Source organism: Urocitellus parryii, chromosome X (genome assembly GCF_045843805.1).
Source record: "Urocitellus parryii isolate mUroPar1 chromosome X, mUroPar1.hap1, whole genome shotgun sequence".
Lineage (NCBI taxonomy): Eukaryota > Metazoa > Chordata > Mammalia > Rodentia > Sciuridae > Urocitellus > Urocitellus parryii.
In genome coordinates, this window is record NC_135547.1 from 68252310 (window position 1) to 68324398 (window position 72089).

The 72089-nt window shown below is 34.7% G+C and overlaps 1 protein-coding gene across 1 annotated transcript; it reads left to right on the forward strand.

Moving 5' to 3' along the window:
- The first annotated feature begins 4783 nt into the window (after window positions 1-4783).
- LOC113197814 (fibronectin type III domain containing protein 3C1-like) lies at window positions 4784-40132 on the forward strand. Its single transcript, XM_026410322.1, has 27 exons — window positions 4784-4825; window positions 14665-14781; window positions 15405-15527; window positions 16189-16264; window positions 17610-17686; window positions 19431-19716; window positions 20549-21880; window positions 23005-23057; window positions 23436-23578; window positions 27374-27433; window positions 27790-27928; window positions 28429-28482; window positions 28591-28712; window positions 28798-28972; window positions 29712-29798; window positions 30254-30392; window positions 31015-31083; window positions 31499-31617; window positions 31732-31834; window positions 32258-32364; window positions 32563-32676; window positions 33626-33775; window positions 36602-36876; window positions 37230-37442; window positions 37860-38026; window positions 39186-39307; window positions 39794-40132. The coding sequence occupies exons 2-27, from the start codon at window positions 14704-14706 to the stop codon at window positions 40130-40132; spliced, it is 4722 nt and encodes a 1573-aa protein (XP_026266107.1). The 5' UTR covers window positions 4784-4825; window positions 14665-14703.
- The last annotated feature ends 31957 nt before the right edge of the window (window positions 40133-72089 follow it).

Genomic DNA, 72089 nt, shown 5'->3' on the forward strand with positions numbered 1-72089 from the left:
GGTTTCTAAGAACACACAATTGGAAAATGATAGTTTCTTCAACAAAAAGTGCTGGAAAAATTGGATAGACATATGCAAAAAAATCACATCCTCATATTAGAACATAACAAAAATCAATTCAAAATGGATTTAATACATAAACATAAGTCCTGAAAGTATAAATTTACTAGAAGAAAACATGGAGGGAGCTCCATGGCATTGGCAATGACTTTTTTGAATATGACAGCACAAGCATAGCAAGCAATAAAAGAAAAAATATACAAGTGGAATCACATCAAATTAAAAAGTTTCCATACAGCAAAAAAAATAATAATAATAAAGGCAATGTGCAGAATGTGCAAAAATATATGCAAAGTATATATCTAACAAGGGGTTAATATCTAAAATAAACAAGGAACTCATGCAACATAATAAAAAATAAAAGCTACTAATAGCAGTTATAAAAGGGGCTGAAGTCTTGAATAGATATTTTTCCAACGAAAACATACAAATGGCCAACAGATATACCAAAATCATCAGGGAAATACAAATCAAAGAAACAATGAGCTATCAACTCACATTTGTTAAGATGGCTATTCTCAAAAGCCAAAAGATAAAAAGTGTTGGCAAGGATGGAAAGAAATGGAAAGACTTACACATTATAATGGGAATGTAAATTGGTATAGCCATCATGGAAAACAGCAATTAGGTTCCTCAAAAAATTAAACATAAAACTATCATATGATCCAACAATTCCACTTGTAGGGGTATATCCAAAGGAAATGAAATCACCACCTTGTAAAGGTATCTGCCTTGATCATTGCAGCCTTATTTACAATAGCCAACATATAAAGACAACTTAATAGCTGAAAGATGAATGGATAAATAAAATTATATAGATATATTTTGTTATAAATATATGACATATATTTATGTGTGTATAATATGAATATACACATACATACAACATAATATTATTGTGCCTTTAAAAAGAAGGAAGTGAATGCTGCCATTTGTGACAACATGGATGAACCTGTAGGATGCACTAAATGAAAAAATCCAAACCCAGAAAGTCAAACACTTCATGACAAAAACATCAAAACCATAGAAACAGAGAGTAGAATGTGGGTTACAGAGGTCAAGGGGGAATGGAGAGATGATGGTCATCGGGTACAAACTTTCAGTTATAAGATGAATATATTCTAGGGATCTAACATTCAGTGTGGTAACTATATAACTAATAATTTATCATGTACTTGAAATTTGCTAAGAGAGTAGCTTTTAAGTCTTCTCACCATGCACACAAAATAAGGCAACTATATGAGGTGATGTATATGTTAATTAGCCTGATTGTGGGACTCTTTTCATAACATATACAAATATCAAAACATCACATTATACAACTTAAATACATACAATCTTTCTTGTCATTTAAACCTCAATGAAGTTAGAAAAAAGAAAATACTGTAATTTTTCCCAATCAAAAAATTTTCAGGCAATCTCAAAAAAGGATAATTTCAATATGTAATTTTATATTATAAATTTCTTACCATTGAATTCAAACATATGTTTAATAATGTGAAATACTTTTAAAGTAACCACTATTACATGCAATGGGACCCATGAATTTCATTTACTGGCACTGATAAATATTTTTTTCTTAAATTTGTTAAAAGGAGTCTCCTTAAGATTGCATCTGATGCATATTTATAATTGGTTTTATTGCTTTTGTAGCAACCACACTGCTGCAATGAAAATCTTTAAAATAAATAAGTTGTTGGAAATGCTAAACAAAAACGCTTATTTGCCTTTTTGTTGCACATTTACTCCCAAGAATTATTTGAATCAGATCTTCATTTTGTAGTTTGATTGGTAATTTTGAAGCATACATTAGAATTTAACCCTCATTTAAAACAAAATTCCTGTGGGTAATGTCACTGTTTATAAAATTGTTTTGAATAAGGCTCTCACGTTTCCAAGAGCCCAACCCAAGCCCTATTAAAGGGAGGTGTGTGCATCTATTTGTAGGATGTCACTATTTGCTAGGATAGAGTACTGCCGGCTTCTAAGAGTTCTTGGCTATTGAGTTACTCATGCTCAACTTGGGCACTAAGCTTCGCCAAGGGTATTTTCAGTATATGATCTCTACATACTACTTTTCAAATTCAGTTTTCATGGTTGCCTAGAGCTACATGATATTCCTTTAGTGATGAATCCCTGAGTTCTCATTTGCCTAGCAAATAAGTTATCTGTCTTCATGTGCACTTTCAAATGTCTCCACAAAGAAACTAAGCTCATAAACATCCCTCCATGACAAAAACAATTCGGAGGGAGCCCCTAGTAGACTCCTTTACTTGATCTTATTGTTTCTTGGGCAATTTGGACTAGGAGATTATAAAATGGATAGAAATGTCAGTAAAATATGGTCCCTTTCCCTCAGAATACTTTCTTTCATGTGTGGCAGCTCTCCTCAATTCTAGAACATCTCCTGGGCACAGTAGCGCTTCACACTGAATTGCAGAGCCCTTATACCTACACTATGAATGCATGGATAGTGGAGAGCATAAGACTGGGAACCAGGAGCTCAATCTTTCCTCCAAAAAGCAAAAAAAAAAAAAAAAAAAGCTTCACCTCCCCCTTTAATGAGGTGTTTGGAGAGTTCAATAGTTCATACATTCAATCCTGTAAGTAAATTACATCTCTCAATATTCCTCATTTTATTTGTTCTGCTCAGTGTCTTCCAGACCCTCCTTGTTTCTTCTCTCATATGTGTGTGTGTGTGTGTGTGTGTGTGTGTGTTGGTCCCTATAGTAGTCTAAGTCTTTGGGTTCCCCTGACTTTCTTGTTATCTCTCCCTTTCCAATATCCACACTTTTATCCCAGCACTCTGTGTCCTCGCTTTGTTCTTTGCTGTGCCTACCGTCTTGTTTTGCACTGGTCTTACTTGGTCTGCTTGGAATAGGCAGTGCCCACTCCATTACTCATAACTGTACCTACTCTCCTGATGTCTTCAGACCTTCCTTTCCCCACAGTGTATTTCTCCAATACCACAAAAAATGCTTCAGTTTAGGTAGTTGGGAACTCATACACCTCTGTTAGAACCATCCCTGTCTGATGCCAGCAGCAAAAGAGACTCTCAAAAAAACGCAGCTGAATTGAATTGAACTGATTGCACTACCCTCTGAGAATTGCCATTCCCCAAACTCAGCTCCTGGCACTTGTCTCCTGTCAAACATTAGCATCTCTACAACTCTTAAGGACAGTTTGTTTACTCTGGCCACAGTCAGGCTGGGGAGACTCTCAAATCCACTTATTGGAGAGGACAGGGTGGGGGTGGGGGTGGGGGATTGGCAGAGAAGAGGGAGCCTGGCCACACCGTTCATTGTGAGTTATAGTATTTTTTAAGTGTCCTTGCCCTTTCCCCTCACAAATCCTTTTGTTAAAGAACACTTGTGTCCAATCCTATGATTCAGCAATTTCCTCTCCTGGACCCTTTCACTTTGGGGCCGCAGCTGCTGCAGACCCTTACGAAACAAAATCCACACAATGAAACGGCCAAAAAGATAGGTTTGCAAATTGGGAGCGCTAATCTCAAGAGAACGGAAGAAAAGGTTGGCCGGTCCCACGATTGCGCAAATGAGTGAATAGACTGGTATACAAAGAGGTAACGGCCCTCCTGTCAAAGGACTCGGGAACAGTGGCTCTCCATTCCCGGGCTTGGGGAGGCACACATTGAGTCAATGTCTTTTGATGTCCCTCGATGAGTTCTTCCTCTTTTCAGAAGGCCAGGCTGCAGCGGCTGGCTGTTAGGCGGGAAGGACTAAGGACCACCTGCCGAGTCTCAGTAGTCTCAGAACCATCTAGATTTAGGAATTGGAATCTCCACAGACCTTAGCCAAAAGAAAGAGGGCCGTTCCACGGTCACTCATGAGTTCTTGGCCCCGCTAAGAGAATTAAAGAAGAATGCCAAAAGGACTATGGAGAGGCAGAAAAAGTTTGGTCCGTTATATTACCTTCCAGTGGGGAGGGGCAATGTGTTTCAGAGGCCCACTGAGGTTCAGCCCGGCAATTCCTGGCGTTCAGAAGCAGAGACGTGCCATGTCGAGGTCGTCCTCTGCCCATTGCTAACCCCAGGTCTAGGAGAGGCTTAGTCCACCACCCCCAGTTCTTCCTAAGGTAACTTGTCGCGTGCACACGACAGAAGTACTGTCCAGAGGTTTGGGGGACACTCAAGTGCTTAAAGCACAGAGGCGACTTGACGTGGTGGGGGTATGGTGGGAAAGAATGGGACCTTTGTCAGCACCGGTGAGGGGGGTAGCTAAGAAGCCACGACCTGCCCCCGCCCCTTCCCTCCCCTTTCCCCTGACCTGGTGGCCCGGTTAGTCTGTCAGTACCCGCCCAGGGCCAAGGGCCTGTGACCCCACAGAGGCGAAGGCAGGGGGCCCAGGCCCTCGGCCACTCTTGTTTTTCTTTTCCTGTCACTTTTTCTTTCTTGCCCCTCCCCTCCCCGTCCTTGGGCTCGGAACAGCTGCTGCTGTAGCTCCTAACTTTGTGCCTTTCTTCTGCCCCCAACGGCTGTTGGCGTGCTTGGAAACGCGGACTGGTGGCCCAGCCAAGGGGGCGTGAGCAGACTCCTCAGGGACTTCTGCGCGGGGAGGGGACACAGACGGTGCGGTGACCGGATGGAACGCGCTGAATAGCACGCGGCTAAGGAGGGGGTGGCTAAGGGGTGAGGGGGGCGGAGGGGGGCGGAGTGGGGCGGGGCCATCAGGCCAGGGGCTGAGTTCGCCTGTTGCTGGGATGCTGATGGATAGGGTTACACGGCTGCTGGGGCCGGCTCGAGGAGGTGAGGGGATATTTTTGGAGGGAAGAGTTTCAGAGTTTGGGGTCGGGGTGGGGGAGGGCGAAGAGAGACCAAAGGTTCCTTTTACATCTGGACCTTCATTTACATCGGGACCCTATAAAAGGCGCACTTCCCAGCCAGCCATTGGGTGCCGCATGGAAGGACCTTACTTCCACCATCCTCGGTGCCGCGCGTTCGCCGCATGAGCCACGTAGGTCCCGCCCGCTCCCCCTTTCTTCGCTTAGCTTCACTTCGCTTGTCTTTGTATTTGGTGACTGCTTTTCCAGACCAGTCTTTTATCTTTCTTAATCCTGAATAGGTCAGTATTGCTCGGTATCTTTTCCTATCTGAAACGCACGGTCCCAGTTGGAAAATACCTGAAGAGTGATTTGCTTTTGGAGAGTCATCTTTACGTCAACTGTAGTTTTCTGTGCGGAGTTGGTTAATAGAATTTGGAGCTTCTAGGGTGGGAGAACTGCTTGTGGGAAGTCGTGTCTATTTCTGCAAAGTGCTGGTTTTAATCTTGCCTTGTTTTATTTTTCTTTTCTTTTTTTTTAAATTTTAATTTCTTTGGATGTAGATATTAACTGGTAAGTGAACCAGGTTCTTGTTTTATTGAAGGAAGACAATTTAGATTTCTTTCGAAATGTGAGTTGCCCAGAGTTAAGGCATCTTTTAGTTAACCACCTAAGGGATCAGTGTTTGTGGCTTAGGATGGAAAGATTATTTGGAAATCCGCGCCTTGAAGGTACCTGTTATCATTTCTGTGAATTGTTGACTGTTCTAAAGCTAAAAAGAAATTAACTGATATAATGCTCTTGCTTTTGCTACCTGAATGTTACTATTATTAAGACTTACGTGAATGGGTGTTTCTTAAAATCCTTTGAATCAAGTTGTTTGACTCTTTCTTGATCGTGTAGTTGCAAGTTTTTCTTTCTCAAATTTGTCCTTTTATAAGCAACTGAACAATAGGACAGATTAATTGTTTTCAAGGAGTTTTGCTGATGCCAAATTAATTTAAGATACTAGTAATTATTGTATCAATATTCTGACAAATATTCAAAGAAATCGAGAACATTAAATATTAATTTGTAACTTGCAATACTTTAAAGGGAAAAAAAATCAACCTTTTCTTACCTCCAGCCTTCACGCACCAAACCTCCCCCTGCCGACCCGCTCTTGCGCACGCCACCCCTTCCTATGACATTCCTCTCTCGCAGAAGGTTGAAAACATAATGAATACAAGTGAAATGTGATTCTTAAAGTAATATCTGTGTCATATACATTGGATAACAGAAATACCAAGGAGCTTTCATGGTTTATTTCTGTAAATGATAACAATTTTTGACGTATTTTTTACCTTAATTTTTTTTGTTTGGCAAAGAATGGAAAATTAATTCTTGGACACTTTTACTTATGTTGTTTTTCCATAAGTGGTAATATACATTATTTTTAATCAAATAATAAAATGTTCATGGAGGGAGGCAAATTAAAGGTAACTTGTATCCTGAAGATACTTTAAAGTAACTCCATTAACAAAAATTTAAAGCTTTATTTTATATTATACTGCTTTTCAACCTCAAAAATAGATGACTTATTTGAAAAGTTTCTAATACTATTTTTTTCAACACTAAATAATAACCTAAATGGCAGAATTAGCAAAGCATCGCTTTTTTTTGGTAAATTTTTCCACCTGTTTTTGTGTCCCTCTCAGAACAAGTCTGTGGTGAAATCTTTCCAAACTGAGGTGACTTCATGCAGCTCATCACTGCTGAGCTACAGAGTTTTGAATAAGAATAAGTACTTTTATCAGCGCTGACTTCTTTTATTAAGCCCTTAAAGTGTTTATTGTAAAATCAGTTTCAGCTTCTAATTTAAATTTCTCTCTGTGCTCATTAATGCAAACCTGACATCCAAGGAACCCCCCACACACCATCCAGTTTTAAGCTCTAGGCAAAATTCCTTGTGCTTTAGTCCAGTAAAATTAGATTGATAAAAGAAAACTAAATCTCTGTTTCCTTTCTACAATATTTCATCTGTGCTATGAATTGAAATTGCAGTTCACAATTGAATTTATTTTGGAAATATTTGAGGGAAAGTGAATTTATAATGATCTACTACTTAAACTCGCCACCTTTCAAGATATTTAAAAACCTTAATACAACAGAGGTTTTGTGTTTGTGTATGCAGTGGATTTTGTTTGGTTTTTATTTGTTTTGCTGTGATTTAGAATTAGAATTTGACATTATCACCAATATTTTCTCCTCTATGTGAAAACAAAAAGTTTTGAGAAACATAGTTATGTTGTAATTATACTACTTAGTGAGTTAAATATGCTAAAAGAAAAAAAAAGGTTAAGTTTAAACTTTCAAGTATACTCATCATACTTATATCAACATGTTTTCTAAAAATAAGTAGTTCTTTCTGTTTACAAGTGTAAACAATCAAAAACAATGCTAAGGGCTGGAGTACTTGCCTAGCACGTGTGAGGCCCTGGGTTCGACCCTCAGTACCACATAAAAATAAATAAATAAAATAAAGGTGTTGAGTCCATCTACAACTAAAACATATTTTTAAAGAATGCTGAAATTTAGATTTTTGAAATAACAGAAATATGCAATTTTAACTTAAGATATTCTATTTTTGTCATGCTTTATGATGTTTAGCACAATTTTGTTTTTTTTTAAATGCATGAATGAAAAAGTCACTGTGTGTTTTAGGGATTTATTTTTAAATTTGTATATTGTTTTTTTTAGTTGTTGATGGACCTTTATTTTATTCATTTATTTATATGCAGTGCTGAGAATCAAATCCAGTGCCTCACACATGCCAGGCAAACGCTCTACCACTGAACCCAAATCCAGCATAATTTGGTTTTTAATGATAATTTGAGAAAATAAATTCAATAGCCTTTCTAAAATTAAAGAATAAATGATATTTAAAAGTCAATCGTTTAATGATAATATCTTTTTCCTCTCGTACAGAAATGCTATGCTATTCAATACAAGAAATTTAGTGGTTTCGGAGATTAAAATAATTTTAAATAGTAAAGATTATATAACACCAACCTAAGGAATATATTTACAGATCTATTAATCTAATATACTAATTGGTAACATATTCATTCTTTTAAATTGCTTTACCAAAAATGTATCACTGATTTAATGAAAGGGCAAAGGACCACAACATTCAAATAGAGATTCATGTGTCTATCAAGGAATTATGACACATGCAATGTATGATCCCAGACTATTGCCAGAGCTAAACATAATTTATTAATTATGACCGACATTTGTAGTTTTGACTTTTCTTGGGAGCCTTAGTTTTTTAAAAAATGCAACCTAAATATTTCTTAATAAAAAAAATGGGGGTGGGGATTAGAAATGCTATACTAGATCAGCCCAATGACCATTCATTCCTATAGTCCATATCTTGTGGTAACCACAAGGCATTTCATGAAGAATATACTGCCATTCATCACATCAGGTCCAGAAGACTAGATAGGCATCTCACACATCCATAGCTTCTATTAATAAAACAAAACTGATTGGACATCTTAGAATTTTCTCTAGCTCCTTCTTAAATCCATATACTATATATTTACAAAAATTCTATATATAATCTTAGCTAGGGGTACCACTAGGACAATGTATCAATTCTTTTTTATATTTGCCTTTAAAACTATTAAGTGTTTAAGTGACCCCCAAGATGATGGAAGGGAGTAGAGGGAGGAACTTGATTTCTGATATTTAAGTGTGTGTGGTACAGATGCAAATTTGTCTTAGATTTTTCTCTCTCATTTCCTATCTTTATGATATAACTTGTGCCTTATTTTAAAACATAAAATGGAAAATATTTTCTTAAAAAAATAAGTTGCCTGTAACCCAACCAGAGATAGCCACTGGTAAAGTTCAGGTATATTTATGTTCAGTCTGTTTGTGTGTATGTATGTATATATATATATATACACACATAAACTTACAAGTCATGGTTGAATGTGTGATATTGTATAGTTTTATATTCAGTCATTTTTATTCAAGTGTATCTTGTATATTTTCCCATGTCTTCAGAATTTGTTGTGTTCCAATGATATTCATTCCTTCTCATTCTTTGTCTTTCTGTACTAAAGTTCTAACTTTTAAAAGCAATCCTTAAGTATGTTTGTTTCATTAATATTTCTATATATTGTCATTTATTTTTCAATGCGTAACTAGATATTTATGTATTTTTTTTACAAATTATATATATTTTTATTATATAGACACCGCATGTGTGTGTGTTATATATGTAAACCTAATTGAATATAATAAGTGGCCTTTGAGGTTTGCTAATATAAATAATATATTTCACAGCTCATTTCAAGTCCCATTCATCTATAATTTCAAGCATCATTCATCTCTCCATTTCTTGATTAATTCTGAAATTTATTGGCTGAGTAATATATTTTATGTTTTATTATATGAGTTTAGCATTTTTGTTTTATATAGGTGACCCCAACTCAGTAAACAGGTGTATGCTAAAAATATGTAGTCTATAAATCTGAAATCTTTATGCATTTTCCCAAATAAATAAAGCTATAAAGTGGTAATTAACATTATCAGAAAGTTTCTTCAACACAATGCAGTTGAAGTGCTGTATGTGCAGTGAGATATAGTATGAACATAATATTCTTATAGTGTTGGTAATGAAAATTAGAAACTACCAAAAATCAAAATCAGAAACGATTAAAATTTTCTTGCAAATTGAATGCTGGTACTTGAGGGGAAAACTTAACTAAGTTAACAGATAATGAAAGAGGCTGGGGTTGTAGCTCAGCAGTAGAGCGCTCACCTAGCACATGTGAAGCCCTGGGTTTTATCCTCAACACCACATAAAAATAAATAAATAAAATAAAGGTATTGTGTCCAACTACAATTAAAATATAAATCAATAAAAGATAATGAAACAGTAGTAAGTAGCTGGTTGGGAATTCTTAAGAAACTTCTAGGCAAGCAGGTAGATGTCATTTATCATTCATATACAATTTCACCTTTTTTAATAAGTGGGAAGATAACATTCTTTTTTATTATTATTTTTTGCTTTTTTTTATTTGTCAATGGACCTCCATTTTATCCATTTATATGTGGTGCTGAGAATCGAACCCAGGGCCCCACACCCCACACGTGCTAGGCAAGTTCTCTTCCACTGAGCCACAACCCCAGCCCCTGATAACATCCTTTTAAAATTTTTTTTTAGTTATAGATGGACAAAACACCTTTTTATTTTTTATTTATGTGGTGCTGAGGATTGAATCTAGTACCTCACACATGCTAGGCTAGTGCTCCACCACTGAGCTACAACCCCATCTCTACAATTTCACTTCTAAACATAACACTTGTTTTAAATTTATTAACAGTACTACCCTTTATTAATAGATGAAAATAAGGTTGTTTTCCTCCTGAGACTAACATATTAGAGTAGAATTTTCACTGGGAATTGTGCAAGACGTAGAAGACCAAAGAATTTGAGAAAAATCTTGTCTGTGTTAGAATTAACCAAGTAATAAAAATAAATATAGAGATTATAGGCTACAGGATGAATTAGATTAGGGGATGAATTTGAAAGAAAATGACCTTGAGTCAATTCTCTGTTTTGGCCACCAGATGATAATATCAGGTCAAGGCATTAGGTTGTAAGGATGTGGGCAGGGTAGGAGTCAGGGGTCAGTAAATGCCTCCACATTTTATTTCTAAATGCCCTTCCTCGAAAGAAACTCACATTTGAAATTTCTAAGCAGGCAGATGGAAGGCCAAGGAAAGTACTGTGCATTTCCTGTATCTCAGACAATACCAGGCATAAGGCAATCACATAAATGATGCTCAATATGTAATAACAATAAAATGCTAACTTCATAGACTATTTTAAGGATTAAGTGAGTTAATGCATGAATAATGCTTAGAACAACATGTAGCATGTGCATGCTATCTATTATTACTACTATTTTTATATTTGTTTTTTGATTAAACCTCTTGCAATACTCAGAGAAGTCATTTATGAAAAAATAAGCACACATTTCTATTATTTAAAAAGATGATGTACATCAAGGTGAATATAATGAAATTATATAATCTCAAAATATTTAGAAGAGAGGTATATGAATGTATTCACCATGAAGAAATGTTAAAAGTTTAAGGTAATGGAAATGCTGATCTGACCTGATCACTATCCAGTAAATTCATGTATTATAAATCCCATTTGCTTGATATCAAGCTAGAAATTATATTTATAGAATTGTGAGAGTGCTTAAATTTTGAATCTGCTTGAAATTAAAAGTATAAAAAGCACCAAACCTGAAAAATCTATTTTAACATTTTTGTCACCAACTTCTAAGGCTATTTTCTGCTTTTAAGGAAACTTTATTATTTCTGTTCTATAATTCCTTGGTTCCACCCATTAGTTATATTTATTCATATGCAGAAAATTTATTAAGATGAATTTTTGGAGATTTGTTTTTCATTTGTAGAAATGCCACTCAACATTTTGTACTTTTTCTCATGTGGCATTTTGTTTCTTTAAAGCTGTTTCATGTTAAAGTATTACATTTATAGATCAACTACAGTGCAGAGTAGCAGAATAATGGTAAATTTGTGAGGAGAATAGAACAGCAAAAATGGAAGCTTCTATAGGATTTTTTCAGGAGATTTCAAGAGCCTGGAAAGCAAAATTATGAAAGCTGTATTGAAAAAGGTACTTCACCTCATAGAGTAGTTAATTGACCTATCTAATGAGATGGAAAATAGATTATGTTGGGAGAGAGGTATTTAATGAAGCAACCCTAGAAATTCTCTACACTGAAAAAAAAAGTCCTTGGCAACCAAGCCTTTGTCAAACTGTCCTTCATTATGTAGTTATTTATCTTACTTTTATATAATGGATGAAAGCTGTATTTAAAGCAGATGTTAAATTAGGTTGTAGACAAGAAAATTGTATGTCATATTACCTTTATTCTACCCTTGCCTATAATAATGCTGATAAAATTATAAAAGTTAAGTTCTGTAGCTTCTACACTTTGATTATGCAGGATTTTTATTGGATAAACTAAAAGGGATAAGTGTATCTTTATGAAAGTAATTGTAAGGCCATTCTTACGCTTAAATTTTTGTGAGTCTTATATAGTTAATTAGTCATAGTATCTTTCTATTATTGAAGATCTACCTAAATATGAATTTAGAGGTTAAGTTTATAATAATAAAAGTAATGACCTAACATAAGGGAAAAAAAATCAAGTTTGCCAACTGCAAAAAGGAAATGTGATTCCATATATAATAGAGATAGTTTAACATAGAAAACTCAAATACTAAAAAAAAATAATAGAATAGAATGATACCCAGTTAAAGGATAACACAATTTTAAGTGTTTATATTTCAGAAACTCTAATGTCAGTTAATTTTTAGTTTTAGAACAAGTAAAGTCCCCTTCTCGTTTTCTACCTCAGGCTGTCCACTATGAATCTGTTTGCATATAGATGTCACCCGAGGTTGAATTAATGGTTAAATTAATTCTAGGCCTAAATTGTAGAAAAGATAAAGAAGTAAAGAACTAACTCCTATTAATTTTACACAGTTTGTGTGCACAAATTATTGGAAATTCTGATGAACATTAACATTAAGGAATGGGAAAGGAGATGACAGATAGATAGCTATTAAAGAGTTTCTTGGCTAGTTTCCACTTGTAAACATCATCATAGGTTATGTTTTAAATTTGACCAATCCAGCCATTAGAATGAACAAGAAAATAATGACTTTTGCCCTAAATGAAACAAATGCTGTGGTGATAAAAGAGATTTAAACTAATATTAGGTGGTGCTTGGCACTATTGAGTAGATATTTTAAGAAATTAGGTTGGTAGCTATTTCCTGTATCTCTAACACATGAGAACACTCATATTTTCTTGCTAGTTTTACTCCATATTTATTTTTTAATTTTTAAAATTTTATTTGTTCTTTTTAGTTACACATTACAGTATAATGTATTTTGGCAAATTATACATACTTAGAGTATAACTTATTCTATTTAGGATCCCACTCTTGTGTATATTTTTAATTTCTGGTTTTTAAGCCAGAAATTTGCTGGGCACTGTGGAGCACACCTGTAATCCCAGAAGCTCAGGACACTGAGGCAGGAGGATCCTAAGTTCAAAGCCAGCTTCAGCAACTTAATGAGACCCTAAGCAATTTGGCAAGACTCTGTCTCAAAATAAAATATCAAAAAGGTCTGAGGATGTCGTTCAGTAGTGAAGTGCCCCTGGGTTCAATCCCCTGTACCAAAAATAAAGAAAGAAAGAAAAATAAAAACCAGAAATTTATTTCTCACAATTCTGAAGGCTGGGAATTCCATTACCAAGGTACCAGATTCTTTTGAAGGCCTTATTGCTTTGTTATAATATGGCAGAGGGCATCACAGAGAGAGCACATGTGAGAGAAGGTGTGATCAAGAGTACTCTGTATTTCTTTCTTTTTAATATTTTTTTAATATATTTATTTGTATGTGGTGCTGAGGATTGAACCCAGTTCTCCACACGTCAGTCAAGTGTGCCACCACTGAGCTACAACCCCAGTCCCTCTGTGTTTCTTTTTGACATTAAAACAGTTTTATTTTTTAAAGCAAATCTTAAATGAAAAACATGTATTCACAAATAAAAAGTCTTCTAAGACTAATATATTAAAACTAGGGCTGGGGATGTGGCTCAAGCGGTAGCCAGCTTGCCTGGCATGTGTGCGGCCCGGGTTCGATCCTCAGCACCACATACCAACAAAGATGTTGTGTCTGCCGAAAAACTAAAAATAAAATAAATATTAAAACTATAAGGAGGTGATGCAGATAGTGACTAGAATTATGACATAGTGATTATTCTATTACCATGGAGTTGTGGAACCACACATTAAACTTCATTTGGAGGATCTGCCTAGCTCCAGAGAGGTTCCCTCTTGAGTAGCCTCTTTCTCCACCTTCAAAATAATCAGAATTTTCTTTCTGATTTTTGGCCAAGTGTTTTTGGAACCAAGGACTGGACAGTTACGCCCATATTTTGTCACTTGGTGCCATCTATACATGAACCTAGAAAACATTTTAGGTTTAAAGGTTTGCTTTAAGGATTTGGATCATGTTTAAAATATTTGCTTTTAGTATCTGAGAGAGTTAAGGTAAATTTCTGTGTTCCTATCTTTTTTTTTTTTTTTTTTTGGCAGGGGGCAGTCCCGGGATTGAATTCAGGGCACCCAACCACTGAGCTACATCTCCATCCCTATTTTGTATCTTATTTAGAGACAGAGTCTCACTGAGTTGCTTAGTGACTTGCTTTTGCTGAGGCTGGCTTTGAACTTCCAATCCTTCTGCCTCAGCCTCAGGAGCTGCTGAGATTACAGGCATACACCATTGTGCCTGGCTATTCCTATCATTTTTAAAGGAATCTAGTTAACTTTTATAGATATTTATGTGGTATGAAGTCTTACCTGGTAATTAATATTATAGATTGGAAATCCGGTGTTTGAACTCAATCTTAGTGGATCAAATAAACAATGACTAGAAACTCCAGACTGCAGGGAAATTGAAGTATCTTTATTTTTCTTCATGTGAATGAAGATCAAACATCATCAAACAAAAATCCTTGACTGCAAATTTTATATTCAGTCACTTATGTAGATCAATGATTATTTTAAAATGTTGCTGTAAAACAGTTTTACTTAAGTAAACATTTCTAGAGTAAAAAATTAAGATGGATTTTCTCAGAAGTATTGTGTCAGGTTTTTTCATTTAAAGCCATGACTGACTTATGTGACTAATCTAAGTTTTCATTTTTTTTAGAATCATCACTCATTTTGAAAGTCACTCTTTTTAGATGTGATGGAACACCGGCTAGCACCTACCCTTACTGAAATACCTCTGATAGCTCCACTTATCAATAGCGAGCTCATGTATCAGGTAAAAATAGTTTTGCTTTTCTTTTCATTGTAACTGTTTAAAATATTCTCAAATCTAGCATTAGTTTTTATTTAGAAAAGTGTTCAATATTTTATTATTGACCACTTATTTGGGAATATTTTCATTTTTTATCTTCCTTGTAGGCCTTTTGAAAATCACTTAAGGCATTTAACATAAGCTTAACCCACATATAACTTCCTTTGGAGTTGATATAGCTGATTTTTCAGACTCCTTTGATCAGTACAGAAGTCCTGATGCTGTGTTTTAAAGTCTATAGTACCTACAGTCTCTTCTGATTTTAAAAAAATATGATGCTAACATATTCATATTCATTCACAGATGAGTTCAGCTTCCTAATATTTAAAAGTATTGTGTTTGAACAGCAATGACTTCCATGTATATGATCGGTTTCCAGAAAGGAAGAAAGAGTATAGTTCAGATTTAGCATTTTCTCCTTTCTTTATTCAAGAGAAGTCCTATCTCAATATGTTCTGTACAAAGATTACTAACTTTTCTTCTCTTGAATTAAAAAAGAGCAAAGATGTATATCTAGCTTATAATTTTGTTTGAAGTAAAAGTGGTTGAGTTAAAATTCCATTTAAATTAATTTTTTTTTTTACTAGATGGAGAGTAATCATATAGACCCCACTTTTGCAATACACTATTCCACCAATTATTCACAAATGATGACTCATCCCAAGAGATATTCCAGATGGCCTTCTTGTCCTCAGTACTGGATACAACAAGTATGTCTGAATTTTACCTTTAGATTAGAAGTTTTATTTTGTGCTTTTCGTTTTATGGAGCCTTTATTTTGGGGAGTGGGGCAAGGGAGAAGTTGATCGTTGTACATCAATTCACCTATTTTCTGTGATCCTACTAAGTTTTACTTGGGTGCAGGAGGACCTTTTCTTACTAAGGAGTATTGAATTTCCCCCACTAAGTGTCCATTGATTCAGTGTACTCTTTTCCTTGAGTTTTTTGTTTGTGTTTGTTTGTTTTTTTGTGGTGTTAGGGATTGAACCCCCGGCCTTGTACATTGACTAGGCAACTGTTCTGCCACTAAGCTACTCCCACAGCCCTCCTTGAGCATTTTGAGCCATCCATAGTTAGTGGGTCTGAATATTATTTTAAGGGTAATAATAAATTTTAATAGATTGGTTCTTTGTAAGGAGCCAGGCACATTGGTACACGCCTGTAATCCCAGTGGTTTGGGAGCCTGAGATAGGAGGGTCTCAAGTTCAAAGCCAGCCTCTGCAATGTTGAGGTGCTAAGCAACTCAGTGAGACCCTGTCTCTAAATAAAATACAAAATAGGGCTGGGGATGTGGCTCAGTAGTCGAGTGCCCCTGTGTTCAGTCCCAGTACCCCCAAAAAAGTGTATCATTAAAGAATAATTTATTTCTAGATTATATTGGTGCAAGTTAATGCTGGGGAGACCCTCACTATCAAGTCTGATGATGGGACCATTCAGAATATTCAAGGTCAGTTAAAAGCATAATTATATGTGTGTTATATTATATCAAATAGATTAAGTTTAAATATTAGAGTGAGATTACTAAAATCTCACAAATAACCTTTATGGTTGGAGCTAGATTAAATACTAATAAATTAATATAATACTCATAGGAGCTTCGCATTAATATAACAATTAATTCCATCTTGCTAATCTTACTAGACAACTTCATAAGAAAGGTACTATAAAAAAGAAGAGAGATTAGTTCAAGAATTCCATTTGAAGAAGTCCATATTTTGGAGACTTGATAGCCACTTATAGTTTTAGACTATTCCATAGGACCACTAAAGACCTTCAGACAGCTCATTCATTCATACATTCAACATGCATTTCTTTAGTGCCTAGTATGTAGCAGCACTGTATTAGACATTTAGGGTATGATAATAAACAGAGGGGAAGGGAAAGATATAGGTATATGAATTTTATTATATGTAATATATTTTCATTGTTTTTATATAAAGATATTATGGCTTTATTATTACCTATTTCAAATTGAGATGATTTCTATTTTAGTACAATTATTTTGTATCCTAAAGTGATTTTTGAGATATATCTCAAGAATTTCTACAAATATTATTTTCTAGCAATGAATTTCATATGGCTACTATTTAAAAATTATCATGAACTTATATTTATTATTTTCCCCATTACTAAAAATAGTTACCATTCTAGGATTTAAAGCCACATATATATTTAGAACTAAGTACTATTTATAATTTCAGATAAAAAAGAATGGTTACATACAAAAGTCTCTTTTGTGCTATATTTTGAGTTACTATACAATCATATGTTTCAGACAATAAGAATACCTAGTATAAATATAGAGCACCACATGAGTGATGTTGGGTCCTCCTTTATAAGGTACTGTTTCCTAAGATAATTTCACTTTAATATTATTGGTGGGAAACCTTAAAATGAAAATTAATTTAAGTTTATTATACATCACTATAAGAAAGATATTTTGTGGTAGAGAGTAAAACTTAAATTTAGCAATATGTAACCATCATAGGTGAGAAAGAACTACCAGAAGGCTGAGAGTTCTTTATCATTAGCAGTATAATTTGCCAACATTTTTATGATATAAATTTTACCCAATACCCATTATGTGTTTCAGTTATTTTCCATTGGTTATAATGAATTCACAGTGATTTATTTATGTTCTGAGTCCCCTTTGTGAGTAAACAACACACACTTTCAAAATGACTAGCTTCTGTTGAAGTTTAGTGCTGATTTTCATTATGCAATTTTAACTGGTTCCTGTAATGGACTTTGTTTAAATTTATTACAGTATTTATTGATAATAATTTTCCTAGGGCCTGCTGATGTACCTCTGATGTCACCAAGTGGAACTTTACCACCAATATATATTCCTCCTGGTTACATGTCTCAGGTATGATAGTGTGGTTTTTATTTGGTGTTCTAAATTATAATTTACCGTTTTTCATTATGTCACTATATAAGAGCCTATAGGCATAGGTGGCTCTTTGATAAAAGAACTTCTGGAATAGTATTTATGTATTCACTTTACTATTACCATCATTACCAAAAAACAATGGCTTTTAACCAAACCTTAAAATGCAATTGTTTAAAGTGACTGATTTTAACCCAAATTCCCTTGGATTGCCTTGTAAATGATGCATAACTTATCTAATAAATTTGGATCTCTTAATCCTCCATTCTTTTCATGGTTGTTTCTAAGTAAGTTAATCCATTTTAACTACCTATTAAATTGCAACAGTAATTACTTCTGATAGAGTGTGTTCTTTAGTCCTTAAAATTACTTAGTACTTTCTGTTTGGTAGTATTTCATTCACAGACTACTACAGGCACATTTAAGAAATTCCTTAAATATTTATCAAGCACCTAAAATGGGCAGGGAGGTATGTATGGCTTTTGAGATTAATAAGATGTTTCATGGCCTTGGAAATTTAATAAATAATTGAGAATATGTCTGTTTATGATTTGTCATATTTTTTTTTATTAGTGACCCTATCTGGTTCTGTGTATTGCACAGCTGAGGAGATGAAGAACATATGCTAAACAAGTCAATAGTTTAATTCTAAATAGACTTATCTATTGGACAATAGCTAATGAAAATAAGTGCATATACATCTTCACTCATCAATTTCACTTTAAGGAATTTATCCTTAAATTGGTTTTTACAAATTTGGAAAATAAATGTACGAGATTATCCCTTAAAATACTGTTTGTAATCACAAAGGTTTGGAAAAATCCTAAATGCCTGTCAATGAACAACCTTATAATATAGCCACATAATGGAGCACCATGAAGCTGAGCAAAATAGAATAGAAAACTATATATTGATATAGAAAACTCTCCAAGATATATTGCTGAGTACAAAAAAGAAAGTACAGAGTACTGCAATTAATGTTAACTTTTATATAGTAAAAAAGAAGGAAAAATAAGAATCTACATTCTTATTTGTTTGTGTAGGCATAAAGAAATTCTGGAAGAAGTCATAAGAAGCCTAGAGTAGTTGTCTACTGGAGGGAATTGAATAGATAAAGGTTAAGAGAGAAATTTAATTTTATAATTTCTTTCACCTTATGGTTTTGAAGTATGTCAATATATTATCCATGGTCAAAAATTCCTTTTTAGGAAGAGGATTGAGGGGGGAGGGAAGAGAGGTGGGAAAGGGAAGGAACAGGAATGAAATTGACCAAATTATACTATGTACATTCATAAATATATCACAGTGAATCCCACTTTGTGTAATTATAATGAGCCAATTATAAATAAATACATAGAAGGAAGACCAGTAGAGTAGAGGAAAGGGGCCAGGCGAGGGAGGAGGGAAGGGAAAAAAAAGTATTGGAGATTGAAATGGGCCAAATTATATTATGGATTTATGAATATATCCATAGTGAACCCCACTGTTATATATAAATATAATGCACTAATAAATACAAAATACTACCTCTTTAAAAAGCCATGTATATATAGGAAAAAGGAAGAATTAATCTTGCTTTCTGCTTTACATTATAGTTTCATTTAATAATTGGTTTTTGATGTTTGATTTCTTGATTAAGATCATAGAATATAAATCAAAATTTAGTAGGGAAAATTTAATGTTTATGATTTCTAATATATATTATGACTCTCTTCCATCTTAGGTAGTAGAAGACAATGGGATTCGCAAAATTATCATTGTGCCTCAGACAATTGACTATCGCATGCCCATGCCTGCTCCTATACAACAAGTATCACACTTCATAACACAACCCTCTCTTGTATATCCACAAGCCCCTCAACTGATGTTTCCCCAACCTCATGTGGAATTTCCAATACCTTACATCCAAGAACTTGTGCCTCAGCAGCTACCGCCACTACCACCACCATTGCCACCACCACCACCACTGCCACCTCCACCGGCAACATTTATTTACCAGGAGCATCACGGTAGTGTACAATTTTCTTTTTTGGGGGTGGGGTACCAGGGATTGACCTCAGAGGCACTCCCACAACCCTAACCCTTTTTATGTATTTTAATTAGAGACAGGGTATCACTGAGTTGCTTAATGCCTTGGTGTTTCTGTGGTTGGCTTTGAACTTGCCATCCTCCTGCTTCAGCCTCCCAGGCTGCTGGGATTATAGGCATGCACCACTGCACCCAGCTATAATTTTCTTAAATAAGAACTATTTTGAGTTTGTTAAAATTAACATATATGGACAATTATTAAAATGAAAAAAGTGGAATATAGCAACATTCTGTGAATGATTACATTTCATATAGTAGAACTGATATCATTCCATAGGGAAAATGTTTATTATTCCTAAGGTTTATTTATCTTGGGCAGAATGTTCATTAAACACAATTTTCTATAAATATTTGTCATACTTTGATATAGCATGTGATTTAGGACATTAATTTTTACTGACTGGGTCTATTATAACATCAGATTGGAAAAATCATTAAAATTTTTTTGATTACTAATGCCACATACTTGGAATATAAAAGACATTGTGAGGTTGACATTACAATTATCTTAAGACATTAAAATTTGGAAGTGGAGTTACTACAAAAGTAAACCCTGTATTTACTCATGTTTTTCTTTCTATATAAGTCAATATATTATAAATATGCAGACATATACCTAATATCTGTTAAGGCAAAGTGGGAAAGAATTTCAAGTAATGCATGATTTATTGATGCTCTTTTATTGGTTAGGTAAGAAAACTTGAAATATGTAATTAGTGTGATTATTAAACATCATCGTATTGTCTCTTTTAGAAACCTACTCTCATGGAAGAGCAAATTATAACCAATTTGATGAAAGGGCTGCTAAACTGGGAGAATATATGAAGAAAAAAATGAGAGAACGCCAAGTTGGTGGATACAAGAATAGTTATATGGTTAATAACACCTCTTTGATTGTAAACAAAACTAATGATTTTTATAGTATTTCTGGTACTCCAGGCGCTTACTCTGTGCACTGTGCTCCAACCACCTACACTGCTAACAATACATCCAACATTTATACTGTGGAAAATGCTCCAAGGACTTACACTGTTGGCAATACTTTGAGCACCTGTACTGTGGACAGTGTCCCATGCACCTACACTGTTGAAAATACTTTGAGCACCTACACTGTGAACAATACTTTAAGTACTTACACTGTGGACAATGCTCCAAGTACCTATACTGTGAACAATGCTCTAAATATTTATGCTGCTGACAATACTCCCAGTACCAGCACTGTTGACAATCCTCCAAACACTCCCAACACTGACAAAACTCTCAGTAATTCTTCAACTGACCATGTCCCTAACACTTCCACCTCAGATAGTACTCCGTGCCCTGACAACACTGATAGTGTTACAAGCCCTTCCGGCACTAATTATGTTCCCGTGACAACCACTTGTGATAGAACTCCCAAGCTATCAACTATTGACAGTACACCAAGCTCTCCTATTTCTGATGGTGCTCCCAACACTTCTGTCCTTGAAAATGTTCCCACCATTTCTGTCATTGATAATGCTCCCAGTACTTCTACCATTGATAATGCTCCCAACACTTCTAGCATTGATAATGCTCCCAGTACTCCTACCATTGATAATGCTCCCAGTACTCCTACCATTGATAATGCTTCCAGTACTCCTACCATTGACAGTGCTTCCAATACTCCTACCATTGACGGTGCTTCCAGTATTCCTACTATTGACGGTGCTTCCAATACTCCTACCATTGATGGTGCTTCCAGTACTCCTACCATTGATGGTGCTTCCAGTACTCCTACCATTGACAGTGCTTCCAGTACTCTTACCATTGACAATGCTTCCGGTACTCCTACCATTGACAGTGCTTCCAGTACTCCTACCATTGACAATGCTTCCGGTACTCCTACCATTGATAATGCTTCCAATACTCCTACCATTGATAATGCTTCCAATACTCCTACCATTGATAATGCTCTCAGTTCTTCCAATACTGCCAGAATACCCAGCACTGCTAGGGCTCTGGTTGAGAGTAATCATGGAAAGAAATTGAATGCTATGGGAGGTGAAGACAACAAACAGAAATCAGGTGGAAAAGAAAACAAGAACCAATCATCAAATGTAAAAGGTAAAACCAAAAGTTTGGTTTAGTTGACAATGAATAAACATTCCAATGTTTAGGACTCTTAGCACATTTTAAATATTTAGATGCCATTTTCTGCTTCCATTTCCCTTTTTCTTCTCTGTATATAGCTACCTATAAATTATTTTTCTAATTTATTTTAAATTAATATTATTTTTGATTGAAAACTCATAATTTTATATATTTATAGGACTGAATGCTATGTTTTGATATATGTACACTGTGTAGGATGATTAGATGAAGGGGTTGGGGTTGTGGCTCAGTGGGAGAGCACTTGCCTAGAATGTGTGAGGCACTGGGTTCGATTCTCAGCACCACATATAAACAAATAAATAAATAAAGGTCCATTGATAGCTAAAAAAAAAAGAATGATTGAATGAAGCTAATGAGCATATCAGTCATCTCACTTATGTTTTTATGGCAAGACATTTGAAATTTATTCATTAATTTGAAATATTCAATACAGTATTATTGCCTATACTCACTCTGCTGTGCAATAGTTTTCAAAACGTGTTTCTCCTATCTGAAATTTCAAACCTTTTTATTAGAAACTCCCCATTCCCTCCCCATCCCCCAGAGCCTGGTAACCATTCTATTCTCTACTTCCTATGAGTATGAATCTATTAGATTTCACATGTATGGAAGATCCTGCAGTATTTGTCTTTCCGTGCTTGGCTTATTTCACTTAGCTTAATGTTCATGCATGTTGCAGCAAATGACAGGATCCCCACCCCATTTTAAAGATTAATAGTATACAAAACCATACAAAAAGCTCCTTTTTAAAATCAAGAAGAAATAACTGTCCTCATGTAACATTTGTGTACCACATAATTTTTTTCAGTTGCCTGCCAGTAAAATATTCAAATTGCTCTACAGTTCTGACCAGTTCACATGATTTTAAATTGAGGACTTTTGTTCATCTTTTGTTAGAATTTGTTTAGTATTTTATACTTGGCACTGCTCTCTTTAAATCTTTTAATGTAAATTGCTATTAGGTATTTATTTATTCTCTTGGTGATATATTTGTAGTGGGATAATGGACATCTAACCCCTTTTTCTTCTTTTTGCCAATGTAATATTTATATTGGTGTGCTTTTTTTAACTTTTAGAATGCAAAACAGGACACAAAAAGAAATGCTATTACATCTGTGAGAAACCCCTTGTAAGTAACCAAAGTGAATATTTAAGCATTCCTTTTCATTTGTTTTGATGTTTGAAAACCTGCAAATTCACTTGTATTTTATTTTTCTCTTGTTTTTTCCCCCACATTTTCATTGGTGCATTATAGTCTTGCATAGTTTTAATTTAAAGCTTTTACAGAGTTATTATTTCATAATCTTCTTTAGTAACCCAATAAGTGAAGATCTGATGTGGCATTGTTAAGGATAGGATTAATGGCTCATTGTTTATTCACAGTATTTAAGTACCCAACATGAGAACAATAATATAGTTAATATCAGGTAAGATTTAAGGAGACTATATTATAAATTCCAGATTATAATTTTTTTTAATTATGCTATTTGAATTTTTTCTATTTTAGGTTTCTGATATCCAAACAAGATCTGCTGTTATTTCGTGGCATCTGCGTGGTTCTGAGACATGTGATCATACTAGATCCCCTGTAACATTTGAACTGGCAATATCTACTAGTGGTAAAAATGGAAAATATAAAATCGTTTATACGTAAGTCTTTCTTTTTAATCAGTTTTCATTTCTTATAATTCAATTAAAATATTCTATCTAAACATACAGACCCCAATTATGCTTAATTCTAAAGGTTTTTCTTTTTCTAAGCTTTGAATGCATTTTCTACAGAAATCATTTTCTACATGGTGGTAAGCTACCAGATCAGTCCACTAAATTCATTGAATTATAAATATATTAGATCTGAGGGAGACTTTAAATATCAACTGGTCCATTCTTTTCAGTCTAAAGACTTCTTATTTTGGTGAATTTGAACTCAGGAAAAAGTAAACCTCTAGTTCTCCTTCTCATTTTTCACTTAGGTCATTTTAGGACAAAATAAAGTTTCACATAACTTTCTAATGCCTTTGGGTACACAAGCAGTATACATTGCCACAGAAATTTAAGACTTGGTCTCTACTAGGGATTTCATTATAGGAGCTAGTTATAAGATGGAGGCTGTGATAGTAACAGATGAGCTCAGGAATGCATCCAAAAGCTAGAATTGGGACTAGGGAGGACAAATTAGAAGACTAGTAAGAACACTCTCAGCCATTCCCAACAGTTTCTGGACTAGATGGGGATATGCAGTCTGCAAGAGAGTGAGGTAAGAAGGCATAGTGGGAAGGAAATCCAAATGGGGAAGGAGGAAAAATTTCTATACCCATCAAACATCTAGGCAATGTCATCCAGAGATCAGGAAGCTATCTGCACAATATTTTGAAAAACATATCTTAAACTTTGCTAGAATTTGTCATCTGTACTCAGAGAATCAATGAAAATTTGAATTTGACTATAGATTGTGTAAAATTTTGTTTCTTTTATAATTAGGTAAATTTTTATTGCAATATACAATACGCAATATTGGGTAGTGTAAATGGAAGATGTGAAAAGCTGTGTATAAAATTAACTTCATGAATTTACATGTCAGTCTTTTCTAGTATTATGCACTCTATAAAATCATTGTTTTTCATTTAAAAAGACTTATTTACCAACATTGTAAAAACAAAAAATAAAAACTTGCCTAGTGATCACTGAGTGGAATTTGCTCCAAAGTATCAATTTTTAGCTTTTTTGAAGTGTGTTTTAGGACCTAGAGCCTGAAGGGAGTTCCTTAAGATAGTAGAGTACACCTAGATGCTTGTGATTATTCAGGAAGACATATAGACATGGGAAACACAGTCACTTTCTTCATGTAACAGATAGGAGCCCACTCCAGAAAAATTGCTCTGTGTGAGAGAATGAATAAATTGCATGACATGTGTTGTCTGATACTTTTCACATCTACACTATTTAAAATAAGCTAGTTAAAAACAAATCTCTATTATTAATACAGTGTAAACACTATGTAGGGGTTAAGATAGTAAAATTTTGTTTCTTAAAGCTATATTAACTTGGCATTCAAATAAAGTATTTTGGATTATTGATACCACCTTTTTATTGCTTATTCAAAACATTACAAAACATCATTTTTCATACATTCGATTCAAGTGGGTTATGAACTCCCATTTTTACCCCAAATACACATTGCAGAATCACATCAATTACATATCCACATTTTTACATAATGACATATTAGTAACTGTTGTATTCTGCTACCTTTCCTATCCTCTACTATCCCCCCTCCCCTCCCCTCCCATCTTTGCTCTCTACCCCATCTGTTGTAATTTAATTCTTTCTCTTGTTTTTTTTCCCTTCCCCCTCAAAATCTCTTATATGTAATTTTGTATATCAATGAGGGGCTCCTTCCATTTCCATGCAATTTCCCTTTTCTCTCCCTTTCCCTCCCACCTCATATCTGTTTAAAGTTGATCTTTTCTTCCTGCTCTTCCTCCCTGCTCTGTTCTTAGTTGTTCTCATTATATCAAAGAAGACATTTGGCATTTGTTTTTTAGGGATTGGCTAGCTTCACTTAGCATAATCTGCTCTAATGCCATCCATTTCCCTGCAAATTCCATGATTTGTCATTTTTTAGTGCTGCGTAATACTCCATTGTGTATAAATGCCACATTTTTTTTTATCCATTCATCTATTGAAGGGCATCTGGGTTGGTTCCACAGTCTAGCAATTGTGAATTGTGCTGCTATGAACATCGATGTGGCATTATCCCTGTAGTACGCTCTTTTAAGGTCTTCAGGGAATAGTCCGAGAAGGGGAATAGCTGGGTCAAATGGTGGTTCCATTCCCAGCTTTCCCAGGAATCTCCATACTGCTTTCCAAATTGGCTGCACCAGTTTGCAGTCCCACCAGCAATGTATAAGAATACCCTTTTCCTCACAACCTCTCCAGCACTTGTTGTTGTTTGCCTTCATAATGGCTGCTAATCTTACTGGAGTGAGATGGTATCTTAGGGTGGTTTTGATTTGCATTTCTCTGACTGCTAGAGATGGTGAGCATTTTTTCATGTACTTGTTGATTGATTGTATGTCGTCCTCTGAGAAGTGTCTGTTCAGGTCTTTGGCCCATTTATTGATTGGGTTATTTGTTATCTTATTGTTTAATTTTTTGAGTTCTTTGTATACTCTGGATATTAGGGCTCTATCTGAAGTGTGAGGAGTAAAGATTTGTTCCCAGGATGTAGGCTCCCTAGTCTGAGTAAGTCCCATTTGTTGATTCTAGTTATTAACTCTTGTGCTATGGGTGTCCTATTAAGGAATTTGGAGCCCGATCCCACAATATGTAGATTGGAGCCAACTTTTTCTTCTATCAGGCGCAGAGTCTCTGATTTAATATCAAGCTCTTTGATCCATTTTGAGTTAACTTTTGTGCATGGTGAGAGAAAGGGATTCAGTTTCATTTTGTTGCATATGGATTTCCAGTTTTCCCAGCACCATTTGTTGAAGATGCTATCCTTCCTCCATTGCATGCTTTTAGCCTCTTTATCAAATATAAGATAATTGTAGTTTTGTGGATTAGTCTCTGTGTCCTCTATTCTGTACCATTGGTCCACCCGCCTGTTTTGGTACCAGTACCATGCTGTTTTTGTTACTATTGCTCTGTAGTACAGTTTGAAATCTGGTATCGCTATACCTCCTGATTCACACTTCCTGCTTAGAATTGCTTTTGCTATTCTGGGTCTTTTGTTTTTCCATATGAATTTCATGATTGCTTTATCTATTTCTACAAGAAATGCCATTAGGATTTTGATTGGTATCGCATTAAACCTATAGAGAACTTTGGGTAATATCGCCATTTTGATGATGTTTGTTCTTCCTATCCATGAACAGGGTATATTTTTCCGTCTTCTAAGGTCTTCTTCTATTTCTCTCTTTAGGGTTCTGTAGTTTTCATTGTATAAATCTTTCACCTCTTTTGTTAGGTTGATTCCCAAGTATTTTAATTTTTTTGAGGATATCGTGAATGGGGTGGTTGTCTTCATTTCCATTTCAGAAGATTTGTCGCTGATATACAGGAATGCCTTTGATTTATGCATGTTGATTTTATATCCTGCCACTTTGCTAAATTAACTTATTAGCTCTAGTAGTTTCTTTGTAGACCCTTTTGGGTCTGTTAGATATATTATCATATCATCCGCATATAGTGATAATTTAAGTTCTTCTTTTCCTATTTTTATGCCTTTAATTTCTTTTGTCTGTCTAATTGCTCTGGCTAGTATTTCGAGGACTAAATTGAATAGAAGTTGATACCACCTTTTGATGCATCTAAAATGGGTTAAATTTATTGAAACTTCAGGGCGATTTATGGTTTGATTGATAAGATTAGGACTGCTCTACTTAGCATATATTTTTTAAAAATATGTGTGAGATACATTACTTAAAAACGCTCTTTTTACAGTGGTAATGGAGTTATATTTACCCTATGTGATCTACAGCCATCCATGGCCTATTTTTTAAGGTAAGAATTCCATCTTACACAATCTACCCACACAGCCTGTAGCCAGCCAAACTTACCAGTTTGAACCAGTTCACTACTTAAAATTTCTGCAACCAACCTAACTATTTGCCAGCAAAGTGGGCTTTCCTTCAAACTTCAAAATAACCACTCCAAATCCAGCATTAGTTCACTTTTTCATTTAAGACAGATGAGAGAGTGCTTTTGGAATTAGTATCTGCAAGGACCCAGCTGTGTTCTATTAGTAAATTTTTTATAATTAGCTGTTAAGAAATGTGTCTGGAAATCCGAGTTTGTGATTTAATACATGCGTTAGAATAAGTATTTGGAAATTTTTACAATTGTCATTACATTTTTAGAGTTACAACCATAAGAGGCTCGGGACACAGAACTATGTCTGAAGTGGCTAGCTTCACAACACCAGGCTGTGAACCAGACCCTCCACTTGCACCCAAACTGATTAACCGATCCAAGAGTAGCCTGAATTTACAGTGGAAAGTAAGGATTGTACTTACAAAACACAATTTTAAAATGCTCTTTTTACCATATCTTTAATTTTAAATGTGAATTTATGCATGCCTCATCTGACCTCTTTCCCTAGAACTTTTTCTATACAATAATCCTTCTCTTCTATCTGCATCAAGTTTCAAGTAAAGTTAGAAATGTCAATAAGAATTTTGTTAATGAAGCTGAAGAACTAATTTCTACAACCTAAATTTAGTTATTTACAATTATAGTTACCAATAAATTTACCTCACAATTTAATTAAGTATTAATTTTCTTCTTTGTATATAATTTGGAAAACACAACAAAGCATAGAATCTAGACATGTCTTATAGAATGTAAAAAATGCATTTTAACTTTAAAATTAGGATTGCTTTAAAAACAATATAAGAAGATTCATTCACAGTAATTTATGTCATTTTAAATGTATATACATATGTATGCAACATATGTAAAAACAGCTGATCATAATTTTATCTTTCTGATATTTCTAGGGTTCCAATGAAAATGGTTCCAAAATAAACAGCTTCCTTTTGGAATGGGATGAGGTACACAATTTTATCTTTAAAAACATTTGGTTGTGAATAATTACTAATGTTAAGATGAATTTTGTTCTTAATTTTATAATATTCTAATACTTTGTATCTATCATTAAGGGTAAAGGTGAAGACTTCAAATGTTGTTATGTGGGTACCATGAAACAATACAAGATCCTTAAACTGAATGCTTCTACAAAATATTCATTCAGATTAGCTGCCAAAAATAACTTTGGCACAAGGTACATTGAATTATTTACAGTATTTAAAAGTCTGCCCTTCCATAAAAACCTGAAAATAATTTATCCTCCTTAATCTACTTTTCAGTGTCTTCAGTGAAATAGCAGTTTTTCATACATCAGGAACTATGCCTCCAACACCCTCACCTCCTAAACTAAAAAAAGCAGGAATCTATAGCTTGTCACTAGAATGGAGTCCCCCAGCTAACTCAAATCCAAATGACAGTCTTACTTATGTACTAGAAATGGAAGAAGCTGGATGTGTAAGTTTACATGTTTTAATCTTTAACCTCAGTGTTAGGTACATTTTATATGCATTTCTTGCGTGAAAAATATTTAAATTTGTTTAGCTTACTATCTACTCAGTTCAATCAGAGATTATATGATTCCCAAGTCTGTACTCTGGATGAGATCAATGCAGAGTCAGAATTATGCAAGCCTGAACAAATATGCAAATCCTGCAAATTAGCTAAATGTAGCAGTCACTGTAAGGACAACATAGAGACGCAAAGAAATGTGTTAGTGTCCTCAACTTTAAGCCTCTTCTGAATGATCTTGAGTGGTCACACAGATTTTCAGCACATTAACATAATGCTATCAAGCTATGTCCTTTCTTTGTCTTCTTAGATTCCTGATGTGGGTGGGCAATTATTTTATTTCATTCTGAACTTTCAAATCTATACCAACAAGGCTAGTCAATTTCAAAAGTAGCTATAAATTGTTGTGAATATTTTACCACAGTTGAAATAAAGCAGCTAACATTGAAAAGTGTTTTATATTGCAAGAAGTATGCAAAGTGCTTTCACATATATAATCTTACTAAATCTGAAAAGTAGGAGAAACCCTTCAAAGAAAAAAAAATCATCTCTATCTTTTAATATGGAGATATGAAGGTTCAGAAAGACTAAGGAACTTGATCAGCACTATCTAGCTGGAAAATAAAATGTTAGAACTTGAACCCAGGCCTTCCTGATTCCTAAATTCATCATCTTTCATTTCCAGGCATTAGGTTTTAAACCTAAATACAATGGAGAAGACCTCTCATACACTATAAGAAATCTTCAGAGAAGTACTACATACAAGTTTAGGGTATGTAGATATAATTTATATATTTGTGTCATATTTTAACATAAAATAATACTCTTCACTAGAGATAATGAGAGTTAGCCAGGTGCTGTGGTGCACATCTATAATCCTGGCCGCTTGAGAGGCTGAGACAGGAGGATCACAGTTCAAATCCAGCCTCAGCAATGGTGAGGCACTAAGCAATGGTGAGGCACTAAGCAACTCAGTGAGTCCCTGTCTCTAAATAAAATATAAAATAGGGCTGGGAATGTGGCTCAGTGGTCCAGTGCCCCTGAGTTCAATCCCTGGTACCAAAAAAAAAAAAGGAGACAATGAGTCTTTTTTCTTTGAAACTATTTAGCATTTAGTTCTTAGAAATTCTCACTCAAATAACTTGCTTTTTATTTGCAAACCGTACACTACAAAACTAGACATTTATTTCCAATGGTCAAGCAAGGAATTCTCTTTTACTCAAATAGATGTTTGCCTACAATATGGAAGGAAGAAGTAACCCCAGTGCGGAAGTAAAATATACTACCTGTCCAGATAAGCCTGGGCCACCTAGAAAACCACACATAAGGGGAAAGATCCATGCACACAGAGTGAAAATCGGCTGGGGTAAGTAATGTTAACGTATTTAAATTTTGCTCTTTCTGTCTTCACTTTTCAGAGCAAATCTTCTTTTAATTGCCCTCAACTTTATAAAATATTGTCTAAATCATTTTTAAATGAAATATTCTGCCATATAATGAACTTAGGTGTAAACCATATTGTTTCTGGTTTTCTTTTGAATTTTCTATTGCTGTATCATTAATTCACACATGAAAAAATTGTTGAATTTTATGAGTTATTAAATATTATGCTTATTCCAAGTAAAATTACATCTAAGAGGCCACATTCAGAAGGCCACATCAATGATAAATATCACCTTGACAAGAAATTATATTTATACAAATATTTTTGACTCAAAACTAGAGAAATGAATTTTTATGACACATATACTTGACATTTCAGTCTCTTCCAACTAGCATTTAAAATATTATTTAAATGCTTTATGGCCAATATCTTAGCATGCAACTTGTACTATAGTTTATAATCTTTTTTTAATATTTGTATATTAATTCAAAAAGTTTAATTTTGTTTTTTCCTCTGTGAAAAAATTAAATTGTGAGATAAAATTCCAGTGAAACACTTATAAGTTTATCAAGCTTTTTCAAGTTAATTTTATATCTCCTTCCAGAATCACCCAAAGATAATGGTGGAACAAACATTTCAAGCTATAGTTTAGAAATTAGTGAAAATTCAAATGGTAAGACTTCATCATGTTTAAAGATTTTATTTTGAAATAATATTAGACTTTACCTAGAAGTTATAAAAATGGTATAGAGATTTCACATGTAAACTTTTCACTTGGCTTCTCCTAATATTATTATCTTAAGATAACCATATTGCAATAACCAAAATCAGGAAATTAGCATTGGTACAGTCCTATTAACTAAATCCCAGAGCTTGGATTTCTTGATAACAAATCATGTTTACTTACTGACATCTCATGATTTTATGGTTAATTCTACTTGCAATTCAATTATTTAACTATATTGAGAATTGAATCATTAATTTCCAAAACAGTTACTACTGAGTACATATATAATGTATCATGAGGACCTATAAAATTTATGTGACCTATAAAAATAAATTGGATAAATTTGCTTTTATACCTTCAGAAAATCTCTGGAATACAATCTACACTGGCCCCACAAAGGAATTTTTATATGACAATTTGAAACCTGGTACTACATATAAACTGAGAGTCTTTTGTACTTCTTCAGTAGGCCAAAGCCAGGTGAGGAAAGAGGGGAAATTTTTTAAATTAAGATGGAAATTAATACATTACTAAATGTTTTATAAAATTGATCTTAAATTTAGTAAGTCACAAGGTATTTTGTATTTCTCTTAGCCTTCAGATATTTTGACCATTCAAACACCAACTCTTTCTCCTGCATCTTGCCGTCACCCACCCTTAAATGGTAAAACGAAGTCCAAAGAAAGGAACCTTCAAAGTGGTGAGGCTTCCTTGTCTGATTTGATGAATTCACCTCAATTTCCTATTCTGAATTTTTTTGGCACATTAAATGTTATTATAGCAGAACAAATAGTTTTTAATATAAAATCAAATATTGCTTAGCAAATTGTTTCTCAATATTGAAAACCCAAAAGTTTTAATGTCTGTAAATCAAATTAAGAAGTTAATTGACATAATCAATGTTTTGAGTCTTCTGTTACTTTAAGCATTTTAAAATAAAACTGTCTTAAATCATTTTGTATTATTTTAAAGAAACACCCTTAAAATTATTTCTAGGATTTGGGAGTGTAGCTCTGTAATCGAGTGCATACTATGCATATACATAAAGCCCAGGGTTCAATCCTCAGCACACAAAAATCCTAGTCTTTAAAATGTCAAATTTATTTTGTGTACTGTACAGACAATCCTTCTGCTAATGGAAACTCTGAAGCACTTGTACATGTTAAAAAGGCAAAGGGTAACCAAGATGACACAAAAGAGCAACCTGGCTCGGAAGATGGATGCATAGTGAGTAAATTAACTCCTGAGGAATCCACAGTTCTTTGGTTAAAAGTAGCAAATAGGGCTGGGGAAGTTGTACTACTTAGTTGGCCCATTTTATTTCATTTCACTTTGGATAAACATATGTTTCTACTGTAGTTTTTTTCAAAGTGAGAAATGACCATACCTGCAAAATCATTTATGCGTTTGCTTCTTTGTTTTTAGCTTGGATCTCATTCAGTGACAAGTGAAACTGCACCAGTCCCAGGCCCTCCTTCTCATTGTGGTACACCTGTGCTAAACTGCAGGGGCTCAACCTGTGTTGTTGTTAGTTGGGGAGTATGTTATCAATTTATTTTTATTCATTTTTGCTAAGGAAAGGCACATTAGTACATTTAGAAAGTTTTTGGAAAGCCTAGAAATCTGTAAGAAATTAGATATTAGAATTAGGGTCCTAAAGATCTTGGACCATGGTTTCTAGAAAACATCTAGGACCTAATGCCAATGGTGTTAGGAAGACTACAACAATGATAACCCTGATCTACAGATCTATATTTAAGGAGAATAATAAATTTAGAAAACTAAAATAAGCCATCAATAGGTAGTTAATTGAATTTTTGAAACCAATACAAGAGGGCTGGGGTTGTAGCTCAGTGATAGAGTACTTTCCTACCATGTTTGAGGCACTGGGTTCAATTCTCAGCACTGCATATAAATAAATAAATAAATAAATAAATATCCATCAACATCTAAAAAAAATTTAAAATAAGAGATAATAAATTTAAATCAATTTACAAAATAGTATTTTAAAAAGAATTTCATTGATAAATCTCTGTTTTTTAAGAATTTCCCTAATTGTTTAGCCATATAGCATATTTATATTTTTCTTCCCTTATCCCAGACTAAGTGTTTTTAGCATTGACACAAAAGCTTAGTCTGTTCATAATAAATTACATAGCTGATTACATCAAACACTAACCAATACTAATTAAACAACATTAATATATGTTTGCTTTTTTAAAATAACACTTTTGAAAATAATTTTAATAAATTTTGAAAAGGCATTCACCTAATATGTGGGATTTAGCAAATCCTTTTACTTAAATTTTATTGAGCGCTTTAATGTAAATTACAGTGTCCTGCCTGTGTTTGTTTCTACATGTATCTATCTCATAGCATCTGATTCTAAATTTTAACATTGAAAAGGTCATGTTGTAGCTCTCCACAGTATCTAATGTAGTGACCACTTACAGAAGAACTCAATTTCTGTATTCATTACATCTTATAGATTCCTGAAAGCAATGGTGCTGAAATCACTGATTATAGACTAGAGTGGGGACAAAATGAAGAATCAATGCATTTGATTTACACTGGTCCTTGTCTGCGTTATGAAGTTAAAGGTCTCAACCCTGCAACTACTTATTTTTGCAGAGTCCAGGTAAACCTGATGCTTCCTCCAATGTAAATGGGAAATAGCTATTAACCTACACTGTCCACATTTATAATACTGATAGCATTTTCAGTGTAGACCAGAAGCATGTCCATGAGGAAAGGACTTCCAAATCATAAATATTTTTAATATTCAGCAACAGCATTCTGAGCTCTCCTTCACATGCCATCTGGCATCTACCTTTCATTCCAACTTGATCTGTCATTATTTCCTCTACAATTTTGTATTTCTCAAATTTCCCTGAACTTAGCAATCACCTGAAATGCTTATTACAAACACTAATTCCTACAACCCATTCAGATATGAACCAAAATTTCTAATTCAAAGTTTTGCTAATTGGTATATTTAATAAACACCCACAGTGACAATTATTAAGGAAATATGCATAAAATCTTTATTCTGAACAAGCAAGTCAACTCAATCACCACCCCCAAATATACCTTCTACATTAATAATACTGTGCTATCTGCCTGTTTTGTCTCTTAACACTTTTGCATTAATATGTTCCTGAAAATCTTAGTTGGAACTAAGAATTATAGCAAACATTACTTAAAGGTTTGGAGAGAGTCCAAATTTAAAGTAATCCAATATGTTCTCCCTATAAAATTTAAGTCATCAAAATACCCTAGGAGAGCTAGGGACATAACTCAGTGGTAGAGCACTTGCCTAGCATACACAAAGCCCTAAGTTCAATTCTCAGCACTGTAAAGAAAAAGGTGGGGTGCCCAAATACCGTAGAAACTCTAATACTGGGCATCTAAGCTCCATCTCCCACTGCCTTTCATAACTGAATGTCATTTTATTTATTTATTTATTTATTTTACCCATTGATCAACATTTTCTCTTCCTTCTCTCCCCATCCTCTGGTAACTATCATTCTACTCTAAATTTCTATGGTATCAACAGTTTTAGATTCCACATGAGTGAGATCATGCAGTAGTTTTCCTACTCTGCCTGGCTTATTTTACTTAACATAATGATCTCCATTTCCATCTATGTCTTAACAAAAGAAAGGATTTCATTCTTTTTATGGCTGAATAGTATTCCATTGTGTATATATACAACATTGTATTTATCCAGTCATTACTTGATGGACACTTAAGTTCTTTTCATTTCTTGGCTATTGTAAATAGTGCTACAATGAATATGAATGCAGACATACTGATTCATTTCCTTTGGATAAATAGTAGTGGGGTTGTTTGTTTGTATGTTAATTCAGTTTTTAATTTTTTGAGCAACCTATATTGTTTTCCACAATGGCTACACTAACAATGTAACAATTCCCACCAACAATGCATAAGGGTTTGCTTTACTCTACATCCTAATCACCACTCACTATGTTTTGTCTTTTAATTAATAGCTATTCTTAGTGGGATGAGGTGAAATTTCATTGTGGTTTTGATTTGCATTTCCCTGATTATTATGTTTGTTTAGCATTTTTCATATATATGTTAGCTGTTTGTGTGCCTTCTTTTGAAAAATATCTGTTTAGGTCTAATGTCCATTTCCATTTTTTGCCAGATTATGGTTTATTTCCATGAGCATTGCTCCTCCAGATCAACCCATGTCCCCCTGCTTGCTATGCAAACTTCTTGTTTTTTTCTCTTTAATTTAATAAATTTAAGCTGATACATAAAAACTTAAAATCTGTACATATTAATGAGGTACTCTTGGGCACATATGCCAGAGAAATGAAAACTTAAGTCCACACAAAGACACTGTGTATGACTTATCATAGCACCTTTACTTGTAAGAGACCAAAAGTAGTAAAAAGAGGTTGAGGAAGGACTCTAAAAACTCAACAATCAAAAATTCAAAGAACCCAGTTAGAAAATGAGCAGAAGACATGAACAAATAATTCATAGAAGAGGATATACAGATGGCAAATGAGCACATGAAAAGACATCCAATTATTAACTAAATGCACAATGAGATGTGTTGGCATACCTATCAGAATGGCTGAATTAAGCAGGGTGTGAGGTGGCACATACCTGTAATCCCAGCAGCTTTGGAGGCTAAAAAGCAGGAGGATTGCAAGTTCAAAAGCCAGCCTCAGTAACTTAGTGAGGCCCTAAGTAACTTAGCCAAGACCCTGTCTAAAAAAATAAAACAAACTATATGTGTATGTATAAATATGGCTGGGGATGTGGCTCAGTGGTTAAGCACACCTGGATTCAATCCCTGGTAACCTCCCACCACCACACACACACACACAAAAAAAAAAAAAAAACAGCTAAACTAAGGCACAGTCATAACACCAAATACTGTCAAGGAACAAAGAAACTGGATCGCTCATATATTTCTGATGGTAATTACAGCCCCTCTAGAAAAGAGTATGGCAATTTCTTACAAAATTAAATATTACCTGGTTGTAACATCATACTACAAATAAGCAAAATATTATGTTTGGAGGAAAGTAGGTAAAGGGTATATGTGTATTTATAATGATCTCAAAATAAAAAGATTTTACAAAAATCCATGAAATTTGTTGAATGGATATGAACGTCTAGCTACCACCAACAAAAATAGAAAGTACAATAGGAACAAAAGGGAAAAAAAGGTTTGGTGTGGTGGTTCCATTTTAGCACATTTTTTTTCTGAAGTGTCCATATTAACACTCTTCACTTATCTTCCCTTATATACACTCTTTGCCTTCCTGATTATGCAACTTAAAAGTTCCTTTACATATTTCAGCAACTTAGAACCATATTGTTTGCATCTGAGTTTATGGAAATTTATTTCATTATGTAACAACATGGTTTATGCACAAAACGAAGTAATAATGAATCTCTAACGAAGCATATACATTTTCAGGCTGTAAATATAGTCGGAGTTGGAATGTTTGGAGGAACTGGCGTAGTAACCACACCAGCAACTGTGCCAGCAGTAGTGCCAATGTTACATGAAGTTGAAAACAAAGTTCCTGCCAAACTGGCATCATCCTGCCTTGCTATTAAATGGGAGGAACCAGATTGCCATGGCTCTCCTATCACTGGATATAATATTGAATATGGAGATAGAAAAATCTTGAATGTTGGTAGAGTAACAGAGTTTCTTCTAAAAAATCTACAGCCTGACACCACATATAAGTAAGTCATTTATATCTTACTTTGAGTGAATGGAAAGAGCTTTGAGAATTTTGAGCGTTATCTATATTTTGTATATTTTATTTAATCTATATACGATTTTTTTTGAAAAGTATTCTGCTACATTGGAGAAATTTGGCTTTATTAAGAGCCAGTTTCTTTCTCATCAATAATTTTCAATAGTGATTATGCAAATTTAAGAGTTTTGATTTGAAAATTTGTCTCTGATAGTGTAATATCATGGTCAATATCCTATATAGGGTTACTAGGGATTTAGCATATATGTAGAAAATTATTTTCTTTACTAAATGTAAGTATATAAGTGAAAATATCTTAATTTTTTCTCTTAACACTAGAATCAGAATTCAAGCTATCAATCATTATGGACTAAGTCCTTTTAGCCAATCAATAAGAACCAAAACCAAGCCACTACCACCTGAGCCTCCACATCTTGATTGTGTGGTCTATGGACATCAGAGCCTCAAACTGAAATGGGGTAACACTTCAAACAAAAGACTACTTTCCAACCTTATAAGCTATAACTTGTTAATGGCAGATCGTTCTGGCAGGTAAACTATTTTTCTATACATATATTGTAATAAAATGGTTTAAATTTTTATTATCTTAATCCTATAATCCTTAGTGGTTGCAATGAACTAATTAGATGTAAAAGTAACCCATTACCATAAATTTTTTTCTCATAGTTCAGCTCTCTATTTTTGCCTCTTCCAAAGCACTTTTTCATTTACCTAACATACTTTAAATACCAGGGAATAGAAGGTATGGAAAGAAAGAAAACCAAAACCTTGTCATTATATTTATGATCTGCTTTTTTCCCCATTGTATTTCATCTTTCTGGCTTTAAGTTGCTTTCCTTAGGCCTTTTTGAGGTTTTTAAAAGGTTTTAAGTTACTTATATAAACAGTTACTTGTACATGTAACAGGTGATTAATAATATCACTTCCACCATCTCCATTCCCTCCCAGATTCTCTATCATTTACCATGGGCCTTGTCAAACTCACAAAGTGCACAGATTGGGTGAATATACTCAATACAAATTCAAAATTCAGGCATGTAATGAGGCTGGCAAGGGACCACTTTCTGGCCCCTATACTTTCACTACAACCAAAGCCCCACCACCCACACTTAAAGGTAAGTATTATTTGCCATAACACTGAAAGTTGCTTAATTTGAGTTCTAGTAGCTCATATATAAAATTTAGTAGCACTGATTATTTAAATTCAGTAATATAATACCAAAAGAGACCAGTATTTAATTATGGATTTGAAACACAAATGTAGAATTTAATGAGACTCCAAAAATCCATATTTTTAAATACCTTAGAAATCATGTAATCCAGCCAACCACTCTACCACCACTACTATTTTTAAGAGAAAGAAGCTAAGTCCCTCAAATGGTAAGTAATTTAGTTAAAGGGCACTCAGGATCAGTGGCAGAGTCAAGATTGGATTGTAGGCTTCTGATTCCCATAACAGTGCTCCTTCTGCTTTGTCATGATATCAATTCCTTGGTGTACCTTTTACTTTCTCAAATGGTTAATTACATGACTTATCAATTGAGAGCTAAAAAAATAAGGCCCTGTAACCTTAGTTTATTTCAGAAATTCTAAATTCACTCTCCTGATTTGAACAGTAAAACAAAATACATAACAATGAGTCTAATTTAGTCTGTAGATCCTGGGATTTGAGGATTTTTTCCTTCTCAGTTGTGAAATTTAGTTGTTCTAATCCATGCACATGAGTTTTATCACTATTATTAAACCATTTTTCTTCATAGTAAAGTGTTATAACTAGAACATATTGGAATTAAGTATGATTTAGACCACAGTAATACCTTCCCCTCTTCCTGAACAACATCCCTATATATTTAAGCCTCATTTTCACAAAAAGTAAGATTAATAATGTAAAATAAACAGCCTGCCCACAGTTGCTTTCAAATGTATATGAAAATGCTTCCAAATGTAAAATGTCCAATAGAAATACAATGCAGGAGATTGTACCAGAAGGGAATAAACAAAAATAACAAAAGTTGTAAACACATCTTAATAGAAAAACTAAAAAAGTATGTATTATCAATTGATAGTTTTAGTTTCTTAAATTTTTTATTAGTGATTAAGATGCCTGATGAAATAGTGGTGGTATAGTTAAAATAATAAATGTATCTATGTATTTTTAATTAAGTCTATATGGGCTGCCGTTTAATGGTCTTAGAATTGTATGACAAATTTCAGTGTATCCAAGATCATCTAGAAAAAAATGGAATCCTATAAATTGAATTTTTCTTTTTTTAGCACCTAAATTACATCACCAGAATAACAATATTTGTGACATCAAATGGGAATCTTTGGAACCAATAAAAGGAGATCCCATTGTTTACAGTCTTCAGCTGACAAGTGAAAAAGGAACTGAATTGGTAAATTCTTGCAAATTTATTCTTCAAAAATTTATAGTTTTATATCATGTTAAGGATTGCACTTTTGTCAAGGAGTATGATATTCTTTAAAGATGCTTGAAGTAACTAAATCTTACCCAGTTCATCCTCCCTAATGGTTATGTACATAATGCTTATTTTAGACAAATAGCTTGATCATTTAATTAGCTAATTACTATTGAATTATTTGGTATTTCTTGATTCCACTGACCACAATCAGTGACTCAATTCTAAACTAATGCAATTAATTTTAACAATTATAAATTTTTATTATTTCATACATTGAACAAAACAACCTAAATAATTCTGAATGCTCTTAAAACATTAGAAAATAGAGTGAATTTTTAATTTTGTTGTGAAAATGTTCTTGAAATGAATAGATTCATATCTTTCCTGTTATCAAAAATATAGGTACACAGTTAGATAGATAAATGAATAATTTTCATTTTAACTTTTTTTTTCCTTTAGATTTACAAAGGACCGAACACTTCATTCTCCTTTTCCAACTTCCTCACAAATTCACATTATCGCTTCAGGGTCTGTGCTGGACGCCAATATCAAAATTCTGCTGGGATGCAAGAAATCTGGGGACCATATAGTCCCAGCACTCTTTTCTCAACTCATAAGCAACAGCAGGGGCCTGGTAAAGGTGGGGGAGGAAAGGGAGGAAACAACCCTAGTGAAGAGAAAGATGAAAAGCACAGAATAGAGATGAGTGACGATACATTTGTTCTAATCCTTGTGATAGGATTTGCACTTGTTGCCATTCTGTGTGCTGTTGCAATTCAACACTTCCTAATCAATTAGTCTATTTTTGTGCCTTTTCTCCACTTAAGGAAGTTCTAAAACAAGTTACATCAAATGTAGTAATTGTTAGGTATCTCAGCTCTTAGTTAAAAGTAAAACTCATTTGGTAGAAATTCTTTAAAACTTTTGCCTAATAGCAAAAGAACTGCCTTTAATATTCAAGAAATCCACTGTGACATTAGAGGAGATTTTCTTCCCTTAGGGAATATGTATATTTAAAATTCATAATTTTAGAAACAAAAACACTTCCATTGATATGCAAAACTAGAATCTCTGTGGAAACTATTTCCTGCCTTAATTTTTCAAATGAATATTTTCCAAATTTTTTGGAGTTATGAGAAAATAGCATTTTCAAATTCTATTTAGAACAAAATGAGAAAAATGAATTCTACATGTCAACTTACATTCATATCAAATAATAAAATGTATCTACCAAACTTCTCCATGGTAATTTTTTCAAAGTAATGTACTCAGCTATTGGTTTGTGCCCTGGTAATTACTTTGTTACTGCAGAAATAGTAATGTATACCACTTTGCTATAATGGGAAATAGAGGAAATGGAAATTAAGAAATGGAAAGACATTTAATACCTTTCTAAGTTTTTTAAAAAAAATATATCCTGTGTTGGTTACCTTCTAATCAGAACTGCTAAACATTACAAACAAACTCATTAAAATTGTTTTAATACATGACATTAAAATATTTTTTCTCACAATAGATGGAGTAGCATCCATGTCTAGTTAAAAATGAAGCATAAGTTCTCTGTTCTCACAATCCATCATCCTGGAATTACTTTGGCAATCTTGCAAGAAACTATTTTTTACACTTATTGAAATGTTTAAATATTATCTTCTATTTCAGAGTTTTTTCTTTGTAAAAAGAAAAATCAGAAATTCAAGTGGAAAATATCCAACTTTCATTTGCACTAATAATTTTATTATATGGCATTATCTTTCACTGAGTACTAATAAGTGATATTATAGAATAAGTAATATGATAAAAGTGCTGGTAAATTTTGATAGACATTGGTTTCAGGCTTGCTTCCCAAGAAGGACTATGGGTTCCATCACGTGTCAGATAGTAGTTTGTTTCCACTAACCAAATAGTCTGTATCTATTTAATCCACTATACAAGTTCAACAGACCCTTTTCTATCTGCATTTCACTCATTCCCAGACTAGTTTTTTAAAATATATTTTTAGTTGTTGATGGACCTTTATTTTATTTATTTGTATATGGTGCTGAGAATCGAACCCAGTGCCTCACACATTCTAGGTAAGCACACTACCACTGAGCCACGACCCCAGACCCTCAGACTAGTTTTTAGACCTTGCAATAAATTGGACATTGCAGAAGAAAATAATATTAAGCCTTACTGTAGCACTGTTCACAATAGCCAAGATAATGAGTCAACTTAGGTGCCCATTGAAGGAAGAATGGATGAAGAAAATATGGTATAGATACACAACTAAATATTATTCAGCTATAGAGAAGCATAAAATCCTGTCTTTTTCAGCAAAGTTGATAATGGGACTGAATGATATTATTTTAAATTAAATAAGCCAAAACAACAAAAAGATACTGCATGTTCTCTCTTTCATACGTGAGAGCTAAAAAGCCAATCAGAATGTAAAAATGTGACTACCACAGGTTGTAAAGGTTTGAAAGGAGGGAAGATAAAGAGTGGTTGAATAATTGGTACCAACACACAAATAGAAGGAATAAGCTCTAGTGTTCCACAGCATAGTGGTATGACTGTAGCTTATAATAACCTGTTATATTTTGCTTGAAAAACGAGGAGAGGAGCTCAAAAGGAAATGATAAGGAGATGATTTGATAACTGCATGCTTTACACATGTGTTGAAATATCACAGTGATATTTCACAAACTTGGAGGAAGAAAAGGGAGGTGGGCACCAAGTCATTGCACAGGAGAGTTGGGTTGGTCCCTCCATGGTGAGGCTCAGAGCCAGGTAGAATCCTGCAATAGCTGAATTTGATTATTATATGTTATCAAAAATTTTAAAATAAAATGGAGAAAAGATTACTAAGCCCCAAATCATAGCAACAGAAATTATTCAAAATGAAATGCTAAGATAAAAAATTTAATTAACATACTGGGAGCAAGATGGCAGCTGAGTAAGATGTTCCAGCAATCACCTCCCTAAAGAAACACCAATTTTCAGTGATTAATGCATCAATCCATTTTCACAAAAGCTAAAGAAGCCAGGTGAGATACCATGGTGCCTGGTATTAGCATAATCAGAAAAGAAGCAATGATGAAGGCAGGGAGGAAAGAGTTGCCTGTGTCACTCCTCCCCAACTTCCAAGTAGCAAAAAAGAGGGACATCTCCCACTTGGGAGAGGGAAAGGGAATTAAGTCCAGACCTTTGATTTAGAATTCAGTACCACAGTTAAGTCCAGTAGTTGACTGAGCATTGGACCCTCCTTTGCCAGGAAGCCAAAGGACTGCTTCCATTACTCCTCTCCCAACTTTGGGCAGCAGAGCAATGAGCTAACTCCACCCACTATGGAATAAGACAAGATAGCACAAGACTTTGCTTTTGACCTGTGTGAGGCCTTCTATAATGAGACCCAGCACTAACTAAATCCTAGAAGCCCCTATCTCCAGAACAGAATTCACAGAGACTCTTTATAAGTCCTGGCACTAGTCAGGGGCTTGTGCTCTGGTAATTCAGCCTGCATCACCTCCAGCCACATATGGGCCTAGGAAATACAACCATTGTTAAGGCTATGAGACTATGGTGTGACCCAGCTTAGTGTCAGCCTGAGCACCAAGAGACTTCCATCAAACCAACCCTAAACTCTGGAAGACAGCAAGGACTAAGACTCCAATGTCAGGGGAACAGGTCAGGAAAGTGAGCACAGGAGTGTGTCTTGGAACTTCATTCAAGGCTGGTAAAAACTTTGGGTAGATCCCAGGCCAGTACATGTGAGTAGAATCTATGAACATAACTCAGTGCTAGGTGAAAACCCATGGTCTCTCTCAGTTGGACTTATAACCCAGCCTGGGATATGTTGCAGTAGTATTGGGTGGCAAGCTCACCTCAACAGCAGGTTGCCCATAGTATTGTGGGCCTTTATTCTATCCACATGCTGCAATGATCTTGGCAGGGTATGGGCTTCAGGAGTGATCTAGCTTTGCATCATTAGTGGCCATGGGACTGCCCATCCCATTCCCTGTCCCCAGCCTCCAATCTCAGCACAACATGAAGAGAGTAACTCTCTACTTGGGGAAAGAAAAAAGAGGTGAATATCAAGTCATTGCATATGACTTGATACATGCCTAACTCCCAATGAGGCTCAGAGCCAGGTAGAATCTTATACAAACTGACCTTAGGCTTTTGACTGTGGATGAAGCATCAGGGTCAATTCCAGCCTCAGGTAGAAATTTGTGACAATGAACTATCCTTTGCAAATACTCTTTCAATTCATTCTGAACAAGACACTAACTACAGATTTGGGACAAACTAGACTTGGTGTACCCTCTAGTACTGAAATAGTGAAAATAGCCACAAGCTCAGAGAAAATGACACTACTTAGAATTTCTGGAAGGACAAGTACAAATAAAACTAGATTATGAAAACTTGAAAAAGTGCCTAATCCTTCAAAACACAGGTGATACATATACCAACACTCATCAAAAACTTACAAGGAATCATGACTTTACTTACTAAATAAAATCAGGCTCTAGAAATTGACCATTTAGCATGTGATATCTGAAAATTCTCAAAGAATTAAAAATAGTTGTTTTAAGGAAACAATGAACTTCAAAAAAGAAAGAAATTATGTAATAGTCTGATAGAAAAATTCAAAATAGAGACAGAAATATTTTAAAAATCAAGCAAATTGAGTTGAAAAATACATTAAGTGAAATTTAAAATGTGATAGAAGACATCAGTAGAAGCATAGATCAAACAGAGGAGAGAAGTAGAGAGCCTGAAGATAGAAAAAGGACTGGAGATAAATGAAGAAAGCTTACAGGAAATTGTGGATGGCTTTGAATGAATTTTTAATTGTTAAGGTTAAAAAGCAATTTGAGAATGCCATGGAGGGTAGAAAGCTTAATCAAAGATATAACAGAAAACTTCCCAGAGAAAGATACAACTGTCCATACATGGTCACAAGTTAGAACTAGTTCAAACAATTCTACCACAAGACATAATCAAGTTCCAAAGGTGAAAAATTCCTGAGACAACAAGAGAAAGACTAATAACAAATGAGAACATCTCAATTCACCTGAAATCAGACTTCTCAGAAGAAATCTTACAGTCCAGAAAGAGTGGTATATGATTTGCACAGTACTGAAAGAAAAAAAAAATCATCAGGGCTGGGGTTGTGGCTCAGTGGTAGAGCATTGCCTAGCATGTGGGAGGCACTGGGTTCAATTCTCAGCACTGCATATAAATTAAAAATAAAGGTCCATTGACAACTAAATTAAAAAAAAAACTGTCATGCTCACCCAGCAAAGAAAAGATAAAAACAATCCGAAACAAAAGCTGAGAGAATTTATCACCATCAGACCTGTGCTACAAGAAATGCTAAAAGGATATCTTCAAAAGGAAGAGAAGCTAGTAAGAAGAACATATTGGAAGTCATAAAACTCACTAGCAGAGGAATTATGCAAATAAATACAGAATGCTTCAATATTATAAACATAGTACATAAAAGATTTATAACTTTAATATGAAGAATGAAAACAAAAAATTAAAACTATATTAATATGTTAAGAAATTAGCAATATAGAAATGTGTAAAATGGTACACCAAAAATTGAAAATGTGGGAAAGAATGGAGTGCAAGTTCAGTTTTTATTAGTATTTTTTCCTTTTTCATTTCTTTTCATATCACCATGATTAGTTGCTCTGCTATCATTTCAAAATAGCTTGTTATAATCAAGATATTTTAATCCTCATGGTAAACACAAAGCAGAAATCAATAACAGATACACCAAAAATAGCAAGCAAGTAAATAAAATACACTACTAGAGAAAATTACTTAACCACAAAAGAAATTGTAAGAGGGGAAGAATGAAGGGAAGGAACTGAAATAAAACTATGAAAACAAGTATTAAAATGGCAGTGATAAGACCTTACCTATCTGTAATTCTCTTAAATATAACTAGATCAAATACTCCAATTAAAAGACATAAAGTGACTGAATGGATATTTTTTTAAAAAGTCCCAAATATATGTTACAATAAATTATCACCTCTAAGAATATGCGTAGACTCTAAATGAAGGAATGGGATAAGATATTCCAGGCAAATGGAATTCAAAAGTAAGCAGAATTAGCCATATTTCAACACCTCACTTTCATTAATGGACAGACCATTCTGGCAGAAAATTAACAAAGATGCACTGAAGTTAAACTATGCTATAGGGCAAATGGACCTAAGAGACATCTAGAGAATATTTCTTCAATAACTTCAGAATACACATTCTTATCATTGTTACGTGGAACATTCTCCATGATATATCAAGTGATAGACCACAAAATACAATTTTAAAATTTAAAATCATTGTATACTTCTCTGACCACAACAAAATAAAATTAGAAATCAATAACAAGAAGAAAAATTTTAAAAATATAGAAATATATGGAAATTGAGTAACATGCTCCAGAATAACCAATGGATCATTGAAGAAATTAATATAGAAATCAAAAAAATTTTCCTGAAATGAATGAAAATTAAATACAACATATCAAAACCTGTGGAATATAGGGCTGGGGTTGTGGCTCAGTGGTAGAACACTCACCTGGCACATGCAAGACCTTGGGTTTGATCCTTAGCACCACATAAAAATAAATAAGTGAAATAAAAGTATTGTGTCCAACTACAACTAAAAAATACATATTAAAAACACTGTGGAATATAGCAAAAATGGTACTAAAAGATAAGCTTCTAGCAATAATACATATAGTTAAAAGAGAAAGATTTCAAATTTAAAAAGCAAACAATGTGCCTCAGGGAGTTAGAAAGAATAACTAACCAAACCCAAATTACTTGAAGAGAAGAAATACTAAACATAAGAGCAGAAATAAATGAAATAGAGACCCAAAAATCATGCAATGGATCAATGAATGGGTAGGTATTTGAAAATATAAGTAAAATATATATAAATATTTAGCTAGACTAAAAAGGAAGTATATGGAAAACTCAAATAAGTAATAGTAGAAATGAAAAAGGAGACATTATAACTAATAACCAGGAGTTTAGAGGATCATTGGAAATATTATAAACAACAATACACCAACAAATTGGATAACCTGGGATAAATAAATTTCTGGATACATACAACCTACAAAGATTGAAAGAAGAAGAAATAGAAAATTCTGAACAGGCCAAAATAAGGGATAGGATTGAAGCAGTAGTTAACTATCACCCATTAAAGAAAAGTTTATGACTTGATGGCTTAATAGCTGCATTCTATAAAACACTTAAAGAAGAACTAATTCTAATTTTTCTCAAACTATTTAATAAATTTGAAGACACTGTCAAATTATTTCTAAAAAGCCAGCATTACCTTGATACCCAAACTAGACTACCCTGATACCCAAACACACACAAAAAGAAAATGACAGAGTTCAGTGGTAGAGTGCTTTCCTGGCATGTATGAGGCAATGGGTTGAATCCTCAGTATCACATAAAAATAAATAAAATAAATGTATAAAAATACAATAACATTTTTAAAAATGAAAAAAAATGACAGGCTACTGTCTTCAAAGAAAATAGATGCAAAAATTCTCAACAAAATATTAGCAGAGAGAGTCCAACAACACATCAAAAAGTTTACATACTAAGATCAAGTAGGATTTACTCCAGGGATGCAAAGATGGTACAGCATTTATCAATCAATAAACATAACATCTACACAAAGAAGAGCAAAAGTCACACGTTCAAGCTTGGGGAAATAGCCTAATGGTAGAACACTTGCATAGTTTGTGCGAGGCCCTGAGTTTGGTTTCTAACATTGCAAAATAATGTGTGTGTGTGTGTGTGTGTGTGTGTGTGTGTGTGTGTGTGTTCATGTCAACAGACACAGAAAAAGTATTTGATAAGAGTGAACATCCCTTCATGCAAAAACTCTCAATGAATTAGGTACAAAAGGAACATACCTCAAAACAATAAAGATGATATACAAGAAAACCATAGCCAATATCATACTGAACAGGGAAAAGCTGGAACTAGTTTCTCTAAGATTTAAAACAAGTCAAGAATATCCACTTTCACCATTCATTCAACATAGTATTGGAAGTGTTAGCATGAGCAATTAGGAAGAAAGAGAAATAAAGGGTATTCAAATTGGAAAGGTAGAAGTTAAATTATCTCTGTTGGCAAATGACATTATTTTATACATAGAAAACCTAAAAGTCCATCAAAAAGGTATTAGAACTGACAAATGAATCCAGCAAAGTTCTAGGATACAAAATCAACATACAAAAACAGTAGTATTTAAGCACCATGACAAAATTGCTGAAAAAGAAATCAAGAAAGTAATCCTATTCACAACTGTGACAAAAATGCAGTCACAATAGCTATAAAAATACAAAAGTAATAAACTAAGGAAGTGAAAGATTTCTACAATGAAATTATAACATACTGATGAAAGAAATTCAAAGTGTATACAAAAATAGAAAAATATCCCATGTTCATGGGTAGGAAGAATTAATATTATTAAAATGACCATACTACACAAAGTGATCTAGAGATTCCCTGCAATAAACATCAGAATACATTTTTCACAGAAATAAAAAAGCAATCCTAAAACTCATTTGAAAAATTCTCTCTATAAGAGATCCAGAATAGACAAAGCAACATTTAGGGGGAAAAAACTGAAGGTAACACAACTGAACATTCTACAAAACTACAGTAACCAAGACAGCATGTACTGTCATAAAAACTGACACATAAAGAAATAGAATAAAGGGGCTGGGGATGTGGCTCAAGTGGTAGCGCACTCGCCTGGCATGCGTGCGGCCTGGGTTCGATCCTCAGCACCACATACAAACAAAGATGTTTTGTCCACCGAAAACTAAAAAATAAACATTTTTAAAAATTCTAAAAAGAAAAAAAAGAAATAGAATAAAAATAGAAAATAATCCACATACCTGCAACAAACTGATCATTTTATAAAGTTACAGAGAACATACATTGAAGAAAAGACAGTTTCATCAAAAAATGGTGCTGGAACTGGAAAAAAATAGGGAAAGTACTTCAAGACATTGATACAGGTAATGATTTTCTGGACATGACCCCAAAACATAGGAAACGAAAGAAAAATTTGACATATAGTAGGTATGATTCTACATATGTATAAATTGTCTTCCTGTTCTTGTACATGTTTTAGGAGTCATATATAATTGGGACATTTCAGAAACATTCCTATCACCATTATGTAAATGATTTGCTTTAATGGTAATTGTAGCAGATCTTTTTTGTATTTCTAATGGATGTGGCTTTTTATTGAAGGAATCAACCAATCTTAACATTTGTAGTAATTGAAGAATGGAAATACTACCATGGAAGCATAGCCAGGATGGCCTTTAATATAGTGTCAGAACCATTTGGTTATACCTATTAGAGAGCATCAATTAACTATGCCACTTGAAGACAGTTTGAGAAGTTTGTGTTGAAGATTTTCTAAAATATGGGGTAACTTTTAGCTTTAAATGTTATGTAAACCTATTTTAACCCTTTAATCATATAAAATCAGTTTATGGATTCATAATAGCAAGGTTAGCAAATAATAAATGCCAGAGGTCACTCCTTCTAGGTACTTTAGAGCAATACCATAAAGATGATTAAAGCAGAAAATCCAGGTTTTGCTTGAGGAGTACTGCACTGTTTGGAGGCAAAGGGTATCAGTTCCATTCTTTGCTGAGGTTCTTCCTGCTTGAAGTCAGTCATCATACAGAAGAAGCCAAAGAAAGGAGTTGCCTCCCTTCCAAGTAAGTGAAACAGGCCTTGCTAGATTGCATTCCCCAGTGTCCCAGTGCACTCTGCATAGGATCACCTTCCCTCCTAAAGTTTCAGAGGCAGCATCAGGCAGTCAGGGCCTGGCTGTCACAACAGCTTCCTTATACCTCAAAAACCTTTAGGGAAAAAAATATAAATGTATATTTGGGTATCAAGGTATTTTTGAAAGGAAGAAAAGACAGGTGAATTTATGTATGATTTTGAAATTAAAAATACCTTTCTAAGTTGGATACTATAAAATATCCAGAAGCCAACAGATGAAAATACTGATCACTAAAACTAATTAAAAAACGTTCCCTGGAGGGCAGCTCAATGGAAGAGCACCTGCTGAGCATGCATGAAGCCTTGGGTTTAATTCTCCAGCACCAAAATGTTAATGTTTCTAAAGCAAAATAATAATAAATACTACAAATTGTCTCAAACCAAGAAAATGATTTTTAAACATGTATTATGAAGGGCTATCTTTCTTAATTTACAAAAAAACTTACATATCAATTAAAAAGTTCTGAAAACTCCAATAAAAATAGGTAATTTGGTCAGATAGCAAGTACACAAATTAAAAATATTAAATAATCAATTTTACTTATAAAGAATTATAAATTGAAGCAAAAGGATACCATTTTTTAGCCTATTGGGCTGGCAAAAACCTAAAAGAGTGTCCAGTGTTGGCCATGGTGTGATGACACAGCCTTCTCATGTACTGTTTTGGGGAAGCAAACTGGTGCTACTTTTGCTGAGAACAATTTAGCAACACTTACCAAAATAAAAATGCACATTCCTTTGGTTCACCACTTCTGTTGCTATAAAATGAACTTAGAAATAAATTCAAGATCTGCATAGCCAGGCATAGTGGCACATGCCTGTAATCCTAGCTACTTGAGAGGCAAAGGCAGGAGGATCACAAGTTTGAGGCCAGCCTTAGCAAAACCTTATCACAGAAGAAATAAAAGAGCAACCCTGGGTTTGATCAGAAAGTGCTGCAGTCTGGCTGGGCACAATTCAGGAGCCACTTGTCAAAAGAAACAAACTTTATTTTTAGAACCTCACACGCCAAACAAAACAGCTCCTCAGGAAAAACCTTCAGAGCCCAACTGCCACCACCGGCTTCCCACAAGCCTCTCAACCTCCCCTACTCCTCCTGCTCTTGAGGCCGATTGGCTGGGTCATGTGGGCGGAGCCAAAATAAGTCCCCCAGTGAGCAGCTCCATACTCTGAAAGGGCGGGGAAACAGTCCAATGAGCGTCACCGCAGAGGAGCCAATCAACTAGAAGTTGCTGGGGCCGCTGTAAGCCAATCATCAGCTGGCAGTCTGAAAGTTTGCTGGGGCCCCTTCGGCTGTGGTTCTCAACAAGAAAGAAAGACAGAAAAGAGGGAGGGAGGGAGGGAGGGAGGGAGGGAGAGAGAGAGAGAGAGAGAGAGAGAGAGAGAGAGAGAGAGAAAGGGAGAGATGGAGGGAAGGAGTGAAGGAAGGTAGACAGACCTGCATAGATGGCTGGAATTCAGTTGTAGAGTGCTTACCTAGTATGCATAAATTTGAGGCCCTGGGCTTAATCTCTAGCACTGAAAAAAAAAGAACTTCATAGAAATTAGCAAATGTAATAGAAAAAATAATTTAGCTACTTGTCAATAGACGACTGGCAAATGAACCCATTACACCTACAAAACAGAGTGCTACAGTTATTTTTAAAAAATGAAGTTTGCAAGGATATTTCTAAGAATTATTTAGAGGAGAAAAAGGAAAGAAGGAAAATGATATTATTTGTATACATTTGAAATGTGGAGTGAGAAGATAGAATGTATACCAGTAGACTCACATAAGCTAAATATTTTTCTAGAGAGGGGGCAAAGCCTAGGTGGGGGAGGGCAGAATAATACCAAATTTTATGCTTTTCTAAAGTCTTGGAAGGTTATAATCATTTGGGGGGGGGGTTAGTGCTAGAGATTGTACCATGCAGGGGCTTCTGCCACCCTACCACTGAGCCACACCCTCAGTCCTCCCTTTGTTTAAAAGATAGTATTCATGGGCTAGGGTTGTGGCTCAGGGCTGAGGTTGTGGCTCAGTGGTAGAGTGCTTGCCTAGCATGCATGAGGCATTAGGTTTGATCCTCAGCACCATATAAAAATAAATAGATAAAATAAAGGTATTAAGTCAACTACAATTAAAAACATATCTTTAAAATGATAGTATTCATGAAGTTGATCCTCACATAGCATAATGTAATATGAAATCCTGAACAGGAGAGAATTTCTTTCCTTCTGGTTTTGACCAATATGAATAATATAATGTTTATATTAATTTTCCTTCATGTCCAAACCCCTGGGATTGCAGTTCTGGTCCACGGATTTTTCTGGCTGTCATATTTAGGTTCCAAGAAGTATCTGCTACATTGTGAGACATCTTGCTGACTGGCATATTATTTTCCCCTCAATATTAAAGTCATATGTAGCAATTAGAGTTCATCTAGATTTATTCAATTCAGCATACACATTTGGATATTCTTAATTGCAATCTCTTGTTTACCAAACTCAAGGGCAAACCCCTTGTAAATGGAAGAATTTGTAAATTTGTAAAATGGAAGAATGGATGATGGAGGAAAGGAAGGATGGAGGAAGTGATAGGGGAACAGAAGGAGCATCTTCCTGATCAGAAAAATTAATTCTTCTTCTGCCTGATCCTTAAGGCAGCACCATTATTTTACATGATACCATTTAAAGATGCAGATGTGAAACTACCCTTTAGAAGGTGTCTCTTCAATCTGCTCATTTAGCCTTTCTCTTCTCTTGGAATCTGCCTCTAAACATCCTAGATCATCTCCCAGAGCCCTCTTGCACTCATGCACTCCAAGGCCCAGTTTCTTTTATTTATATACATTTTTCTAATTTCCTATCTCTACTGCTGAGCTCAGAGTTTGACAGGAAGCCCTATTCATTTGTTTCCTTTTGACTAATTTTTGGCTTATACAATCCAGCCTTTGCTTCATTGTTAACATCTTTCCACAAATATATTGAGTGTCTGGGTTCCCAGCACAAATATAGGGCTTGGACCTAGTAGTCATCATTTTTTTTTTACCTCACATCCAAATTTTATCTACATAATAAACAACCTGTCTACTACAGACCTTTTTCCCTAGTTTGTCAGCTAGGAGAATTAGAGAGGCACAAAGTTATTTCAAATGGCTCATTTAGGCACTGGACATAATTTATTCATTAGATTAATAGAAGTACAATTTATTATAATGTGGGAGTTCAAATGTTGTCCCTTATTTTTTAATAGTACATTATAGTTGTACATAATGGTGGGTTTTGCTGTTTCATATTCATACATGCACACAATATAATGATATAATTTGGCCCATATCATTTCCCAATATTTCCCTTTTCCCTCTTCTCCTCCCTTCCCCTGGTCCCTTTCTTCTAATCTGCTGATCTCCCTTTGATTTCTAAGAGATGTACCCATACCTTTCTTTCCCTTTTTACCACATATGAGAGAAAACATACAACCCTTGACCTTCTAAGTTTAGTTTATTTCACTTAACATAATGTTCTCAAGTTCCATCCATTTTCTTGTAAATGCCATAATTTTCTTTTTATTTGTGGCTCAAAACTCCATTGTGTATACATACCACATTTTCTTTATTGATTCATCCACTGTACATAGGCTGGTTTCATAATTTGGCTACTGTGAATTTTGCTGCTATAAACATGGGCATTCATGTATTGCTACACTATGGTGACTTTAAATCCTTAGGAAAATACTGAGGAGTAGCATAGCTGGGTCATATGGTGGTTCCATCCCTAGTCTTTTAAAAAATACATAGTAGTAGTTGTACTAGTTTACAATCCCACCAACAGTGTAAATAGTGTTCCTTTTTCTCTACATCCTCTCTAGAATTTATTATTGCCAAAAGGTTTATTAGAATGAGGAGCCAATACATTAAAAGGCTGGAACCACCGGTGATGGATAAAAATAACACATATGTAACTATGACAGGGGACACTTATACTGTCCCAAGGGGAATGAGGAGAGGTAGAAGTAACATGAAGAACAGTTTGTGATACTTCAACCCTACTCTCACAAATAATGTAAAAAGTGCTACATAAAATTTGCCTTAAGCATAAAGTACCACTTAATCATTTTTAAAATGAAAACATGTCTTTATAAGGAGGCCAGTATCACCTACAAAATCTTTACAAATTTATGATACATTTTTTATAATGTGAAAATGTGGCTGTGATCTTATTGCTAAAATTTAAATGCATTCAAATTTACAAATAATGAGAAAAGTCTTAAGTCCCTTTGGGCCTAATACCTGCTGTTACTGTTAGGGGCATCTGCATGGGCACAATGGGGCTTATTAGAGCTTCCTGCCATAACTTACATCATGTAAGTTAAAAATGTGCCTTGGGGCTACAGGGAATGATTCTGAAAATAGTCAAATTCTCTGCATAACTTTTTCCTCATCTCAGTGTCAGTTTGGGAAACAGTATGAGAATTCACTTGATTAGCTAAGAAGTTGCCATACTCAGTAGTCTGGAGATGAATTTTCAGATCTTCAAGTGTCTCACTCTGGACTAGGTTGAGTCTTTCTAGACTGGCTTTGCATCCTCACACCAGGCCCTCCAGGTAGCCATGGTCCATGTTGAAGTACAGCTCTGCATTCTCAAGCATGGGAAAAATATCATGGGTGATCAGGTTGAGCAGCTCTGGAGTCTTAGTCAGATCCTGAATATTTACACCAGTCTGCTGGTGGCACAAGCAGTTTCGCAGCTGATAGGGTGTTTGTGACAAGTTTCCTCCAGTTTCAGTGAGTTTCAAAGTAGTATGCTTAGCCCTGGTTTTATAGCCACAGTGACTGGGCCAGATGACCCAACTACAAATGGGGCCAAGATTTTTAAAACTCACGTAGGGTTAGGACTGCTACTTTGTTTATTTTTTTAAAAAAGAATTTTTTAAAAAAATATTTATTTTTTTAGTTTTCGGCAGACATAACATCTTTATTTGTATGTGGTGCTGAGGATCGAACCCGGGCCGGATACATGCCAGGCGAGTGCGCTACCGCTTGAGCCACATCTCCAGCCCAGGACTGCTACTTTAAGATTCTCAGTTTCCATTTGGGAGCTTTCTGATTATTTTGTTTTTTTCTACTGCCCTCCCATTACTTGGAATTGATAAATAATGAGATGAAGAAAAATAGAGGTGGAACAAATTTTTACTCCTCACACTTCAGATAGAGCCCTAATATCCAGAGTATACAAAGAACTCAAAAAATTAAACAATAAGAAAACAAATAACCCAATCAATAAATGGGCCAAGGACCTGAACAGACACTTCTCAGAGGAGGACATACAAACAATCAACAAGTACATGAAAAAATGCTCACCATCTCTAGCAGTCAGAGAAATGTGAATCAAAACCACCCTAAGATACCATCTCACTCCAGTAAGATTGGCAGCCATTAGGAAGTCAAACAACAATAAGTGCTGGAGAGGATGCGGGGAAAAGGGCACTCTTGTTCATTGCTGGTGGGACTGCAAATTGGTGCAGCCAATTTGGAAAGCAGTATGGAGATTTCTTGGAAAGCTGGGAATGGAAGCACCATTTGACCCAGCTATTCCCCTTCTCGGTCTATTCCCTAAAGCCCTAACAAGAGCATGCTACAGGGACACTGCTACATCGATGTTCATAGCAGCACAATTCACGATAGCAAGACTGTGGAACCAACCTAGATGCCCTTCAATAGATTAATGGATAAAAAAGTGGCATTTGTACACAATGGAGTATTACTCAGCACTAAAAAATGACAAAATCATAGAATTTGCAGGGAAATGGATGGCATTAGAGTAGATTATGCTAAGTGAAGCTAGTCAACCCCCCCAAAAAAACAAATGCCAAATGTCTTCTTTGATATAAGGAGAGCAACTAAGAACAGAGCAGGGAGGAAGAGCATGAGAAGAAGATTAACAGTAAACAGGGATGAGAGGTGGAAGGGAAAGGGAGAGAGAAGGGAAATTGCATGGAAATGGAAGGAGACCCTCATTGTTATACAAAATTACATATAAGAGGAAGTGAGGGGAAAGGGAAAAATAAAAAAAAAAACAAGGGAGAGAAATGAATTTCAGTAGATGGGGTAGAGAGAGAAGATGGGAGGGGAGGGGAGGGGAGGGGGGATAGTAGAGGATAGGAAAGGCAGCAGAATACAACAGACACTAGTATGGCAATATGTAAAAGTGTGGATGTGTAACCGATGTGATTCTGCAATCTGTATATGTGGTAAAAATGGAAGTTCATAACCTACTTGAATCAAATGTATGAAATATGATATGTCAAGAGATTTGTAATGTTTTGAACAACTAATAATAAAAAATTTTAAAAAAAGAAAAATAGAGGTGATTTTTCTCCCCAAAACTCATTTTCTACCATTGACCACCTCTTGCCCCACCTAAAGTCTGTGAGTATTCATGTTTTACTAGGAATGTTTTAAAAGAATTTTTCCATTAAAATTGTCTGGAAGCCCATGGTTATGAGATTAATGCCATCTAGTTGGCCTATAGAATATGTTGATAAGTGCGAATGAGAGGTAATGAATGGCTTCTTCCCATTTAGTTGAGGTCCTCCCCCATATGCTGCTTTCTCTTCCTTCCCACCTCAGTCACTTTTTGGAGAGTGTTTGAAAGCTGAATCCTAAGAGGATTATAAAGGTAATAATGTAAGGTTTAGGATTAAAGGTACATGAGATGATAAAATAGAGACAGGCCATGCAAGTTTTAAAACTAACTGTCCTGTACATGAAGTCTTTTATTTTCTGAGAAATTGTCTGTTGCTATTACATGTATATGTAAGCAAGCAAGATTGGGTGTGTCATCCTGCACATTCCACCTGGAATCAGAGGCATTCATCCTGTGTCCTGTGCCTCCCCTGTGGCCTCCTCTTAGCCATTTCTGCAAAGTGATATCCTTTGTCTTGTACCCTAAAGCTTTTTTGCACCCATTTTGAAAACTATAGCAGTCTTTAGCAGACCACTTCTATGTTCTTCAAGGGGAAAGAGAGAAGGAATGCATTCTTCAAAATAATGTCAAGACAGTGACACTTCCAGAGACTTTGGGAATGGTGCGGCTGATAAAGGCCATGTTTAAGGGGGAAATGGTACAAATGTCAAGAGTCCAAGTGTGTGCATTTACAACATGTGATACTTCCTGTCAGCTTTTACTGAGAAAGGGGGCATTCTCTGTAAGATGTTCCTGTGAATGAACTATACATTCCTGATACTTCCTCACAGCAAGAGCCCTAATTTCTCCTTTTGGTACCAAGATGGTGTGTTTGTGAAGCTGGTGCTTTGTGGAGAGTACACTCAAATGACACTTGTAGTCTTTTCTCCCTCTCTGCCCACATCACCTCCTTCCTGTGCTTGACTTCATTGCCTTCCTGTCCCAGCAGACATCTTGTAATGTAAGCACTCTCCCTAGTGGCAGAAGATTTCTTCTCCAGGCCCTCACAGGAAACCCTCTACACCACAAGGGCAGTCAGCTTCCAGTATCTCTCGCTTGGTCTGCTGGCAGGCTTCCCTGTTGCAAACATCTCAAAGCGGAGCCTCTCACTCCAGGGTCTTCTAACTTCCACAAACTAACTCCTTTAGATTTTTTTCCCTTTCCCCTGTGCCTCAGGATTCTGGTGCCTGGCTGCGGACAACATCCATGTGGCAGACCTGCCCTTCCCATGACTTGTTACTGGCAGAATGAGACCTCTTAAAATTATGTGTGAATTTGTAAGGGAACACCTAAAATAAATAACTTAAGATATTAAAATTCATAACTACCTAGTTTCTCAATGGAAATGTATCCAGCTAGAAAAAAAAACCCAATAAGTTCATTATTATTTTTTGAACTTTTCTTTTTCAATTGTTCTTCTGTGGATATTTTAATACATGTTTTTCCATTTCATTTCAAAAGAAGAAGAGAGTAGAATGGTGGTTTTCAGAGTCTGGAGAGGTTACAGAGTGGCTTGGGGATATAGCTCAATTGGTAGAGTGCTTGTCTAGCATGCACAAGGCTCTGGGTTTAATCCCCAGCACCACACAAAAAAGAGAGGTTGCAGGGCAAGGGGCATTGTGGACAGTGTTAGTTAGTTCTAAGCACAAGATATCTCTTGTACAGCAGGGTAACCTCAATTAATTATGATACATTGAGTTCTTGAAAAATGCAGATAGAATGGATATTATATAATAATCATATGAAGTAATTGATTAACTAGATTTAGCCACTCCACAATGTACATATACTCCAACACTTCACATTGTACATGACAAATACATACAATTTTATTTGTCAATTTAAAAATAATAATTAAAAAAGAGAATTAACAACCCAACAGAAAAAATGACTAAAGTTATAAATAAGTATTTTATACAAGATAACCCATAAAGCCAACAAACTTTTTTTTTTTGGTACCAGGGACTGAACTCAAGGGCGCTTAACCACTGAGCAACATCCCCAGCCCTTTTTAATATTTATTTAGAGACACGGTCTTGATGAGTTGCGTACAGCCTCACTAAAATGCTGAGGCTGGCTATGAACTCAGGATCCCCCTGCCTTAACCTCCTCAGCTTCTGGGATTACAGGTGTGCCTCACCACACCCTGTGCTAATAAACATTTAAAAAGGCATTCAATGTCATTAGTAATTGGGGAAATGGAAATCAAGCCCAAAATTAGATACAATTATATACCAATCTTAGTAGCAAAATTAAAATATGACAATACAAAGGATTGTCCACAAGATTTCTTACAGATTGTTTATACATTTTGTATATGTAGCATTTAAACTATGTGTGCAGCCAATAATCCTACAGTTCTTTTAGATACATACCTGAGAAAAATGCCTATACATGTACAAAATCTCCTGTACAAAATTGCTCATAGTAGCACTGAAATAGGGAAAAATCCTGGAAACAATTCAAATACCTGTCAATTGGAGTGTAGATGAATAAATTGTGGTGGTCGTACAATTCAATATTATACAGCAATTAAACTTACAGCAACAAACTTAGAGCAACATGTCATAATATGTTAGAAATATGGTATTAAGTTGAAAAAAATTAAGTTTAAAAATATTTAATAAGCATGATACTGTTTTATACAATTAAAAACAACTGAAATAAAAATCTGTGATTTTTAGGAATATATGTGGCTACAATGAAACAATGAAAAAGGAAATCAAGAAAATGATCAACAGTATTAGGATACTTGCTTCATGTGAGGAAGGTAGAGATGGGGTTAGAAAGTATTATACCATTTTGTGGGTTATCAAGGTACAAGCTTTAATTTTGGATTTATTACATCATTAAAAATAAATAAGATCTATGAACTCGGCCACACACCATCACTGAGCCGCCCACAGCTGCTACCTCAGCAGTCACCTCCATCTTGGGACTCTGTGGCCACTGCTATAACCATTTCTACGCGGCACCCTCTGGTCTTGGGACAATGGCCAGGGCCTAGAAGACCCAAATCAAGATCACTCATTGATTGCTGACGATCGCCCACTATTTGCCCATTTGACTGCCTTTTTCCTGCCCATCACCTGCAGCCAGATGTTCACCTGCCGCCTGACATTCATCAGCCCATGACCCGCCATTTACCCTCCTGCTGCTGCCTGGAAGTCCATTGTCAGTGTACCCCAAAGGTTTGGTTACATATGACCGCTGCCATCTTGGGACACCCAGCAGAGCCTACAGGTTTGCTACCATCTCTGGGCACAGGTGCCACAGTCTAGGGATACTGACCAGTGCCTGGAGATATATTGTCGGGGTAGCTGCAAGTCTGGTTGCACCTGAGGTCTTCCTTCTGAATGTGCTAGTGGCTGCTATCTGGCTGCCTCTTTGCAGGGTCATGCCTTTGTGTGAGCACATCCCTGGTGGAGTCTCTGCAAGTTGAAAGGGCATTTAGATCTTGGGACTGCAGCAAGGCAGAGCCTGGGGAATCTAGAACCCAGATCTGTCAGATTGCATCTGGATATGTGTGGGCCAGTCTGGGCCTGGCAGGCCTGTGGAAAGCCTGAAAATGGGAGTATTTCCCCCTGGGTGAGTACAGGTTGGAGAAACTGGAGAGAAAAATGTCTCTCTCCAGCTCAGTGAATCCTGAAGTGTGCAGGACAGAAGGGGCTGACTATAATGGGTGGGAAAACTGGAGGAGATTGGGAGGGCATCTTGCTATCACCTCACCCAGCCAACCAGTCAGGCATCCACTGGACTGGAGCTACCACCAAACTTCAGACAACCCCACGTATTGGCAGAGAAGGGAAGCTGAGAAGAATTTTCGAAAGCCAAAGGAAACAGTTGCTTAATTTTCCATTGAGACCTCCTTTTTTTTTTTTTTTGCCCTCTCTTTCACGTATCTACCATCTTTGAATCCAAATATTTTTCATGCATCAATTTATTGAGGAATGGAATGTCTGAATAGTATATTACAGTTTTGTTGTGTAGTCTTATATTTTTACTTTAAAAAAATCTGTATATATATATATATATATATTTTTTTTTTCTCTCACTTATCTGTCTCCCTGGATTCTCTTTCTCACTCATCTCATGCTAACAGCCAACCTCTATTAATTCCTCCTTCACTCTTACTATAAATTTTTACCTCTATCTTCTCTCCTTCTCCCTCACAAATATCACATCTTACACTACCTCTGTTCCCTCTTTGTCCATCATTTGAAATGGTAAATCCTTTTTGGAAACTTACTGTTTATAGTGTAGACAATAATTGAATGAATCATTTCTGTTTATTGAAACAAAACTAGACACCTTAATAGGAGCTATTTGGTTTAAGGCATATAATGTTTGCAGTGGGTGCTGTTAATATTGTTCTCCCACTTAAAGGTGAGGTACTGGAAGCCTAAACGGACACTATAAGACTACAGGGTAGAAATTGTACTGCCTCAGATTCATACCACTAGATGGGATGACACACAAACAACTTGAGAAAACAAGGGAACAAAGCTCCTCAAACAAACCAAGATGTTACAATGATAGAATCCGTAGACAACACAGTAGAAGAAATGCTGAGAAGGAGTTTAGAGGTACATAGTTAGATTGATCCTTGAAACAAAGGATGGTATCAGAGAGAAAATACAGGAAGTGAAAGATCACTTCAATTAAGAGGCAGAGATTATAAAAAGAAATCAAGTAGAAATCCTCAAAATGAAGGAAACAATAAACCAAATTAAAAATTCAATGGAAAGTATTACTAACAGACTAGACCACTTGGAACATACAACCTCAGGCAATAAAGACAAAATATATACTCTTGAAAATAAAGTCAATCGTACAGAAAAGATGGTAAGAAACCATGGACAGAACTTCCAAGAACTATGAGATAACATGAGAGGACCAAATTTAAGAATTATCGAAATAGACAAAGGCATGCAGATACAAACCAAAGGAATGCACAATCTTTTCAATAATATAATATCAGAACTTTCCCAAATCTAAAGAATAAAATGGAAAATCAACTATAAGAGGCTTATAGAACCCAAAATGTATAAAATTACAGCAGACCCACACCATGACACATTATAATGAGAATGGCTAACATACAGAATAAGGATAGAATTTTAAAGACTGAAAAAAATCAGTCTCTTTAAAAACAAAATTTTAAAGAGAGAAAAAAATCAAATTACATATAGGGGGAACCAATTTGGATCTCAGCTGATTTCTCAACACCAACCCTCATGCCAGGAGTTTCTGGAATAATTTATATCAAGCTCTGAAAGAAAATTTATGCCAACCAAGAATTTTGTATCCAGGAAAACCAAGATTCAGATTTGAAGATGAAAATAAAAACCTTCTATGATAAACAAAATTTAAAAAGATTCACAACTAAAAAGCCTGCACTACAGAACATTCTCAGCAAACTATTCCATGAGGAAGAAATGAAAGAAAAAAAATGAAAACCAGCAAAGGGAGGAACGACACTAAAGGAAAAGTCAACCAAAGGAGAAACCAAGTTAGAAACCAAAAATAAACCAAAATAACCGGGTTATTAATGGTGAATGTTAATGACTTAAATGCATCAATCAAAAGATATAGACTGGCAGATTGGATTTTTAAAAAAAGACCCAACAATACAACAATATGCTGTCTTGGAGAGACTCATCTCTTAGGAAAAGACATCCACAGACTGAAGGTGAAAGATTGGGAAAAAATATATCACTCACATGGACTATGTAAAAAGCAGGGGTTTCCATCCTCATATCAGATAAAGTGGAATTCAAGCCAAAGTTAGTCAGAATGGATAAAGAACATTTTATATTGATTAAAGGAATCATGCATCAACAAAACATAACAGTAGTAAATATCTATGCCCCAAACAATGGAGCCTCTACGTACATCAAACAAACCCTTCTCAAATTCAAGAACCAAACAGATGACAACACAATAATACTGAGTGACTTTAACTCACCTCTCTCACCACGGGATGGATCTTCCAAACAAAAACTAAACAAAGAAACTACAGAATTCAATAATACAATCAATAATTTAGACTTAACAGACATATATAGAATATTTCATTTATCAATAAGCGAATACATTTTCTTCTCAGCAGCACATAGATCCTTCTCTAAAATAGACCATAGGTTATGCCACAACAACTCTTAGCAAATACAAAAAAAAAAAAAAACCAGAAACACTACTCTGCATTCTATCAGAACATAATGGAGTGAAACAAGAAATCAATGACAAAATAAAAAATATAAGCTACTCCAACACCTGGAGACTAACATGCTATTGAATGGCGAATAGATAGCAAAAGAAATCAGGGAGGAAATTAAAAAAAAAATACTTAGAGGTAAATGAGAGCACTGATACAATATATCAAAATCTCTGGGCCAGGGTTGTGGCTCAGTGGCAGAGCTCTTGCCTCACACATGTAAGGACCTGGGTTCAATTCTCAGCACCACAACAAAAATAAATAAATAAATAAAATAAAAAATAAAATAAATGTATTGTGTCCATGTAAAAAAAAATCTCTGGGACACTATGAAGGCAGTCTAAGAGGAAAGTTTATTGCATTGAACTTATTCATTAAAATAATAAAAGTCAACAAATGAATGACCTAACATTATATCTGAAAGCCCTAGAAAAAGAAGAACAAACCAACACCAAAAGCAGTAAAAGACAGGAAATAATTTAAAATCAGAGCTGAAATTAATGAAATTGAAAGAAAAGAAACAATTAAAAAAAGATAAAATGAAAGGTTCTTTGAAAAAAAATAAATAAAATTGATAAACTCTTAACTATGCAAAAGAAGAAAAAGAGAAAGAAAACTTAAATTACTAAAATTTGTGATGAAAAAGGAAATACTCTCTCACTTGATGTTATCATAGGAACATTGCCAGCAAGACATTCTTTTGATTTCTCTATGTTATGCTGTGATAATACATGAATGTAAAATAAATTATCTCTAGATTTTTAAGTAAAAGGACATTATTTGGGATCTTATGAACTGCAATTCAGGAGACATGATTTCAGATATTTCTGAATCAGTGTTCCAAGGAATGAAGGAAAAGTGAAGCTTATATTTGGAATAAGAACAGGAACATGAGTTATGTGACCAATAGGAGATTAAAAAAAAGAAAGTATAAACAGAATAGAAATATCCAATAATCTCTCGATATATACTTTGAGCCTCTGGGTACAATTTAATTTTCCAATCATTTAGACCATTCCAGATGTCTGTGGTCAAAGTGTGTGGGTAACCACAATTCACATTCCAGGAAGCTGCTAGTACAGCTTTCATAATGGCCTCCTGCCTCCATTTTGAGAAATACTTTCAATGTTGCTTTCACTATAATTTTCTTTGTATTTTCATATCTCCTGTGTTTTGATCATGATCTCTTTAACAGGAAGCACTGATGATAAATCTTTGGTTCATGTGTTGATTTTTATTAGATCTTGTTCCTTCAGACCTGGGAAGGTTCATTCCCAGAAAGTCAGGTCACATGGAAGAGGAAAAGAGATGACTGTATATAGAGAGATTAAGGCCATATTTGAGAAACAAGAAAATGGTTAGAAAGCAGGGCTTAGTCAATATCTTAATATTTTTCAACAGTATGTTCCCAGTAAGGGTTAATTGTTTCCTCCAGTCACTATACAACCATTATTTTGGTAGGAGAAATGTTTTAAAAAATAGTGACACAACATGACAAGATGTTACAGAAAATACTAGCAATAGCAAGGGCAATGTAGCTCAGTGGTAAAGCACTTCCCTAACATGAGTGAGGCAGTGAGTTCAATCACCAGTACCACAAAAATATAAATAATAAAAAGAATAGCAAGAGCCAGGTATGGTGGGGCATAACTATAATTTCTGTGCCTTAGGAGGCTGAAAATTGAAGATCAACCTAGGCAACTTACTGAGACCCTGTCTCAAAATTTAAAAATAAATAAGAAGGGCTGAGGATGTAGCTCAATGGTTAAGTGCCCCTGAGTTCAAATCCCAATACCCCTAGACACACACAGAAAGAATAGCAAGTCACAATAATAGCATCGTTACTAAGGATTTTAACCAGCTAAAGCCTGATCTAAACCAATGATTTTGTCTCCATATTTTTTTTATTTTTAACTGATAAATAAAAGAACAAAGACTATACATATTAATGGAATACAATGTGATATTTTATAAATTAAGTTTTACATACAAATCCTAGGACTGTTCTAGTTCAGGGAAAACTGGTGTTTTGATAGGGATTGCACTGAATCTGTAGATCATAATGGGTAGTATACACATTTTAACAATATTGATTCTTCCAATCAATGAACATGAGATGTCTTCCTGCTATTTTTGTGCCCTTTCCTCCTTAAATTCTTTCACCAATACATTTCCTTGTAGGGTCCTTTCACTTCTTCTTCTTCTTTTTTTTTTTTTTTTTTTTTTTTTTTTTTGTGGTGCTGGGGATTGAACCCAGGGCCTTGTGCATGCAAGGCAAGCACTCTATCTACCAACTGAGCTACATCCCCAGCCCTCCTTCACCTCTTTTAATAAATTTATTTCTAGCTATTTTTGTCATTACTGTGAATGTTACTGCTTTCTTGATTTCTATTTAAGGTAAACCACTATTGGCATATAGTAGCATAGCTAATTTTTGCATCACACAAACTTTTTAATTTGTCTCCTAAACTAGGTATAAGATCACTTAAGGTATTAGTTTATTTCTTCATAGAATTGAGTAAGTAGGTGATATTTGATGATTTACCAGGCACAGGGACACAATATTCTGATATAGGCTGGGCAGTGGTGCATGCCTGTGATCCCAGTGGCTCAGGAGCCTGAGGAAGGAGGATCACAAGTTCAAAGCCAGCCTCAGCAACAGTGAGGCACTAAGCAACTCAGTGAGACCCTGTCTTTAAATAAAATACTAATTAGGGCTGGGGATGTAGTTCCGTGGTCAAATGCCCCTTAGACCAATCCCTGGTACCTCAAAATAATAATAATAATAATAATAATAATAATAATAATAATAATAACAACAACAACAACACTACCACCACCTGATATGGTCCTTTCCAATGATATTGGAAGGGGCTTTTATAAAAATGGCCTTTCCAATACGTATAATTGCCAGGTTGAAGATTGTATAATTGTTGGTTTTTTTTCTTTTCCAAGGAGCAGACAACTAAAAAGTTTGCTCTATGACCTGTGGATTTATTTTAAGGACTTTTGTAATTTTTTTATTATAAATAGAGTTTCTTCAATCATAGGAGGTTTATATAGTTCTCCAGCTTATCTCATAGTGTAATCAATGAAAAAACTAAATAAACTCTCTAGTTTCATTTGCTTTGGACTTTTAAAATCACTAATTTGACACTACTTTGCAATATATGGTTGGTCTCCCAGTAGCTTTGCTATAGATACACCTCTGATTCTGAAGCCACCTGGTGAGTTAAAACTGTTCTTTTGCAAAAAATGACTTTTTGCTCTCCTTCCCTGTTCTGTGTATTAAATGATTAACTGAAAGATTTACTATTCCTGACAAAAGAAATTTTCTAATCAATAACTTATCTTTGGAGTTACAGAACCCAGGACATTTGGTAATCTTCAAATAACACCAGCATGTGCATAAAAAAGTAGACCACTATAAAATTTATGATTATCCCAGTGCCTCACCAACCTAATACTAAAATTATACCCCCCAAATCCCTATATATGCTTGTGCCCACAACCCCTAAGAAAAATGCCTTTTTTAAGGATTAGAGTTCCCATCTTACAACTGCCAGCTTGTTGTCAATAAAGATCTTCTTCCATCACTTTATCTCTCCCATTATTGGCTTCATTAGGAAGCAGTGGATCTGTACCTTTCACATTTACAAAAAATCAGCCAGTGATGGTTTTATGTTTTTTTCATCATTTTTCGTGCATTATAATTGTACATATTGATGGGATTTGTTGTTGCATATTTGTACATATACACAATATAACAATAAAATTTAACCAACATCACTTTCTAACATTTCTCCCTCCTGCTCTCCTCTCACTCCTTGTCCCTTTCCTCTACTGATCTCCCTTATTCAGGTGACCCACCCCCAACATTCTTTTCCTTTTTCCTCTCTATCTTCCAAATATGAGAGAAAACATGACTCTTAACCTTGTGAGTTTGACTGATTTTGCTTAACATTATAGTCTCTAGTTCTATCCATTTTCTTGCAAATGCCATAATTTTATTTTTCTTTAAGGCTCTATAAAACTCCATTATGTATGTGTGTGTGTATATATGCCTTTTTCTTTGTCCATTCATCCACTGATAGACACCTAGTCTGGTTCCATAGTTAGGCTATTATGAATTGTGCTGCTATAAACATAGGTATGCATGTATCACTGTAGTAAGCTGCCTTTAATTTTTCAGGATAAATACTGAAAAGTGGTACAGCTGGGCAATGTGATGGTTCCATGCCTAGTTTTCTGAGGAGTCTCCATATTCATTTCTATAGTGGTTGTAATAATTTATAATTGCACTAACAGTGTAAACATGTTCCTTTTTCTCTACATGCTCTTGAACATTTATTATTATTTGTGTTCTTGATAACTATCATTCTGACTGGCATGAGATGAAATCTAGGTATAGTTTTGATTTGCATGTTCCTAATTGCTAATGATGTTGAACATTTTTTCCCTATATTTGTTGACCATTTGTATTTCTTCTTTTGAGAAGTGTCTGTTTAGTTCATTTGCCCATTTATTAATTAGGATATTTGGTTTTGTGGTGTATAGTTTTTTTGAGCTCTTCTATATTCTAGATATTAATCCTCTGTCAGAACAGTAGCTAGCAAAGATTTTCTCCCATTCTGTAGGTTCTCTCTTCATATTCCTCATTATTTCCTTTGCTGTGCAGAAGCTTTTTAATTTGATGCAGCCCCATTTATTAACTTTTGGCATTATTTCCTGAGTTTTAGGGGTCCTACTGAGAAAGTCATTGCCTGTGCCTAAAAGCTTGAATGTTGACTCTAGGAGTTGCATAGTTACTGGTCTAATTTCAACATCTTTGATCCATTTTGAGTTGATTTTTTACAGGGTGAGAGAATAAGGGTCTAGTTTCACTCTTCTACATATGGATAGCCAGTTGTCCAAGCAACATTTATTTAAAAGACTATCTTTTCTCCAATGTATATTTCTGACACCTTTGTCAAGGATCACATGACTGTATCTGTATGGATTTGTCTGTCTTCTATTCTGTACCATTGGTCTATGTGTCTGTTTTTATGCCAGTACCATACAGTTTTTATTACTATAGCTCTGTAGTATAATTTGATATTAGGTATTGTGATGCCTCCAGCAATGCTCTTTTGGCTTCAAATTGCTTTGGCTATTCTGGGTCTTTTATTCTTCCAAATGAATTTTAGGAATATTTTTTTCTAGTCCTGTGAAGAATGCCATTGATATTTTGATGGAGACTGCATTGAATCTTTATATTGCTTTTGATATTATGGACATTTAAATAATATTAATTCTGCTTATCTGTGAACATGGAAGGTCCTTCCATCTTCTGAGGTCTTCATCATTTCTTTCTTCAATGTTCTATATTTTTCATTATAGAGGTCTTTCACTTCTTTGGTTAGATTTATTTCTAGGTATGCTTTTGAGGCTATTGTGAATGGAATTGTTTTAATCATTTCTTTCTGAGCAGATTCGTTGTTGGTATATAGGAAAGGTATTGATTTTGGCATGTTAATTTTGTAACCTTCTACTTTGCCATATTTGTTTATTAGCTTTAGGAGCCTTTGGGTGGAGTCTTTTGGATCTTCTAGGTATAGGATCATATCATCTGCAAAAAGTGGTAATTTGACTTCTGCCTTTCCTATTTTGGGGGGAGAGGAGGTACCAGGAATTGAACTCAGGGGCACTCGACTACTGAGCTACATCCCCAGCCCTATTTTGTATTTTATTTAGAGACAGGGTCTCACTGAGTTGCTTAGTGCCTCCCTTTTTGCTAAGGCTGGAATTTGACCTACAATTCTCCCGCCTCCAACTCCTGGTTCACTGGGATTACAGGCATGCACAACGACCAGGCTGCCTTTCCTATTTTTATCCTATTTATTTCCTTCTCTTGCATAATTGCTCTGGCTAGAATTTCTAACCCTGTACGAAATAGGAGTGGTGAGAATGGACATCCTTGTCTTGTCCCCAGATTTGAGTGGAAATACTTTCATTTTTTCCCCATTTACTATGAGGTTGGCTTTGGGTTTCTTATGTATAGCCTTTTTGATGTTGAGGTAGGTTCCTTCTCTCCCTAGTGCCAGTGATGATTTTAAAAGGTAACAGCTAGTTTTTACCTGAAGGAGTAGGTCTAAGTTAAGTAACACCAGGGGCAGCGCCTTAGACCAGAGCAAGCTAAGTGTTTTCACTAGTTTAGCCACTTGAGTTTATACAATTTCATTAGTGCATTCCACTAATCCTGGGGATTGAGGATGATATGAAAAATGGAAATGTTGGAATATAGGTCAACTTTGCAAACAGACTAAACTACTTGTTGAGTAAAATGAGATCCTCTGTTACTATGAAGTTCATAGGGTACACTACAAAGGGAAAATCTTTTCTAATAGTATTTTACTGGCTGTCATGGTTGTGGCCTTGTGACAGGGGAAGGCATCTATCCAATGATAAAACAAAGATATCATTATAAACATACATTAATAACATTATACAAATGTAACTCAAAGAATGCTAAACATCATTTTTATTTGGACTTCCAGGGCCCCTCTGGAAATCCAAAAGTTAGTTTTAGGTCAAAAAGATTAATTTTATAATTTGATTTTGGGAATTTTTTCAAACATAGTAAAATGTTTAAAATAATTAAATAGAATTATTATGAAATAAACCCAGGATGACAAAAGATTTCAAAAGCACACAGAACAAGAAATTTTAGAATCTTTGTTTTTAGTCCATATACCTAAAAGATAAAGAAACACCTCTTACAATTTTCTATTAAGAGCAGATCACAGACTGATTATTGATGATTATTGTAGCTCAGTGGCAGAGCACTCACCTAGCACATGTGAGGCACTGGGTTCGATACTCAGCACCACATAAAAATAAACAAATAAAATAAAGGCATTCTGCCCATCTACAACAACAAAAAAAGAGTAGATCACAACAAATCCCACTGTTATGTGTAATTATTATGTACCAATAAAAGGAAATAAATGCTTCAAAAACTCTACCATTTGAACACAAGGGATCAAACTTGATTTGAACACAAAGGATAACATCAGCATATTTTTATATCAATGTTTAATTTTTAGAAAAACTTAATTTTCTTCTAATTTTTAGTTAGCATATATTAGAATTTTAATCCTTAGTAAACATGAACCAACATTCTGTAGATTAACACCAATTTATAAGTTTTTAGAAATATGTACTTTCTCATAAGACATTTTTAAATGTTGAAATGGGACATATTTACTAACAGACCCAATATATTTAGTTTTCTGAATCTATTAAAACAAAATGCCAAAATATACAAACTTTTAACCTATGCTTAATAATTGATGATTTAGTATTTTAACTTACTCAGAAATGACCTAGAAATTTAAATATCACTTAACTTAGCAAAACTTTAAGGATTTAGAGGGGCCTTTACAGTAAGCATGTTATAAAAAAAAATTATTGTTTTAAATAAACTCTTATCCCAGTTACACCTAATTGACCTACTTTTTTAAGGTCAAACACATTTTTATGATCTTAAGCATCTAACAGAGATGATAGGTGTGTTTCTCTATTATATGTAATGCTGATAGAAAGTCTGTTTGAATTAAACCAATATTTTTATTCTAAAATGATTATTAAAGTCATTTACACTTGAAAAACATTTTTCTAAAAGTATAATTGCTTCTACAGGTACTTTATTTATTTGCTTACTTATTTATTTTTAGTTGTAGATGAACACAATACATTTATTTTATTTATTTTTATGTGGTGCTGAGGATAGAACCCAGTGCTTCACACATGCTAGGCGAGTGTTCTACCACTGAGCTATAACCACAGACCCCTATTTATTATTTTATGTCAATTAAAATAGATGTTTTATAAACTATGGGAGAAAAATACCACATATTGTATTACACACATATATTAATATATATTAATACAAATACATGAACAGAAGCAGATTTTATAGTTTTGCTTTGAAATTTGTAGACATACCTCAAGTCCTATAACTGAAAATTAATGTGGGATAAAATGTAAAAACATTTGCCCCTTTTTAGAAGATAAAATATGTGCCTCATCAGCTTTAAGAAAACCCTAACAGAGGTACAGACATACAAAGGAACTATCAGGAAATGGTGTCATCCTTAGATATGTTCCAACTATCTTTATCCATTCATCTGTTGATAGACAGATGGTTCCATAACTCAGCTATTATGAATTGTGCTGCCATAAATATGGGTGTTCATGTATCAGTATAGTATGATGACTTTAATTCTTTTGGATAAATGCCAAGGACTGGAAAAGTTGGATTATATGACATTCCATTCCTTGTCTTTTCAGAACCTCCATATTGATTTTCATAGTAGTTATACTAATTTACAACCTCACCAACAGTATATAAGTGTTCCTTCTTCCCCACATCTTTGCCACAATGCTTTAACTAGTTATGGTACTTTTTCAAATGCCCAGGATTTTTACAATAATAAATGCCCTGGGAAAAACCAAAGGAATTTAAGAAATTTGGTTTAGGAGATATTTGTTTCATGTGAAGACTCATGAGCTAAGAACCTGGATTTGCAAGTCCATAACTTTAATAGACTTTTAAAGCAATAGTTTGTGACAGCTACTCAGCTATAGTAACTATTTTAGGAGAACTTTTTTTTTTTCAGTCAATGCCAGGGAAAAGTGTTTAATTAAATTGCTTAGACCATTCCAAAGGACAGATAAAAACTCAAATGGATTAAACTATTGGTTCCTTCTACCAGGTGTTTAATGCTAGAATTTTAAAAGATTTCTTAAATCAAGCATAATAATCATAAACTAATTCACCTGGTCACTGAAAGCACTGTTGGAAAAGGTGGCCATCAATGCATTGGGGAAATACGAATTTGTTTATGAAGTTCTTGAGCTAATTTCTAAGCATCTGGTTGGCCTCTCATACCCACATTAGAAAAATCCCAGAAAGGTTGTTTCTACTAGACACTGTAATCCATTCTGTATCCATTATATCTACTACAAGCAGGTGGATAAGTTGATATAACCCTAAAAAGCCAGGCTGACATATTTTGGTTAAGATATCAAATTGTAAAGTGAACTAAACTGAGCCTTCTTTAACATTTGGAAAACCTTTGGCAATAGCATGCAATTCAGCCTTTGTCCAAAGGACAAATATAACAGTTTTAGTATTATCTTCATTAGATCTAGTTTTAAACAGGGCCATTAAGCCAACAGAATGGCACACACATATAATCCCACCAATTCGGGAGGCTGAGGCAGGAAGAGCACAAGTTCCATGCCAGCCTCAGCAACCTAGCAATACTCTGCCTCAAAATGAAAAATAAAAAGGGCTGGAGATGTAGCATGGTGATGGACTTGGTTCAATTCCCAGTACCACAAAAAATCAGGGGGCCATTAAAATGGAACAGTGTTAGGGCTAGGTTTTTGAGGGGTTACAATTTTAGTATTATAGTAAAGAGGACAGCAAGGTCCAGGAAAGTCCAAGGAACAAGAAGGCATAAAAAGCTCTGAAGAAAGAAAACTCTCAGAAAAGGATTTTTACAATTCAAATATTTTTTGAAAAAACTGAATTTGGCTCCATAGGAGAAGCAATCCTTGATTCATTAATATGTTTATTTACCTCAAAACACTAATTAAGATATGTTTCTCAATCGAACTGTTTAGTTTTAATTGAGCATAAAAACAAACCAATTTTGAAATGTCAAAAGATCTCTTATTGGGGTGGGGTTGTGGTTCAGTGGTAGAGTTCTGGCCTAGCATGTGTGAAGCACTGGGTTTGATCCCTGACACCACATAAAAAGATAAAAAATAAAATAAAATAAAACAGAGGTATTGTGTCCATTTACAACTAAAAAAAATATTTTTTTAAAAAGGAGTTTCTTTAAAACAAATATGTCTTATTGAACACAGTGATGTGTGTCTATAATCTCAAGACCCAGGAGAATTGCATAAATTTTGACCCCTTTGCAATTGGACCAGCCTCAGCAACATAGCAAGGCTCTGTCTCAAAATACAAAAGGACTAGGGTTGCAGTTTGGTGGTGAAGCATCTCTGGGTTCAATCCCTAGTACCAAATAAATAATTTTAAAAGATGCCCAAATAGGCAAAAATAGTTTCAAATCATTATAAGTAATTTTGGTTCATCATGACAGACATCTTTAAGAAAAGGACCCATAGGTTTTAAACATAAAAGAAGTCAGATAACTGTTACCCACCAGTAACATTATCAGAGAAGGAACTCCCCCTAT

What these genes read in the sequence shown, in the direction of transcription:
- LOC113197814 (XM_026410322.1), top strand. Translation starts at nt 14,704, where the DNA reads ATGGAACACCGGCTAGCACCTACCCTTACTGAAATACCTCTGATAGCT. An exon ending in CCAATCATCAAATGTAAAAG is followed by an intron (nt 21,881 to 23,004) that starts GTAAAACCAAAA and finishes TTTAACTTTTAG; the next exon opens with AATGCAAAACAGGACACAAA. An exon ending in AAAAATAACTTTGGCACAAG is followed by an intron (nt 28,713 to 28,797) that starts GTACATTGAATT and finishes TCTACTTTTCAG; the next exon opens with TGTCTTCAGTGAAATAGCAG.